The sequence below is a fragment of the Nelumbo lutea genome, chromosome 8, assembly GCF_056320005.1.
Source record: "Nelumbo lutea isolate HS-2025 chromosome 8, American lotus-T2T, whole genome shotgun sequence".
Lineage (NCBI taxonomy): Eukaryota > Viridiplantae > Streptophyta > Magnoliopsida > Proteales > Nelumbonaceae > Nelumbo > Nelumbo lutea.
In genome coordinates, this window is record NC_142691.1 from 3,217,791 (window position 1) to 3,288,490 (window position 70,700).

At 37.5% G+C, this 70,700-nt stretch overlaps 2 protein-coding genes, 1 long non-coding RNA gene and 2 pseudogenes across 6 annotated transcripts; 2 read left to right on the forward strand and 3 right to left on the reverse strand.

Annotated features, from left to right (window-relative positions):
• The first annotated feature begins 1,934 nt into the window (after positions 1–1,934).
• LOC148842209 (uncharacterized) lies at positions 1,935–3,115 on the forward strand. Its single transcript, XR_016103693.1, has 2 exons — positions 1,935–2,233; positions 2,348–3,115. It is a non-coding gene; the product is annotated as an uncharacterized LOC148842209 (long non-coding RNA).
• A 4,419-nt stretch (positions 3,116–7,534) lies between these two features.
• LOC148842210 (transcription factor MYB1-like) lies at positions 7,535–9,331 on the reverse strand (annotated as a pseudogene). Its single transcript, XR_016103294.1, has 3 exons — positions 9,114–9,331; positions 8,874–9,003; positions 7,535–8,596 (listed from the first exon to the last, which is right to left on the reverse strand). The product of XR_016103294.1 is annotated as a transcription factor MYB1-like (transcript).
• Positions 9,332–18,932: 9,601 nt separating this feature from the next.
• On the reverse strand, positions 18,933–20,511 carry LOC148842211 (transcription factor MYB1-like). Its single transcript, XM_088959588.1, has 3 exons — positions 20,277–20,511; positions 20,038–20,167; positions 18,933–19,804 (listed from the first exon to the last, which is right to left on the reverse strand). Exons 1-3 carry the CDS (start codon positions 20,407–20,409, stop codon positions 19,201–19,203), a joined length of 867 nt encoding a protein of 288 aa, XP_088815714.1. The 5' UTR covers positions 20,410–20,511; the 3' UTR covers positions 18,933–19,200.
• An 11,244-nt stretch (positions 20,512–31,755) lies between these two features.
• Positions 31,756–36,141, reverse strand: LOC148842212 (stress-response A/B barrel domain-containing protein UP3 pseudogene; annotated as a pseudogene). Its single transcript, XR_016103329.1, has 2 exons — positions 35,133–36,141; positions 31,756–32,011 (listed from the first exon to the last, which is right to left on the reverse strand). The product of XR_016103329.1 is annotated as a stress-response A/B barrel domain-containing protein UP3 pseudogene (transcript).
• Positions 36,142–57,143: 21,002 nt separating this feature from the next.
• On the forward strand, positions 57,144–58,955 carry LOC148842213 (protein ELF4-LIKE 4-like). Of its 2 annotated transcripts, XM_088957389.1 has the most exons (3): positions 57,332–58,008; positions 58,097–58,175; positions 58,297–58,955. In XM_088957389.1, the coding sequence occupies exon 3, from the start codon at positions 58,332–58,334 to the stop codon at positions 58,674–58,676; it is 345 nt and encodes a 114-aa protein (XP_088813515.1). In that variant the 5' UTR covers positions 57,332–58,008; positions 58,097–58,175; positions 58,297–58,331; the 3' UTR covers positions 58,677–58,955. The 2 variants fall into 2 exon arrangements, with proteins under 2 accessions (XP_088813514.1, XP_088813515.1); XM_088957388.1 differs by lacking the exons at positions 57,332–58,008; positions 58,097–58,175 and adding an exon at positions 57,144–57,284.
• Positions 58,956–70,700: the final 11,745 nt, after the last annotated feature.

Here is a 70,700-nt window from a genome sequence, read left to right on the forward strand (position 1 = left end):
CAGAAGGTGATGCGGAGTGGTGAACGAGGCGAAGTCTTGAGTTCGGAGGTATGTATGGAGCGGGCCAGTTCGGCGAGGTGTATCCCGAACTGTTACAAAGTTGGCCAGTTCGGCGAGGTATATCCCGAAACTGATAAGGTTGGCCAGTTCGGCGAGGTATATCCCGAAACTGGTAAGGTAGGCCAGTTCGGCGTGTATCCCGAATTGTTTACAAGGTTGGCCAGTTCGGCGAGGTGTATTCCAAACTATTACAATGTCGGCCAGTTCGGCGAGGTATATCTCGAACTGTTACAAGGTAGGCCAGCTCGGCTTACTTTCTGGTTTGGAGCCAAGGAGAGTTCGGGCCCCTAGTAGGGAGTTCAGTCCGCTGGCGTCCCCTTGGTGTTCGCGCTTTAGGCTTGCTTTTGTGCCGAACTGTTGTTTTTGCCACGTATCGCATAACTGTGAGGTCGGGCCAAATCTTCCTTCATCACTATCCATTATTATGATCCACATGAACTCGGATCCGATCCAAACCCATTAGGCATGCAGTTCCTACAATTCAAGTTAATTGTTGAATATGAATAATATACAGCCATTCCTTGTGACCGTTAATTATTCCGATTCTAACTAAATCCCGTTTTCATTTTTGGTGGAATGGCATTCCAAAACCGGTGGGGAGGTAGATGTGTTTACTGGGTTTGGTAATGCCACAACAGAAAAAGGCCCATTCTGCGTATTTTGCAGTCCAAAATTAATTTGAACACTAATAGCCCTTGAAAGTGTGTTGGTTTCTCTAGTTGAACCCAAACCGCAACCTTATCCTCTCACCCCCATAGGCTATGGGCCTTGGACCATCGACCATGGCTTGGATTCTTCTTAAAAGGAAAATAACAGAATTAATCGACTCTCTCTCCTTGGATGGAGACATTCATCACTTTTTCACCCACAAATTAAAATAGCCTTTGCCACCTTTACCCAAACATGTGTCTTATCATCTTACTCATAAGAAACAATAAATCGAACATGTATATTTATTACATAACATATGCACATGGTCCGTTTTATCATTTACTCTGCCAAAAGTCTAAATCAGGGAGGTTATATTATATTAATTAGCTACGATACATAGCAAACGACAAATATAATTAAATAAATAGTTAACAAAGTCTAATCAGGAACTAATATTTAAATAATGACATGCACGCTCCACATGATAATAAGATAATAACTTGAGTTAGCACCCCAAAAGCAAAAAAGGGAAATCGACAATAGAATAAGTCTGTTTATGTTTCCACGTGGCATGTTAGTGCCCTTCTGATGCGTGTAAATATGGGATCAGGATATGCTGTCATACGCCATGTCATGTGATGATCATTAACACCACCTACCCATATTTAATTCATGTTAAACTAAAGAGAAATGAGAGAAGAACACAGATCGATCTATTTTCTTAAAGCTTGACTAATTGATTCTTTCATTAGTTTTCAACTGAACAAAGTAGAAAAGGGTTTGCTGGGGTAGACGAATCAACGTTCACACTACCAAGAGAATTTGAATGTTAAGTAGAGATTTTGAAAGAAAATGGTTTCTAGAAGCAAGTGAGTGTTGCCATGGTAGGTCCGACGGTCCGACCCACAAAGCAAGAAAACAAGAGCATGTACGTTTCGTTTCATGATAGCTCTGTTTATATTTTTATCGCCAAATCCAATTGGTATTCTTGCTCTATAACCTGACTCAGCGCAGCTAGCGCTGCCCCCCACCAGCTCGTTCTTTTTCTTTTTCTTTTTTTTTTTTCTTATTTTTTATTGGATCATTTATTAAAGGATAAAATACAAAAACCTCTCTTAAAGTTTCTTACAATCATAAAAATCTCCCCTATGATTTTACATTAGCAAAACCCTCCCTTGGACTTTTAAAAAATTTGACAAAAATCTCCCTTCCATTACTGAGTTGGGTTTGAGCTTGGGAGACGCCTTCAACGCCTTCGTTTTTGCGGACAAGAGTCATAAGGTTAGCGCCAAAGGTTTAGGGTTTTGCATGGGCTTAGGAATTGGGATTGTTAACAGTAGAGAGGACGAGAAACTAGACGCTGATGAACGGGATTCTGCTGTAAGGGATGCAGATGAAATGGAGGAGGAGAAAAAGGATTCTACCGATCCGCCTATTCAACTTGATCTTCTCCCTCCTGGTCCCGTCCCTCGTAACCCGCCTTCTTCTTCGTAGCTATGCTTTCCACGGCCAACTGAAAATGGTAATACCTGATGCGGCCAAGCATCCACCGATATCTTCACTTTTGTTTTGTTATATTTGTTCTGTTAGGCGTCTTCAAGTATTATTTGTCTTGATGGGTTTTGGGCCGTCGCAGGTAATTCTGAGGCAGGTTCATCGGGTCACCTAGGGGCAACGGTGATAGGGTTCGACGCCAATCGGTTGCCCACGACAAAGGATGCTGACGATGGGGCCGCAGTTTCTTCTCCCAACAGTACTGTTTCTTCATTTCATATGGATTTTTCCATTTATAGAGGCGGCAGTGGAGGCAACAAGAAGGACACAGAAGCTTTGGGAAATGAAAGTTGAGGTGGAGAGAGCGTCTTCAAGAGCCAATGACGAGGAGGAGAACGGTCTGTCTAGGAAGAAGCTGAGACTCTCCAAAGAGCAATCAGCCTGAAAGCTTGAAGGAACATAATACTCTTAACACGATATGTAGAAATCAAGAGAGAGAGAGAGAGAGGGCTGAATCCCAATGTTATTTTCTAAAGGAGGGAGGTTTAGGAGTTCGGGGTCAGTTTCCAAATGGACATTGGATTCAACGGAATTTCCTCCGTAAGGATCCCATACAGATGTTGTGGTCATTCTATTATTCTCATCTTGAGGAAACAGGGGCAAGACCACTGGAACAAGCAATTCCAGGGGATTCAAAGCAACTGGATTATGTCACAAAGCTCACGTTTGTTGAGTTCGGATAGACCCTCCGGTTCGGCCTCGAAGCTGGATCAAAACCCGAGCTCCTCCTTTCGATGAGTTGTCTGTGCAAAGGCAACCCAGAAGCTTTTCTTGTCTGCAACGGTTATAAAGACATGGATCTCGCTTTCTTTGATAGCAAGGAAGCTCAATCTAAACACAGTTATCGTCATCGAGCAAGAAGAACTTGACTTAGTGATTGACATCAGCCGCAAACTTGGCGTGCGTCCGATGATCGGTGTACGTGCATCGTGAGGAAGAAGATGAACAAAATACCTATTTTATCCATAAAAGGATAAAATAGGTATTTTGAAAAAAAAAATGATCTCTTTAACGTTTTCCGTCATTGATGGAACTGAGGTATTTGTTGAATTTTTCTAGGGAAGTTTTTTCGCTAAAATGAAAACATAAGGGAGGTTTTTTATGATTGTCAGAAACTTTAGGGGAGGTTTTTGTATTTTACCCTTTATTAAAACACTACCTATAATTTTATGCATTTACTAAAACCTACCTTATAATTTTTGTTTTAGTTTTGGTTCAGTTCCGATTACTAGTTTTCAAAAAATCAGTACTACCAATTTAGTTCATAAAAAAGGCCCACGGTTCAGTTACCCAAACCTTAAACACCCCAAAGATTTATTGATAAAAAAATGACAATTTTCCTTGTTTCCTTAATCCGTGTGCGTATCCACCTCGAATGGGGCAAGGATAAGAAGAGCTCCAAAACTGGGGTTTTTTATAAAGGTATTTCGAAATAAAAATCCATGAAGCTAAGCCCTTTTCACGTCATTTTAAGAGGAATAGTGACCATTACTAAACAGAAATAGAAGCAAGTCTTGATGGGAGGTAAATCAACTAAAACAAGTACAAATTATATGGGTGTTTTTATAATAAATAAACTAGAAGATAGTCCTTTTTTTATAAATATGTGATTCTATAAGTCGTGTCTTATTAAATGGAGCCCGAATCTCCAACATCTCCCGTAGATATATATTAAATTCACGTGAAGATATTTTTAATATGCGGATAGAGGTTAAATCGCGTGGTGCCGCCCATGCCCCGACATGATGGTTAGTGGTTCGTGTCAGGCCTAGCACGATTATGTGAGTCGTGTTGGACCTGGCATTGTAGGTCCATGGGCCAGCACGGCATGGCACAACTTAATGGGTTGTGTCGCCTGTGGCTTACGGGCTGATACGGCCCAACCCACAGTATGGCCCGACACGATCCATATATATTATTTTTATTTATATAATTTTATATAAATTATAATTATATAATAATATATAGTATATAATATATTAATGAAATAAATATTTTTTTAATTTTATTATACTAATTTATTTAATTATTTTATATATAAGTAATTGTATTTACTAAATTCATATAAAATTAAAATTTGAAGTCTTTTGTTAATTTTTTAAATAAAAAACTTTGGCCCGTTGCATGGACTGGATTTGGCCCACGAGCCTGAGCTGTGGGCTGTATCGGGCCGGCTCCCAAATTTTTCACCAAGGAGGATAGCATGGCCAGTAACAGCCGATGGGCCAGCACAACACGGATTACACTTTGCATGAACCGCCTACAGGCCATGCCGGCACAGCCCACTTTACATCTCTATGTGCGGATAGATTCCTTTGCTTTGACGGTGTGGGCAAGATTTGGGGGATTATCTCAATGTGCAACTAAATCGGTGTTGTCAAATTTTGTGGCAGCAAATTCGGGTGTGTTCCCACCCACTGTTCATTTGTCTTGAGTTTGCAAATCCGGGTGTGTTCCTAACATGCATGAGATGTATAATGTTAATAAGGTGTTAATTGAAACGTATTTTGTAGACAGGGTTTACAAGAGTCCAAGAGTTATGGCGTATAAGGTTGGACTGGTGTTGTTGATACGTAGACAGTAAGGTAGTAAGATTCCTTCCAACACTTTGTAAAGAAAGAACAAATTAAATAAAAAGTGGTCAGTGCTCTTCTTCTCTAAAACTTAATAATAAGAAGAAGTAGAAGAAGAAGAACAGATGATGAACGTACTTGAAATTTGGGGCTGATAGTGATCCTGTCTTTCCATAAACAACAAATTAAACTGGTACGGTTCAGAATAAAATAAGAAATAATTAAGAAGTTCGACCATTAATTATGTTATTGCAGGAGGAGGTCGAAGGACAACATTAGTGGACATTAATGAGTTAGGTGCCATGAATCACTGAAGATACTCTGAAACCCTTTCCCTTCTAAATTTCTTATTAAGCGTGTCAGACCGGTAGAGTAGTAACCTATCTCGGCTCCATGAAAATTTATGGTTAACTGCCGACAAAACATTTAAAACTGAAATAAAGATTTTCGTATAGGTTGAATATGACTCACCAATTAAACCTGATACACTTGTTTTTCAACTTGTTTGTCAAAAAAATGCATGAGGAAAGACTTCACAGTAAACCTGTTCACTGGTCGGGCTTTGTTAAATTCGAGTTCGGCTCGATGATCGGCTCTTGAGCGTGAGTTTGACTCTCATATAAAGTTTAAAGTCTGGGATTGAATTTGATTCCGGTTAGAAATTTGAAAAAGAAGAGTTTTTTCCTTTTTAATTCAACTAAAAACTGTTTTGTTTATATTAAAAGACATCAAAACCTTAAAAAATAATGAAAAGTTTCATTATTATTTGAAAAAAGAGATGAAAAAATAAAAAAACAAATTATATATATGTTTTTTTATTATATAAAATATATTTTTATTAATAAAATACATTATTAAATCGGGCTCAGGCTCAGGCTATACTTTTTTAAAAAATCCTGAGCATGACCCAAAAAAGTTGGGCCCAATATTTTAGGCCAGATACCAAGCCCACGGGCCTGAAATCTTGTCCAAACCCAACTTAGATCAGGTTGGCCGGGCCGGACCCGTCCGGCTACCCGGCCCATGAACAGGTCTGCTCCACAAATAGGAAAACAACACCTACCTAGCATAAATTCAATTAATTAATTGCACCCACTCCACCATTCAAAACTAAACTAAATTAGTTACAATAATTCGATAACAACAAACTACAATGTACAATTTCATTTTTGACTTTGACATCCTTTAAATTTTGCAAAAATGAAAAAAAAAAAACATTTTAGACTCTAAAGAATTCAAATGGCTATTTTCACCTTTAAATTATGATGAAAATACCACTTTAAGGCAAAAACAAATGATGTTAGAAACACCGGTGGCTTATTCATTATAAAACAATAAAAGCATGCTTATGTGGTCCTATTCAAAGTTTGAAAATCCACTTTAATGAAATTAATTAAGTAAATTAAATAAATTACACTAATTAAGATAACTAAGTGAATTAAGCCAATTATGCAAATTAAGCAATTAAATATGTAAATTAAAATAACTAAGGAAATTAAGTTCATCAAAAAAATTAAATGAACAAAGCTAATCAATCTAAATAAGTAAATTAAGCCAATTAAGCAAGGCTTTAAAAACCAACCCAAAACCGAACCACTTTGGCCATCGGTTTCTAGGTTAGTGGCTCAATTGTTTGGTTCAAACAGATCAACCCATGACATTTTGAAAAATAAAAATAAAAATGAGTTAATGGTTTGAATAGATCTCAAACATCTAACAGGGTGTGTTGTAGTGTGAATGAGAAATTGATGGATGTGGACTGGTCTACAACACACCCTATGGCAGGGACTATGTGGGTTGAACCAATTCACACTCACAGCGGCGCTCTATAGGCAATGTAGATTGATCCACACCACACTTTTTGATTCCATGTATCTCACATACAATTTATGAAATTATCTATACAGTCGATCATAAATGTCTAATTTATATGATTTATATGATAAATATAAATTGAAAAAAAAAAAAGGCTTCAACCATTGAATATTAACTAAAAAATTATTAATTTCAACAAAATTTGGAATAAATTAATTAAAAATAAAAATTAATATTTTATTTATAAGTAATATTAAAAATAATATTTAAACAAATTATTGCAAGATAAACATAGCATCAAACTATACATGTAAACTAATAATGGTCAACTAGTTGTAAGGCAAGCATAGTATTAAAATATTGGTCAATTGGTTTCCTATAATGGTGTGTGTATGAAAACAAAGTTCAAGTTCTCTTTTGTTTAGTTTTTTTTTTTTTTTCATTCAATTTTTCTGTTTGTGTGCATGTTTGGAATTTGTTAAAACCTTTAGAGTTGATATCACCATTTGAGGTTTTTGTTTTATATTAAGAACTTTCCGATTTTGAAAGATTTAGAAATTAGAATGTAACTCTTCTTTTAAAAATGCTGCCATTATTAAGTAATGTCTGATATGAAAATGGAGTAGACATTTAAAGAGAAATATGGCAACAAGTGAATAGACAATGAAGACCAATCTACCATGAGTACCCCCAAAGTGACTGTTTTTATATGTACTGATTAAACATGAAAACTGATAAATTTAAGCCAGGTTTCTAAGATTTGATAATTCATGCAATATATTCAGAAATAGTTAAGAAACTTGACTAGAAAGTAATTGGCTCGAGTGGCTTGAATTAGACTATAGACGGGTTAAATTGTTCCTGAGTTGACTCAACTTACACATTAAGTTGGGGCAAATAAAGAGGATTTGGGCCAAATTTATTAAGATTGGAGTTTACAAGTTGGTGATGGACCCAACCCATATGTTTTCACTTTTCACTTTCCCGCTAATATCCCATCCACAAGAAATGTTTCCTGCCAACTACTCGCTATCCACACTCTACTCACCATGAATTGCAGCCATACATCACCCTCTTGAATTGTGAGAGGCGGGTAGAAAAAGTGAATAGAAAATGTAGGTTCCATATGATACAAGCTTCTTGTCTTGCCTCTATGAAAGACTGATTGAACAACAAGACCTAATTCTCATATCAGAAAGACTATCTTAAGGCTAAGTTTGGATTAATAGAAAATAAGGGAGAAGCAGAAAGTTGCATGAGGGGAAGTTCTTAATCAAATCTTGTGAAGTTCCTTAATAAAACTGCCCCTCAACTTTCTGTTTTTCTCTCATTTTCCATCAAATCAAACACATGATTTCAATTTCATTTGGGTGTTTCATTTCACCAAATAAAAGGAAAGCATTTTGGGGTAGCAAATTAGAAACTGAAATAAGAGACAAAGAATCCACGCCTTATATATGGTCTAATGATCAATCCCCTCACTACAGGATTGCAAGAAATCCGGCATAGAAAGTAGTTTGCCAATGTCCAAGTCTGTCAGAAAATTCGAATAGTCACCGTCTGCTTGGATTATTGACGACAACGTCGACGGAGTAGTGTTGCAACCCGAAGAAGAAGCTACTGCAGGTTCCTCCCTTTTACTGATAGTCTCATCATCACGATGACACTCACTCCCTTGTTGCGGTGGAAAGAAGACTCTGGTGCATCTCACGTCTTTGGTTCGGATCACACGCGGTGGTTCTTGGCTGACTTTGGGGGACAACGTGCTTAAGGCGGAAGTCCCAGCTGCTTCCACCATCTTCTTGCCTTTGGATTTGTTAATAACTACTTGTTTTTCTGGTGTCTGATGGCCTGCTTGCAACTTCTTGCCTAGGTTGGTGTTCCAGTAGTTCTTTATTTCATTGTCTGTTCGCCCTGGTAGTCTTGCTGCTATAAGCGACCATCTGCATGCATGCAGCACAACAATTCCTTTCTCAGTGTTCATCATCATCAATTCAAACCACCAAATTAGAACAATTAATAACTGGGGCTTCAATTTTCAAGAGATTGCATGGTGTCTGTGTTGAGGCATAATTTGAATTAATTAGCTAGCTAGCTAGCTTTTACTTAATTAGAATCTATAAGTTTCCTTCAGCTTCTCTGTTTGGGACTTTCACTTCAGTCCAACTAGCTAGCATTGGTTAATGGGGTTGGATGAATGGGGAGGAGCAAATCATGCACCTGTTGCCCAGAAGTCTATGAAGTCTGATGATAAGCTCCTCTTCTTCTGTGGAAATGTTTCCTCTCTTGATATCTGGCCTCAGATAATTCAACCATCGGAACCTGCAACTCTTCCCGCATCGGTTCAATCCTACAATTATTTATATAACGCACCCGCAATGAAACTTGAAATATTATAACCAAAAAAACAGCAGCTGAAAAGAAGTTATACATGGAGAGAACAATTGGCTTACGACTTACCTGCTTTTTTAGGAAGTTCTCTCCACCTCCCGTCTCAACGAGTGTTGATGTAGTCAATGAGAATCTGATCCTCGTAAACCGTCCATGCTCCCCTATTCAAGCCCTCCTTCACACAACATGGGCTTCTACCCATTTGGCGGGCTCCTACCCTCTCCTACTTGTTTGTGGGAGTGCAGAGAGCAAACAGCCTCACCTCCTATTTATAATTCTACTAGAAGAGATAGGCGCCATCGTCGGGCTGATGTTAAAACGGAAACCCATATTCTCTATCTATAGGAGAGTGATTACATTTAATTTCCTAATAAAAAGAAAACTAAAGTTGATTTGGGGTTTAAAAAAAAAAGGATTTTGAGTGAATTAAGGTAGCATGTGTTCCAAATAAGACCTTAGATTATTGGCTTTTGCTGGGATCATCTTGGTTGTGTATCTGTGTATACCATGTTAATTTTATACATTATTAGATATTCAGAGGTCACTATAATATAGGTTTTGTCTTTAATTACCCTAGAACATTTTGGCTTCATCAACAGATTTGTGGGAGAGATTTTTGTTTTTACATTAAACAATTTTTTTGTTTTATCGATACAAATTGTTGTTTTTATTTGAAACGTCGATGATGGTCCCTGTATATAATTTTTTTAGTTGAAGTGATTCTCATATATCTTATTAACATTTTGCATCAATCGACCAAAAAGATTTCAGAACTAGCTAAACCGTAATTTGGTGTTTAATAGTTACATTTCCAGGATTGGAGCTATAAATCTGGCCGTGCTGGGCCAGCATGTCATGGCCCACATGCGGCCCGTGTAAAGTGTGGGATGTGCCGTGTTTTTCTTTTTTGGGATACTTTGAGGTCAACCCGGCATGGCCCATGGCTCGTGCCATGCTGCGGGTCGGGCTGGTCCCTCAGCAAGTTGGGCTGCGGATGAGGCCAAATCATGTCTTTTAAAAATTTTCAAAAAAATTATAATAATTTTAACATAAATTAAAAAATAGACAAACAAATAAAAAAGATTTTAAAATTTTATTTTATATAAATTTTGAAATATACGATTGTATATATATACAAGGATAAAATGAAATAATATAATAAAAGTGAAAATAAAATTATATATTAACATATTATATAATTATTATAATATATATATATATATATATATATAACATATATGCATATTATATTATATATAATATATGGGCTGTTCTGGGCTGAACCATCATTCTTCCTTTTTATTTTATTTATCAAAAACATTACGTATAATACACTATCCCTTATAATACACTACGAATAAAAGTTTATGAGATGAATAAATCAATAAAAGTCATATAAAAAAACTTTTTATTTATCAAAAGCCCAAATAAAATAAATATGCGGCTGAAAATCAACCATGCGTTATATTATAATTAATAGGGTAAAAGACTTAAACCTCCCTTCAACTTTCGGATAAATATTGGAACCTCCTCTATCAGAATTTTGAATAATGAAATCATTTAAATGTCATATTTTACCCTTACTATTTTTTTTTTTTTCAATCTAATAGAATTCAACAATGATAGTGCTTGTTGACAAAACAGTCGTTTAAATAAAAACTCACAAGGGTTACTAACCTTTTTTTGTTACACCCAAAGACAATTTTATTCATAAATGCTCAAATTACGAGGTTGTAAATGTAACAGTAGGAAAGGGAACCAACAAGTGTAAAAGCAATCTAAACAAGATAGGATTAAAACATGTAACCAAGAGCATTGGGAGAAAACCAAGGTTTTTAAAACCGAACCGATCAGGGTCCAGTTACCAGTTCAAACGGTTTGACCGTTCGATCCGAATGCTTGGCCCATTTTGACAAAAATATAAAAAAATCCAAAAGCGGTCAAAACCGTTCGAATGATTAATCATCCGGTTCAGTGGTTTGCTGATCAAAATTAAAAGTTTTGGGAGGAAATCCGGTTTTTGAGGAAAATGAAACCGGTCACCTGACCAGTTCCTGATTTTTCTATTCCAACCATCCGGTGCGGTCCAGTTTTGAAAACCATGGAAAAAACAACTCGAAAAATCTTTGCAAACAACAATGCTAAAAGGTCGATAGATGCCTCCAACAAAGATGAATCCAGCAAGTGTAGCTCCCTACTATGTGGAACCTGACCAACAACACAGCCAACAAAAGGGATGCTCATGAGATTTTGATCCATAGGCCATGAACTAATGTCCGCGTCATTTCTTGCAGGCCTCTCTTTGCCATTGTACCTGTTTTTGTTTAACTTTTTTCACGAAAAAAACGTTTGCATCGTTCTTGTCTCTTTCAGGGCGCTTCTTTGCCATCTTAGTGCCCATCTGCCATTCTCTCAAATGGGCCTTTGATTGCTTCGATTTTGAAGCCACAAAGCTGCCATTTTCCACCATGAATGGGAAAATTACTGCTACATATATTTTCTTTTCTCCATGTTGCCTTCTTCCCTCCGCACAAGGGAAAAATAAAAACAATTGATGAAATGGCTCGGTTGAGGTTGTTGTTCTTTGATCTTTCTGTGATTTGTGTGTCTGTGTGTGTATATGTGTTTTATTTTTAGAATTTAGGTTCTTTTTATGAATCGTCTAAAAATCACAAAAAGGATAAAATTGGACATTTAAAAAAAAAATTAACAACTTGTAATGTCATATGCAAATTAATTGGAAAGAACTGACAATGGAAGGGAGGTCTTTGTCTGATGACATGATCCAATTGGGGAGGTTTTAGCCCAACCCTATTTCTTATTAATTTCGTTAATTAACAACCCTCTTTCTCATTAAATTCGTTTTGTTAGTATAAAACTTCAAATTAGCAATAACAAGATTCTAACCCTAGCCATTAGACTTTAAGAATTAGAAGTAATCACCACTAAGCCACGCCCATTTGCTTGCTATAAGTTTAAGCATTTTTATTTTTAAGTAAATTTTCTCTTTTTCTTAGTATATGCTTATCAATAAATGTTAGAATTAATTATTAAAATTTATGTATTAATAAATATTAAGATAAATTATATTGATTATTTTAAAACTAATGTATATCAATATACATTTTAGTGTTTTTTTTTGTTTTTTCACGTTTTAGTTATTCCAGCATTTGTCAATAGTTACTAAGTGTGTCTTGATATCTCGAATTTTATATAGACCATTAAATTACAGTTTTTTACTTTTAAATAATTTATTTATCATTATTAATATATTTTTTAGGATTTATTTACATTTTTTAGCATATTTATGCATATCTTGATTTTTCGTCTGTATGTATAAATATCCAAAATGTATCCCAATATGTTTCTTAAAATTATCTTTCTGATACACCTTACATTTCTGATACTTTAAATCTTGCTTTTATATGATCTAATTAGGAAAAAATCTTGAACTCTCTTCAAAAAAAAAAACAAAACACAACAAAAAAAAAAAACAAAAACTATAAAGGCAAAAAGAGACAAAGAAGAGTAGAGAGAGTTGGTTTCTTTAATTGTAGAGTTTGTGGGTCTGATTGAAGTCGTTCAATTTGGATGTTCTCTAATCCCTGTTGGGCCAGTGTCCGCATTAAATTTAGGAAAAGCTTGGTGCATGTGACTGAATTGAATAGGACGAAATACAGTGTCATTGTGGACAAGTGCAGCCCAGGTCAAATACAGAAAGCGCTGGAGATGTATAATAGAGCACCGTATTTAGTATTAACTGCAGGTAGACAAAAAAAGAAAACGCAGAGCGGCAGAGGACAGTGGCGTTTGCAAGTTAGCGATCGATGGTCCAGTGGTTTAATCGCACGAGGGAGGATTCCTATTCACAAGACAAATGAGAAAAGTCCAGGCCTATCCGTTTGTTTGGCATCATGCATGATGCGAGACCGGATCTGCTCCGCGCCCCACAGGCACATCCTATCACTCATTAGGAATACCTCTCATTTTTATTAATTATTATTCACTGAAGATGTTTCGGATGCATGATAGATGTACATGTAAAGTATTCATTCGTGAGGAGCAGATCCCGTCACACGTGATGTATAAATATAAATATATATAATTTCTTGAAGGGTCGCTTTTGATTGGGTGACGAAATGTGCTCCTCACAAATGAGTGGATGTGCATGTGAGGCGACAAGTGTGAGAAGCAGATCCGGTCTCCGCTTTCAGTTACCACTGCTTTCACTGTTTTGGACTTGTTGAAGGCTTCAGGCTTCCCAGACACCCTTTATAACAACGACCGTGACATGATTGCAAAATAAAAGACAACATTTAATACACACAGTAACACACGTTTGTATCGTCCTAGAAAATTCCTAGACTAGGATTGAATTAATTCAAACAGGGGGCGACGTGGCTACTTTGGAATGGCTCCCGCATTCATGGCGACGTCTAAATATCCACCATACCTGATTTTCCATTTCTGACCTCATTAACACTGATCACCTGTTTGGTTGCTCCGACCATGGTTTTCATTTGAACAGTCGGATTAGAAAAAAACCGGGAACGGTCAGGTGATGGGTTCCATTTTTCCCCAAAACCGGGATTTCTCAAAAAACTGTTGATTTTGGTCAGCAAACTGCTACCATTTGAATAGTTTTGACTATTTTTTATTTTTTTAATCTTTTATGTTTTTTTGGTCAAAATGGGCCAATCATTCGGTTCAAACGATTGGACCGTTTGACCTGGTAATCGGACCCTTGACCGGTTCGATCTCCGGGTCGATTTTAAAAACCATGGCTCCGACTGAGATGGGAAAATGGAAATATTTCCATTAAATATATTTCCATTTGTTTGTTTTATGAGATTGACTGAGAAATCACAAGACGTGACCTCCCAAAACTTGGGGGATGTTTGGAAGCGTGGTCATTTTTCTGAAAAACGGTGCCACATAGGATCCATGTAGGTGATTCTACAAACACCCACATATACAACTGTTTGGTTCAAGCGTTTTTTGAAAAAATGCTGAAAAACGTTTGTGCATCGTAAACCGGGGCACAACCATTGCATGAAACATCAAATTTGACGTTTCATGCAATGGTGAACTGTTGCCCCCAATAGTCGATTGATATGGTGATTACGTGTATCCTATGTCGGGCTTACTTGCCAGATGAGTTGTCACTAGTTAGAATGATCTGGTGCTTCTTGGCCCATCGGAACATTTTATTCAAATGAGTGGTAGGGTTTTACCTATATTCATTTGCTCCTTGCCGTCAAAATTTTTTTCTCCTCTCATGGTTGATGTTCTATAACCTCTACTAATTTTCTTCATCACTGTCATCGTCGGAGGAGGTTGGTTGTCACCGGAGGAGGTTTCTTTCTATACATTTTTTTCCTATCACGGTTGATGCTCTGTAAACTCGCTTTATCATTTATAGATTAATGCTCTAGATTGTAAACTCGTTTTATCATTCAAACATTTGTTTTCACTTTTAAAGGAGTTCTTAAGTTGTCCTTATTACTCTATAATCAGTCAATAGTAACTCAGTTTACAGGCATAAAGAATAAAAATGAAATAACTCGGTTCAAGCATTTGATGGGGCAGTGGGGTTGCAGGTAGTGGCAGAAAAAGTTTTGGAGGAGGTAGAGGCAGAAGGCCTGGGAATGCCAAGTATCGATTCTGGTAGGAAAACCCATTATGATAGGAATGTTGTAGCAGGTGATATTGATATTAATTAGGTTCTGTGCTCCCTCTGAACCTCTTGGCCTAAGAAGAATATTTCCTGTCATTAATAAGTTCTTCCCTTGCTTCCATTATTTGGTCGAGAGAGAAACTGAGTGAGAGTAACAAGGATGATGACCATGAGAGATAGAAAGAGAAGTGGGGTTTAAACTATTGATCTTGTCTGTGGAAAAGGCTTCTAAGTTTTGAGGTTGGGCATTAGGATAGTAGTAATTGAAGCATAGAGAAAGAAAATTGGCTTGAGTTTTAGAGGTTGAGTTTTCCTTCTGTCCAGTTCTGTAAAGTGGGTTGATGCCGTCAAATAATCAAAACAAAAAAAACGAGCAACAACAACCTCTTACAAGAAAATAAGCAGTTTGTTCATCACCTCACTATTGTTGTGTCAAGCAATTTGCATTTTCAATTTCATGAAATAAAACATTTAAAATTACATCTTTTAATATAGATCATTAATATCAAAACACCTTAACCAAAAGGAGGAATGAGGCATTGGTTCAATCAAGTGTAGTTTGATTCACAAAAAGAATGAACGAAAGAATTAAAAAAAAAGCTCTTAAGACCTCATATTAATTTGTTCTTACAAAGGCATTTATTAATTGCTACCTTGTAATTTTGCTTTATATCATTGAGAATGGGTCAATGTTCAATTCTCTATTTCATGATAACGTTTATATTATGAGAGAAGATAGGTACTATTTCGTAATAACATTTATACTATGAGGGAATCATCCAATTAATCTGGACAATTTGATGGGCATGGTTATATAATATGGCATGGTATTAGCTCGCACCATCTTATAGAGTAATGTATGTACATACATGAAAAATGATGAAAATCACCTTACCTAACAGCATTAGTATTGCTCACTGCCTACGTGGCAAAAATACTCCCAAACATACAAAGGCATTTTTTTTTTGTGTGTGTGTTAAAAACGGGTATAGCAAGCATGGACTTTTTTTTTTTGAAAACCGGTCCCAAAAAACGCCCATGCTTCCAAACACCATCTTGCAATGTGGAGTCATGCTGAAATGGTGCGACCCTGGTGAAATGAATAGAAAATATATCGTCACCTATAGTAAGTGTCTCGTCTTTCTTCCACAATCCAAGTTTTCACGTCCTCCCGGTTAGAACTCCGATCACTTCTTTGGCCATAACCATTAAAGATAAGACCAGATCTCCGGCCATTTTCGTTGTTGTTTCCGGCAAGGATTGGTCTAGGACAACACCCATTGGTTTGGGCATATTTTTATGTTCAGTTTTTCTTTGATTTTTGTTTTCGTTTTAAGTCACTAGCAATATCTGGTCATCCCTGATCTGAACGCCATTGATTCTGACGGTATCGTAGGTGGGGTTTCCTTCTGAAAAAGTTTCTAAAAAAACATTAGAATGTTGTTGGGATCGAAGCAAATGCAGGCCCTAAAATTGCATGAGTGGAGGCGGTATATTCTGGGATGTTGCAGTAGAGTTACCGCAAAAACTGTTGCAAATGCAAGCCCCCAGACATCTAGCCGTATCTCAAGGTATTGAAGATTGAATTGCTTCTTGGTGACTTCTTCTTTCTAAATGTTAACAGTTACATTTCTCAGTAAACAAACATTGAAAACTTGATTTTACCATATATTTGACTAACAAAACACAGGACACCCCAATGAGAATAATTTTTTTGTTTCTCATCCCATCCTTTGCTTTTCTTTCCAAGACTAATTTTCTTGAAAACCAAACAGACCATAATGGAAACACTTGGAGATCTGACAGGGTTTAGAAGATACTTTGACAGTCATGGCAGTTGTGGGTGGTTATGCAAATCCATCTCCCATCGTCTAGTGAAACTGATAGACTTGTTTGGACACTCACACCAATGATCCGTATATGAACTCACACCCAATACAAATCCTTTTTTTTTTTTCCTACTGCATTTCTCCTTTTAATCTTGCATAAAACTTGTAGCTCAGTGGCCGTTTGATAATTCTTGCTAAAAAGAGAAGCTGAGCTCAAAAATATAAAATATCCAATGAGCATTTGAAAGGTGGTATTAGATGAAGACCAAAAACCATTTGTTAAGATATACTTTTGAAAGATTGTCTCAAGACAAGAAAAACCTTGCTAAAAACTATTTCATTATATAGTATTGCATAAATATAATATAGGGTAAATTGCTGAAATCTCCCTTGAAATTTGGTAATTGCAATTAACTCTAAATTTTCTAACACAGTTGCAAGTAAATCTTAGAATCCTCTAATAAGAGGCATGAAAATGTCCAAAACACCCATGTAATTACTTTTGACCAAAGAATTTACTTTTCAAATTTTTCTTCATATCAACTGTCATCCCAAACCCTTCCTATCTCCTTTTCCAAAATTGATTTATTTTCCAAATTTGCTCTTCATATCATCACTCCAAGGTAAAAATGCAACTTTAAACTCTCTTTTGTTTTTTGTCTTTCTTGTTGCTTATAAAGTTTTAGATTGTTTTTTTTTTATAAAGATTAGCCTCAATAGTAATTGCATGGGCATTTTGGGCATTTTTGGTGCCCCTTGTTAAGGATTCTAACAAAGGGGGTCTACTTGCAACTATGTCAAAAACTTCACAATTGCAATTACCAAACATCAGGGAAAGTTTTAACAATTTACCCTGTAATATAATTATTACATGATGTATATTAATGAGACATGTATGGGTCCCACTAATAGTTGTACAAGTGCAGAATGGCGCATGGGTCCACAAAAAAATATTATGTATCCCACTAGAAATACCTTGTGGGGATCTATTATAAGTATCATGTGGATTGTACATGTAAGTAATAAGCTCCACAAATAATATACACTTGTAGATCGGAATGGCAATGGGTGCACTCAGAGGGGATCATATTCCTTGTACCTAATCTCAACTTTTAAATTAATCCCCATCGTACCCCGTGAGAATGAGGAAAATTGTCAACCCTACTTGCTTGTAGAATGGCATGTAACCTTTTTATTAGACTCATGATAATAAAACATTTGGGCATTTTAAATGCTCCATGGCCCAACAAGAAGTGTGTTTCTTGGCCCCCATTAGTTTATATCAGTCCCAGGGGGTGGCAGAGGGGAGTCATGGCCCTCCTATGTCTTCAAAATTCCTATAAAACCCATTTAAATTCTACTTATATTTTGACTCCCTTACCTATGTTTACTAGCTTTTGGCCCCCTATCCATATTTTCTAGGTTTTGGACCCCCTCAAGAAACATTCTAACTCCACCCCTGGTCAGTTCTTTACATGAAATGTATCTTTCATTATTTAAATGTCTATAATATATAAATAATTATTATTAAATTTGATTATATAATTATATCTTTACGTTTTAATTGCAAACCTCTCCATAGTCTATGCCCTTAATTACACTGGTACCATATAAGCAGATAATTAGACTTGAATCCTGTGTAAATTATAAAAACTTAAACCGAAATGACTTATATCATATACCGTTAATGCTTGTACACGTCATTTGCTCTCACCTATTAATACTACAAGTGGAAGGGGATTCCATTAAAAAAGAAAAGAAAAGAAGCAACCGAAGAGGTGTAAATCCACCGACCATCAATAAAAGGAGTGGGAGATGATGAGATATCACTGGGAGATATTTCCAATACAAGGTAGGGATGTGGTGTAGAGTATTGTGGGGCGCAGATGTGAACTTGAAGTTATGTACTCAACTTGATGTTTCACAACTGACGTCGGTCTGTTGCATCCAAAGTAAAAGCTTACATGGTGTTTGGTAGCGTGGACACTTATCGAGACCAATTTTCAAGAAAAAATGCCCATGTTTCAAAAACTTATTTTTACAAAAAAAATGCTTCTGTCATGTAGGTAGTGAGCAATATTATGCTGTTTGGTAAGGTGATTTTCATCACCTTTTTTCATGTATGTGTTGATAGGTAAGCACCAAATAGGATACACATCAGTCAACCTTTGAGGGAAACAGTTCACCAATGCATGAAACACCAAATTTGGCGTTTCATACATCGGTGGTGTCCCAATTTTTGAGGCATGCCCAATTTTTTAATAATCAGCTAAACCAAACAATGAGATACATGGGCGTTGGTTGAAATGCTTATGTAGATCCATTGTGGCACCATTTTTATGAAAAACAGCCACGATTCCAATTAAACATCCCCTTAATCACTTTGGCCGAAGACGAATTTTAATTGTAGGAATATATAACTACAATTTATTTCTTTAACCAAGTACATAAGATGCATTAGCGCTATTCCTTCTACAAATGGAGAAAAGATCCGCTCCAAAATTATTTATTTTTTTAACCAAATTATTTCTTTAAGCCAATGTCTTGCGCTCCAAAATTAAGATCCGCTGGTAGCTAGCTATCTAGATAGCTTTGAACGAGCTAGCAGTAGTGCAGTATCGTCATATATATGATATATCCCTTAGAGTTCTCAGGTATTACATCGATCATCCGTTGATTCTGGAAGCATTATCTCATAAGGGGCTGAGAAGGGATAATCTGATAACCAAGGCAAATCTTCTCTATCCATGATCACATTGTCATTTTCCTGATGATCAATCCCCTCACTACAGAATTGCAAGAAATCCGGCATAGAAAGTAGTTCGCCAATGTCCAAGTCTGTCGGAAAATTCGAATAGTCACCGTCTGCTTGGATTATTGACGACAACGTCGACGGAGTACAGTTGCAACCCGAAGAAGAAGAAGAAAATGCAGGTTCCTCCCTTTTATTGATCATCGTCTCATCAACATGATGACACTCACTCCCTTGTTGCGGTGGAAAGAAGACTCTGGTGCATCTCACAGCTTTGGTTCGGATCACACGCGGTGGTTCTTGGCCGACTTTGGAGGACAACGTGCTTAAGGCGGAATTCCCAGCTTCTTTCACCATCTTCTTGCCTTTGGATTTGTTAATAAATACTTGCTTTTCTGGTGTCTGATCACCTGCTCGCAACTTCTTGCTTAGGCTGGTGTTCCAGTAGTTCTTTATTTCATTGTCTGTTCGCCCCGGTAGTCTTCCTGCTATAAGCGACCATCTGCATGCATGCAGCACATCAATTCCTTTCTCAGTGTTCATCATCAATTCAAACCACCAAATTAGAACAACTGAGGTTTCAATTTTCAGGAGATTGGTCTCAATGTTGAGGGGAATTTTGATGGACTAACTAGCTTTTACTAAGAATCTATAGGTTTCATTCAGCTTCTCTATTTGGGGCTTTCACTTCAGTCCAACTAGCATTGGTTAACGGGGGAAGAGCAAATCATGTACCTGTTACCCAGAAGTCTATGAAGTCTCATGATAAGCTCCTCTTCTTCTGTGGAAATGTTTCCTCTCTTGATACCTGGCCGCAGATAATTCAACCATCGGAGCCTGCAACTCTTCCCGCACCGATTCAATCCTACAATTATTATATGACGCACCCACAATGAAAATTGAAATATTGTAACCATAAAAGCAACAGCAGAAAAGAAGTTATACATGGAGAGAACAGTTGGCTTACGGCTTACCTGCTTTTTTAGGAAGTTCGTTCCACTTCCCGTCTCCATGAGTGGTGATGTAGTCAATGAGAATCTGATCCTCGTAAACTGTCCATGCTCCCCTATTCAAGCCTTCTTTCACACAACATGGGCTTCTACCCATTTGGACTATTAATTATTTCAGACTTGGAATAAGTTTGTAGGCACTTGGGGGATTTTTCCCTTAATTGGGATCCTACCCTCTCCTACTTGTTTGTGAGAGTGTAGAGAGCAAACAGTCTCACCTCCTATTTATAATTCTACTACTAGAAGAGACTCGTGCCATCGTCGGGCTGGTTTTCAAACGGAAACTCATTTTCTCTATCGAGAGTGATTACATTTAATTTCCTAATAAAAAGGAAACTAAAGTTGATTTGGGGTTTAAAAAAAAAAAATTGAGTGAATTCAGTTAGTCTTATGTTTGCTTTTCTTTATTTTTTTAATTTTTTTTTAAAGGAAAAATGGAAGAGAGAGAACAAGTTGAGGTGGATTACTGCGTTTGTATACCATTAGAATACCCAGGTGCAGTTGAATTCTAGAATTTTTGTTTTTGTGGCATGTGTTGCAAATAAGACCATAGATTATTAGCTTTAGCTGGGATCATCTTGGTTTTCTATCTGTGTATACCATGTGAATTTTAGACATCATCATCAACTGACAGATATCTATAGATCACTGTAATATAGATTTTGTCTTTACCCTTGAACATTTTGGTTTCATCAACAAACTTGTGAGAGATTTTTGTTTTTACATTAAACATTTTTTTTTTTGTCAGTACAAATTGCTGTTTTGATTTAAAACGTCGATGATGGTCCCTGTATATAATTTTTTTAGGTGAAGTGATTCTCATATATCTTATTAACATTTTGTATTAATCGACAAAAAAAATATTCAGAACTAGCTAAACAGTAATTTGGTGTTTAATAGTTACATTTGCAGGATTAGAGCTGTAAATCTGACCGTGCTGGTCCAATATGTCACGGCCCGCATACTATCCGTTAAAGTGCAGGCCGTGCAGTGTCGCTGGCTGAGTCAGCCTATGCTTTTTTTCTTGGGATATTTTGGGGATTAGCTCGGCATGGCCTATGACCCGTGCCATGCCACGGGTCAGGCTGGTCCATGTGTCAAGGGTTATGGACCAGGACAAGCCATGTTTTTTAAAATTTTTGAAAAAAAAAAATAATGAAAATTTTAGCATAAATTAAAAAAAATAGGCAAAAATTAAAAAAAAAAATCTTAAATTTTTATTTTATATGAATTTTTGTGTATACGATTGTTTATATATGAAATGATAAAATGAAATAATATAATAAAATTATATATATTAATAAATTATATAATATAAGATATATACATATATTATATCATATTATGTTATATATAGTATATGAGTATAAATATATGGGTCATGTTGGGCTGGCACGACCCACTCAATTGTATCATGTCATACCAGCCCATGGACCTAAAACCCCAGGCTAGACATGGCCCATATGATCGTGTCATGCCTAGCATGGCCCGTAGTTTGTCATGCAGACCGTAGGCGGTACAATCCGATTTACACCTCTATACATGTCCCCTTGTACTTTTGAAAATATTTGAATGTTGAATGAGATTTAATGGGAAACTTTCCCAAACAACCTTTCTATTTGGTAGTTTTCTCGACATGACATGCCATTTATCTCACTTTGTCCTTGTTTGCCTTTTTCACTAGGGTCCAGATGTAGTAGGCACACGTTAGGTAAGCTCGATGATTGAGCATCTAATAGCTATGTGTAGACATGTTCATGGGTCGGGTAGCTTGATAGACCGGCCCAGCCCGGCCCGACCCTCGGACGGGCTTGCGCATGAACTTTAGCCCATAGGCTTGACCTCATGCCTAAAAGCTTGAGCCCAACTATTTTACTAGCTGGGCTCGAGATTTGTCACAAAAGCCCAGCCCAAGCCCGGCCCAACCCGATATTTTGTATTTTATTGTAAACCCTAGCCGATTAACCTTTCCTATTCCCTCTTTTCATCTTTTATCTTTCTCTCCTCATTCTCGCTCTCAATAACAGACGCAAATCCAAGCAAGCAGCCATTGTTCTCAGTCTTAGAGGTGACAAGCAAGCTTAGGCACCGGCAAACTCAGGCACCGGTCATCTCTCTCTCTCTCTCTCTGGCGGTGAGTCCTCTCTCTCTCTCTCACACACACACACACACTCACAGTTCTCACTTGCATGCACTCGCATATTCTCAGGATTCAGGAACCGGAGAACTCAAGCACCGGTGTCAGCCGCGCCACTAGTGAACTCAGTCATTCCTCTCTCTAGCAGTGAATCTTCCCACTTTCTCCACCATTCCTCTCTCTCTCTCTTGTCCTCTCGCAGTTCTCATTCTCATGCATTGTTGCATATTCTCAGGAACCAGTGAACTCAAGCATCGGCGATGGCGAACTCAGGCACCGGTGCCAGCTGCACCACCAGTGAACTCATCCGCCCTACATTTCAGCCTCTACTAGGTCGGGCTTTGGTCTTCTTATGAGGGCCGGGCTCAAGCCCGAGTTGTAGGCCCATTGGTCAGGTCGGGCTTGGGCTCGGGAAAAAAAAATCTTGTTAATGAAGAGCAAAATCCCGGCCCGACCCATGAACAGGTCTAGCTGTGTGACACCTATTCCAACTAATATGCTTTTCATCCAAACGCTTTTGCTCCATTAGATAGGAATTATCTATTATTTTATTATCTTTGTCAAAATAATTAAAAATAAAAAACAATAAAAAAGGAACACCTAAACGTGTTAGGAGTTGGAACTCATTGGACTCTCTCCAACCTTCTGTTGTTTAGGATTCTCTCACCTCTGGACCTTCAGCCACTGCAATTGGTTGGTTGGGGCAAGCACTCGACTTGATTAAAAATAAAATACAATGAAAAAGGAACACCTAAACTTGTTGGGAGTTGGAACTCATTGGACTCTCTCCAACCTTCTGCCATTTAGGTTTCTCTCTCTGATTCCAACTTTCAACAACTACAACCTAGTTCTCTCATACCAAAGCTTTTCCTAGCCATCTTCTTCCTCATTCGTTGTGTTTGCAATTGTAAAGAGGGTTCTAAACTTCTGCTACGAGTGTTGCTTTTTAGCGTGCAAAAGGTCAAGAAAACTACCCTGATTATTGTAAATTTGTAAGTCAGAAACACCTGTGTTTACTCTATCAATTTGTTAAATAGTTTATGCATATTCCTAGAAAATTGATTCACCCTTTTTTAAAAGTAATTATGTCTTTTTTGTCAGAATTAATTATATCTTTTCTTGTCAAAACTATAATAGTTTATGTCTCTCTTAATAAACAAAAACGACAAGACAAATACCATAGGCATTAAAATTCATCTATGCTAATTATAAAGTATCCTAAAATAGATAATTTCTACAAAAACTATTAATTTACTTAAAAGCTTTTTATTTTTTGTGAATGCTCTAATTTTAGAGAATTAATATATAATAAAACATTACAAGTTGCAATTTTAGAGAATATTTCTTATGCCTAGACTGAATTCTCTAACTTGCCATTCTTCCTTGACGTATATGATATAAAGATGAAACCAATTTTTACTTTATATCAAACTTATTAAATTATGTACTTCAATTTATAATTTTCAAACAAAATGTTCAAGAAAAAATATTCCCATAGTAACCTATATTATATCTATTTCTTATTATTATAATTTACTTTATTTTTGTTAAATTGATGCTTTCGACCAGCAATTGAAGGTCCAGAAGTGGGAGAATCCTACCCGACAAAAGGTTGGAGAAAGTCCAATGAGTTCCAACTACCAACACATTTAGGTGTTCTTTTTTTATTGTTTTTTACTTTTAATTATTTTTACAAAGATTATAAAATAATAGATAATTCCTATCTAACAGAGCAAAAATGTTTGGATAAAACGTGCATTAGCTGGAACAGGTGTCACATAACTATTAGGTGCTCACTGATTGTGCTTACCTAACGTGCCTATTACATCTGAACACTTTTCATTAAGGCTATATTTGGCTTGAAAGAAAAATTAGGGAAATGAAAGCTGTCAAAAAAGAAAGCATATTTACACCTCACAATTCTGATCCACACGTTTCATATTGACATTGATAAAGTCATATCCTGTTGGACCCCTACAAATCTATCGATTATAAAATTGTATTTGGACTAAGGAACACGTGGGCTTTTTCCACCTACATATATTAGATTTTTTTGAAAAAAAAAAAGTATGATTTGAAACATCTCGTAAATATTTAGTGATTTTTTATTTGAAAAAGTACGGGTACACCAATGGAGATTTATGAATTCTACTATAGATCTATAAACATTCAAAATGTCAAAAAATATTATTCTATACATCAATACTTTGGGCCTAAAAATTCTGATCTTAGACTAAACCATTATTCTCCCTTTTTATTTTATTTATCAAAAACACCATGTGTATAATACACTACCCCTTATATTTTGATAGATTTCCTATTTATTATTTCTAATTACATAAATCAATAAAAAATTATGAGATGAACAAATCAATAAGGGCCTTATATAAAACCTTTTATTTATCAAAAGCCCAAATAAAATAAATATGCGGCTGCAGATGAACCAAGCATCTATCATTGAGGTGGGAAATGAGGGTTTCACTAATTTTGTCCATTTGAATGTTGTCAGAGCGAAACTAGCCCTACCGTGCGATACATTAATTAATAGGGTAAAAGACTTGAACCTCCCTTCAATTTTCTGATATAAAACTTCCCTTGTCAGACTTTCTACTAATGGAATCATTAAAATGTGATATTTTAACTGATACTCTAACCAAAAGTCGGTTAGATGCCTCCAACAAAGATGAATCCAGCAATTGTAGCTCCCTACCATGTGGGACCTGACCAGCAACACAGCCCACAAAAGGGATGCTCATGAGATTTTGATCCATAGGCCATAGCATACCACAGAAGACTTTGTCATAGCAAGAACTAATGTCCGTGTCATTTCATTCAGGCCTCTCTTTGCTTTTATACGTGTTTTGTTTAATTCATCAAAAAATCTTTTGCATCATTCTTGTCTCTTTCAGGGCGCTTCCTTGCCATCTTAATGCCCATCTGCCATTCTCTCAAATGGGCCTTTGATTGCTTCGATTTTGAAGTCATGATCTAAATACCACAAAAAGATAAAGTTGGACATTTAAAAAAAATAAATAAAATTAACAACTTATAATGTCATGTGCAAATTAATTGGAAAGAATTGACAATGGAAGGGACGTGTTTGTCTGATGACATGACCCAATGGAGAGGTTTTAGTCCAAAGTTTGAAGCGAGGTACGTTTAAGACTTTTAGTCTAATTAATATTGTGCATTGCTCACATCGTCATTTTTCGCCTTCAATTTAGACACGAGGTCATAGCCTGGCAGTCGATGAGAGAGTTGGTTTGGACAGGCTTTGGAATTATGTGTGATGATTTAATGGTTCAGACTTCAGAACACCTACACCCTCTATGCACGTGCTTCAACTACTTACCAAGGAGAATTAGGTTAATTTCTTCCTCCCATCAATCTATGTATGTGCTTGTTTCCACTTTCCATCATATATGGACCACAGCGAGAAGAGAGCAATAGACAGCATTGAACATATATTTTGCCCGGAATCATTAATTGTGCAATTTTGTTTTGAATGCCAAGAACATTGAGTACGAAAGTACAAGTTGCGTGGATTAGGGCTGTTCATGGGTCGGGTTGGATCGGTTTATTAGGGTTTTTCCAATCAATTCGATCTAGTCGGTTTGAATCGGTTTGGATCGGTTTCGATTTTGTTCTTGTACAAAAAGGACAGAGAAACCTAGAACTAGAAGGAAATTTATTTGACCATCATCTCAACCATTTGAATTCAATTCAGAGTCTAAGATAAATCTTCATGTAAATCTGAATTAGTTATTGTTCAAGAGTCCAAGATAAATCTGAATTTCAATTCATGTAAAGAATAAAATCAATAAATTCTTCATGTAAAAACCAAGTGTCAAGTAAGACAAAAGTTATCAATAAAATAGAAAATCAAACTGTTTTATAGAAATAATGATAAAAAATGACATATAATTCTATTTGTAATTGCCTAATTAGTTGCCTATTTGGTGTAAAAGACTATAGAAACTAGGATACATACAATTTAGTTAAGGAACTATAAATCTAGAAGACTAGTTAAGTAGGAACTAGCTAGAAGACTAATTGGTTCAGTTCGGTTCGGGTCGGCTTTGATTTTTACATAAGAAAATCGAAACTGACCCGATATATCGGTTTATAAATTTGTCAAATCTAAAACCGACCGGTACTGATGAAAACCCGACCGACTCAAATTAGATCAGTCCGAATTTATCAATTTAATCGGTTGTGCCTTTTTATGAACAGCCCTGGCATAGATATGTGACATCAATTAATTAATGAAAGATAAAACTAGAATAATGTAGAATCAGACTTTTTTTTGGTAGAAGAAATGTAACAAATTGGTACATAATGCATAGACAACCTGGAATAAGAAATAGTAGCAATTGATAGTATGACTAAAATCCAATTCAGAGGATCTGTACGGTCTATTGGATTTGGGTGAACCCTAATTAATGTATAAAAAAACAAAGATTTTACTTAAATTCCTGTTAATGTGACTAAAAATATACAAAAGAAAAAATCAATAGTAATTGATGGCATATAGAACATGGATTTGGGTGAAGACGATAAACCTTAAATCCGAAAGGCACCTTGCAACCATGGAAAAAAGAAGAAAACCAAATGAAATTAAAGGAAGAAAAAAGAAAAGAATACATGTGTCGAATGCTTTTGTTCATTCGTTTGTTTGTTCGACCGTTGGTACGTTGCTCAATGCAGAGAGTTGTTGAAGTGAGAAATAAGAGGTTTTGTTCATTCAACCGATTTTTTTGGTCATAAAGACCATAATCTTGAAAGCTTCAATTCGCCCATTTTGGGTTTTGATCGTCTTTTTTGGGTCCGATATTTTGGTCTAGAGGGCTTTCACTTGCCAAACGGGAGAAGACCGATTTTTGGTCCAACAGATGGGGCCTATGACTTATAAGCCTTTGGGATTAGTTACGACTTACTGAAAGAGTTGCCAAACGGGGCCTATAACTTACAAGCCTTTGGAATTAGCCATGACTTACCGAAAGAGTTGCCAAACGGGGCCTATGACTTACAAGCCTTTCAAATTAGCTAAACGTGATGATTGTGTTAGGGGCTATGTAACTAATGTTAATGCCATAAGCTATATATGTCAAGTTCAAATCAGCCCCCCACAAGATACTTTTCCATAACATCCCACAGCACATCCCTTCCATGTATTGAGAATATCTCCCGATGATATTTTTAGAAATGATGAAATATCATCGAAAGATGTTCCTGATACACGATGGAAATATGCTGTTGGACATTGTGAAAAACTATCTTGTGGGAGCTGATTTCAATTCATATATACCCAGTCACATTACAAATCAACTTATATAACTGTTGTGGAGCATTATTATTAATTATAAAGCCCCTAACACAACATTTATATTTCAGTCAGTTGATCAGAGTGGGGATCCGGGGATCTCCTCCTAACAAAATAATAAGAAAAACGTTCCAACATGATCCCACCCAACTCAGTTAATCCGGGCTCTTGATGGAACATACTACGAAAAATTGACTATCTATTATGAAAACATTGAATACAACATATTATGAATTTATGCAGTAAAGGGTCAAACCATAGATTTTCCTAAATTCTTTTATTCTATTTTTTTTTATTTTGTTAAAAGGTGCACATTATCATGAAATGTATGTGTATGTGTTTTGTCTGCCTTTATGGTTAAATATCTTGGCCTGCGCTGAGACCGAACGGAGTGAATGTCGGATGTGATGAAAATGAGTTTTCCCTACATTACGATTGGGGAGAGTATTCCCGTCTCTACGTGTGAGTTAACCAATCAATGGCCATAGGCGTGTCATCTTCTTCGGTGAAAATTTTGGGGGTCAGCCTGACATGGCCCACGGCCCAGTCTCGTGCGGGCCTATATCGTGCCATGTCATATTATGGGCCGGGCTGGTCTGTGGGCCAAGCCTTGGCCCAAGTTTGGCCATGGACCGGGCCAAAGTTATTTTTGCCTATTTATTCAAAAAATTTGAAAAAAACTTAAAATTTTAATTTATATGAATTTTGATGTATACAATTGCTTATATATACAATAATTAAATAAATTAGTATAATAAAATTGAAAATAATTGTTTATTTAATTACTATATTATATACTATATATTATTATATAATTATAATTTATATAATATTATATCATTATAATTTATATAATATCATATATAATATATATAAATATTATGTATATGTATATATAAATATATATAAATAGTATATATGGGTCATGCTAGGTTGCACCGCGGGCTGGGTCTTGTCGGCTTGTGGACTTCAAACCTCAAGCCCAACATGGCACGAACCATCGTATAGAGCCGAGCATGGCCCGTGAGCTGTTGTGTCGGGCCGGTCCAAAATCAAGTTAGGTCGGGTCGGTCCAAAGTCATGCCAGGCCGTGTCAGGCCACGAGCGGTATGGCCCAGTTTACACCTTTAATTGTTATGTGTTACAAACACACGCAGTCCACATGGAAATGTTTAACGTCACGACTCATAATCACAATTCACAATACACAACTTCCTACACTCACAATTATCCATCTTTCAACTGAGCAAGGTAAAGTTTAGCTAAACGCTTTAGTTGTTCTGTAGGCTACGGAATGGAATCAATGATAAGGTTCCACGTCAAAATTAAACACATAGGAGTATAAGACCTGCATCTTTTATAGCGGGGCCATGAATTTAATACTGGTGCGGAACCTCTATCATTGGTTCCACAACCTGCTAAACAGCTATAGTGTTCAGTTAATCCAAATTCCTTTCAACTTCCCCAAATTTAATTCTTGACGTTGAAAAAATTAAGGGGGTGTTCTGTAGTGTGGATGAGAAATTGGTGGGTATAGACCGGTCCACACCACACCTTGTGGCAGAGATCAATCCACGCCACACCACAGTCCACAATTGTTTTGAAATGTAGACAAGTTATGTGGACTAGACCAGTCCACACTCACAATGGCGTTCTATAGGCATTGTGTGAATATTTTTTTATTCCATGTATCTCATATACATTTTATGAATGATCTACACGGTTAATCATAAATAACTATTTTTTGCATTTTATATGATAAATATATTAAAAAAATACATCAATGAATTAATATTAACCAATAAATATTAAATTTTTATAAAAATAATTAAATTTTTAAAATATATATTTTTTAAATATTTAAAATATTATTTTATTGATAAAAACATTAAAATTTTGAAAAAAAAAAAGTAAGTAAAATAATTAATATTCTATTGACAAAAATATTAAAATGTGAAACAGACAATAGGTTTCAGTCTTTTAGGAAGTGTGAAGCAGGGGATCAAAAATAGAATGTAAACAGGCCCTAACCATGAATTTTTGCAATGGATGAAAAATTGGGATGTGGAACATAATGCCTAAATTAACTCAATCTAGCGACGAGAGACAGCTTCCTTTGCACACGTTAGTTAATTAAGATTGCACCTATTCATCCTTTAACAACCTTTGGGAGGTCTGAGCTGGGGTGATTGAACGCCGGTGTACTGAAGTTATCTTTATACTTGATTAGTGATTTGGGTGTTCAGAAAAGTTCATGTCGAATTTTCAGATTTTTACCAAATATATAGCTTTTGGCATTCTTGTGTGAGGCCCAGTTCATAATGCCAAAAGTCACATCCCGGACCCCAAACGGCCACTTAACTCTTGGCAATGGGATTTGCTACTCACAGCGCACCACACACCAACCTTCCCTTGAATAACAATGTACAAGTAGGAGAGATGTTTATGATGTGCAGTTGGAACATGTTGTGAGGTTGGTGTGAGGAACAAATTCGGACTTGATTCCTTTGCACACGTTAATTAATTAGATTGCATCTATTTCCATTCTTCAACTACCCCAAATTTCACCCTTGGTGTTGGAAAAATTAATCCAATCTGGCAATGAGACATAGGTTCCATTTCAAACCTCCTACACATGTATATGATTTACATTTTACACACAAGAATTAGACACTACTTACTCAAAAGTTTAAACCATTAAGTTGTGACTTGTGAGTCAATCCTTGCATACAAGTCCCTCAAATCTCTTTTCTTTTTCCAATATGACACTTTTCATTTTATGCATTCTTACACATGCACCCCAGCAAAGTCTCCCCCCTGCGCTTTAATGGTTTAAACATGAATGAAACAACTTGTTATTTTCAGAAAAGTTATATCATATACATGGTTTAAAGTATTGATACGCACAAAGAACAGGACTCCAGATCTCCTGCCCATGAGAAATCTGCCCACATCTACCCATAACACACTACCCCTGTAAATTGGAAACATCTCCCTCTGCATAATATTATTTAGGAGGATGAGATATTCTCCCATGTGTAGCTGCGATGTTATGTGGGTAGACGTTGACAGAGCTTGTGTGGATTGCACATCTCCTTAATTAGAACATTCACTTTCCATCAGCTCCAAGAGAATTGAAGCTTTTGGATCCAGTGGATTGGCTAACACAGCCAGGACAAACGTATTACGTAAACCCAAAAACTACAAATAATTAATGATCGCAGCGACCTACAAGCAAAATGCTTAGCACCGTCAGAGGAACCTTCTCAGGCAAGGTTTTAAAATTTTAAAACCAAATCTCATCAGGTGGTGAACGGTGACGCTGACGGTCCATAAGGTTGAACCGCGATGTCTTATGGGCCGTTTAAAATTGAATAATCCAATGGGCTTCAAGTAGACCATAAAAAGTGGGGGGCCCTTCAAGTTAATGATTGAATAAAATGTAGGCCAATTGGGCTCAATTAGGAATAGCGACCACTGACCTAATAGTACACAGAGAGAAAATAAAGGAAGGAGAACAGGCTACACGTGCTGGGTCTGACGTGGAATCTCCTACATGCGACAGATGTCAAATGTGCCCTGGCCTAATCAGATATGAGAATGGATTAACCAAATTTGATGGCTTTTTTACTGGATGCGGGACAATACAGTTTTAATAGTCCAGACCAGCCATAAATGAAAATGAGAGAGAAGTGATTAATGGTGCTATATGCACTTTTATGGCTGGTGTAGAGTGTAGAGTGTAGAGTAAAACAGTTATCAAATTCGGTTAATCCTTTTTCATCAATAACAGTAATGGGCTTTGCAAATTTGCACCCAGCCAAGACTTATAACAGTCAGATCAGACCAGACCAGACCAACAATTTCAGTTGGATTTGACGGTCTCGACCATATAGCCTAAGCGCTGGTGGCCGATGCCGTAGAAAAATTAAAGCGTCCGTTCTCCGTTGATAGGCATTTTCCCATGTGGAAAAGACATAATATCGGAAAAACTCTCAGCAAATCAACTGGCATTATCAAAATTCACGGGGTGCTTTGTTTGGTCAAAGCTCTTCCGATATCATTCATGTCTTTCCGTTATGATAGAATTTAAGTCATCTCCTGAAAATGCAAAGCACTAATCGTCGGATATCAAATAGTCCTCTTCTCAGTCTCAGTCTCAGTCTCAGTCTCAGTCTCAGATTGACGTTCGAAACCAAAGAGGATGGTTTTGCTTATACAAGGCTCACGGGGTTCTCCCTGTACAGAAAATATAACAATTAAGATGACCATTCATCAATAGAAAGAGAAATGCCAATACAAGACTAAACTTCAACAGGATCTATCCAGCCATAGCAAATCTGAAGTTTCTTAAGATGAACGATCTGAATTATAGAATCAACATTTGTATAATATGCAAAATGGCATTTACAAAAAATGTTTATGTCAGAAGTTTAATTAAATTTAGCAGGTTAATAAGTACTAAGAAACGGTACTTAGCATCAAAACTAGATATAAAAGCATGATATGAGCATATTAAATGGGATAGTTGTGCCTATAACCATGTCCAGGATGTTAGGAAATAGTCATACCACACACACTGTTTCCAGTATCCATGTCTCTGTCGGTATATTAATTAAATACTTTTAAACTGCAAATAAAACCATGAGATGATAAAGTAATTAAACAATTATTTGGTTTAAAATAATCGAGGTTCTAATCTTTCGGGCAACATAACATGCACCACCCCAAATTGTTTATGGAATATAAATACCAATCGGGTCAATAAACAAAAGGGGCATCCTCCTAACCTTACCCCCAAAATGCTCTTGTTTATACCAACTGTCTAGTAAGTAGTAACCCAGGCTCAATGCCTAGGCATGTGCATAACATCTATTTCAACCGTATAATGAGTTTTGTTTCAGTTCAGTTTTGAACCACATAATGAACACCCCTAAAAAGAACATCACTTAAGTGAAATGCATTCACATTTACTCATAAAGAACTCTCAAAACATAACTGTAGGCTTGGAGGTCACCATCATGATCACCTAAGCTTTGTCCCAACTAAATGGAGCCTGCTACATGAATACTGTTTCACCATTCCATTCTGTTTGTTGAATTCGGATTAGCTGAACGTTTTGGCTGTTCAGCGGGCTGTGGAGCCAATGATGAGGTTACACATCATAATAAATTCATGAGCCCCACTGTGAAAGGTGCAGGCCCCATGTATTTATTACAGGCGTGGAACCTTATCATTGGTTCCACAGCCTGCTGAACAGCCAAAGTGTTCAGCTAAACCTTGCTCCTGTTTGTTGCCATATACTATAGACTTGGAGACGTAACATGAAATTGACAAATGAGTTTTGGATAGGATCACTGTGAAGCCAGACATGACTAATAATGTTTACCATAAAATTGAAGAGACACTTCCTGATGCAGGAACTGAAGAAAGGAAAATTCCCACTGAAGAAGAAATCCATATTCTTCTTATTCTTGAACCAATAGCAATTTCATAAATTCTGGGTGATTCTTCTTCTCTTTCTTTTTCTCTTCTTTATGAGTAATTTCTGGGCGATTCTTATTTTAGTATTTTTTGAGTTTTTCCAAATTCACACTGTTTGGTAGTGTCTTAAGAGCAGGGGTTCATCCATTTTGCATGATTTTGATGCCATTAGATAGCTGCTTGAGTTATATACATAATGAGACCACGGTTTTGTAAATTTAATATGTTTAGTGAGTCGAAGCTAATTAATAGGGTGTCACCATGTCTGTTTATTAATGGGATTTGAATCTTTCTATTTTTACAAGACTCCTTGGAGTTGTCTTTGGTCCGTTTGATTGTAGTAGGATCAGTTAAGTGTTACTTTGAGTTGTTTTAGAAGTCAGAGTCCATTCCCCAGTGTCTTTATGGGTTACCTAAAGGTCAATCCTAGATTTGGAAAAGTGAGAAGTTGTTTAGGTCCAGTTCTTTCAACTACTACTCTAATTTGGACTTTGTAAAGGGAGATTTGGAAAAGTGAAAAGTTGTTTAGGTCCTAGATTTGAATCTTTCAACTACTACTCTAATTTGGACTTTGTAAAGGGAGATCTAAATCCTTATTAAATCTACCCAGTACCCACTTAACCCATTTCCAAATTACACAATCATTGGCTTGTTGGAGAGATAATTGAAGAACCTATAATATCACTGAAACTAGGGGCTATTACCAACAATGATCATACATGATCTTAGGAAGAATGCACTGGATATGGACTTAACCTTTGGCATTTTTAGAATAGTGTGGCCAATCACAAACTCAAATCTATGTTCTCACACTTGTCATCCTGAAATTTTATCATTATACCAAGCAATGCCCCCCTCCCCCTGCGCCAAGAAATAAATCAAATTACAAGAACCAATTTTCTTCTCTTCCACAACATGGCACTGAGCAGAACAGAATGGTGGAACAGGGTTCATGTAGACAGACCCATATGGTTGGAACGAGGCTCTGTTGAGTTCAGTTGTAGATTTCTTCCACAAGAATATAAACAGACAAGACTGCACCATTATAATAACCAATAGGTCACCGGATGCACTTGCTTAAAGAACACCACAAAGCTCAATCCCAGTGCTCAGTGGAAAGTCAGCTTGTTTGTGCTAAATATACCTTTAATCATTCCTTAGCCTAGTAAGTTCGTAAAGTATAAAAAGCAAACAGCTTATTTACTAATTCTGCATTAACAAGTAGCTTACTCATTTGTTTTGTTCAAAAAACAAAACAAAGATAGTGCATGGATTATGTATATACTAACAGGCTTCCAACATAGACTTCAAAAGAAAAGTAAAGGACTTGTATGTGTGAGCTTCTCATCAAGGATGAGATCGAGGATAAGCTGCATATCATAAAACACAGACACAAAAATCAATAATTACAGGAAGACTGATCTATGCCAAGTCATAATGAGAAAATAATAATATAAATACTAGAATAATAGCACAGGAAAAGGACCAGTGTAAGGAGGAGGATAGTTAAAAGAAAATAAAAGCTACACTGATACACGCTAACAAATCCAACCAATCAGGCGAAGAAGTGAGGTCAACTTTTTCACCAAGAAATCAAGGGAGGTTAGTGAACAGTAAAAGACACCAACCTCACGAATATAATCGATATTCCTCGCGCATAAAAGAAATGGAGAAAGAAATATTATGAAAGAAGTCATCAAGTAATGGTTTAGAACCAGAAAAACTGATTCTATATCCACATTTTATTGATTACATCAAAATGAAGCACAGCGCAGAATCTGAACTCTTAAGTCTAAATTTAAACAACAAAAGGGAAAGGAGGGGGGATATTAAGAAAATGAGTTTCAGGAGAAGGGTATAAATAGTAAATTTAGACCTGATCGTCGAAAGTCATCAATCAAAGGTTAGCAGACTGTGGCGGCGGGATAACATAATCAACCACGACCACACTGTCCAGTGAATCCCCAACCTTCTCCTTGTGCACTTTCGCCGCCTCCTCATTCGAATCCAGAGAATCCAATTCACTTGATCCAGGAAAAATAGAAAGCGAAGCAATTGAAAACCCCTTTGCCCTCGCAGGGGAGAAATTCTCGCCGAAACTAAACTGGTCAATCGAACCAACATAGTCCTTAACAGCTCCAACAGCTCCCAAAACCTCTCCCTTCACTCCGTCTCCCAAGCCCTCCTTCAACTTTAGAAAAGTCACCCGCATGACAGAGCCAGGCGAGGGAACAATCGGGCCATCGAGATCATCGGTCACCCAATCAACGGCCATGACGTCTTCGCATATGGGCAAAACGGAGTCTTTCACGACGGTCAAATGCTTGGGATGCGCAGAATAGCCGGCGAGATCCTCCTTGGTTCTGTACCTACTGTGCAACATATGGGTGAAGTTGAGGGCCGAAGATCGGTTTCTGTAGATGGGTCCGGCGGACAGGTGAAGAACCTGATCGAGAGAGGTGAGGGCGTTCAAACCACCGATCATGGCGTTGATCTTGGAAGGCTCGGTGTTGTCCTTGACTTTGAAGAGAACTATGTGTTCAATGGTCATTTCGGCGGGAAGAATTGAAGACGAACAGCAGATGGTTTTGACAGGAAAAGAAGGAAGGGGCTTGGGCTTGAAGAACAAGGAGGAGGGAGCAGTAGAGGAGAGTGACCGTAGAGTTCTCGCACCACAAAGCATCTCTCTTTACCTTAGTGCCAACTACCAAGTCCGAACGCCAGAACTCAACTCAGTGACTCACAACTCACAGGACCGAGAGGTTAGGGTCCGCTCCCGATGGTGATGGCGAATTTGGCGATTGCTGGATTACTGTAAAATGGATAGGTACGGTTTTTATCGTTCAGCCCTTTCAGCCCGCCCACCTCAATTGGGGGACTGAATCAAAATTGGCCAAATCTCTAAATAATCCCTAATTTATAGTAAATTTGATTAATTATACCCATTGTGTTTATATATTGTCTTAAATTACTTATTCCCAATTTTTCCAACAATTGATTAAATCCTCTCATGCTGTTAGAGTTTATTAACATTCCATCACAATTCATGAATTTTTTTAAAACCCAATATTATTCTTTTGTCGTTCATTTTGCTCTTCTTTATTCTTCAATTTTTCAAAATAAATTATTGGCCAATGACTCCTTGTTCTAATATTTTGCTTAAACGAAGAACGTTGGTCAATGATTCTGTGTTTCAATATCTTGCATGAAGAAGATCATTTTAGTTTCACCACTGAACGAAATTTACGAGAGAAACAAAACTGTCTGAAAAAAAAAAAAAAAATTGTTTTTTCCTTTCCGATTCAAGAAGGAATAACTCTAGGTTGCAACAAAATTTACAAAAATTCTGAACTAGATACAAACTAGAAAATTCTTTTGATTAAAGAAAGTTGGGGAGTCACGAAAAATAAGATAGTTTTCAGTAGAAAAAGGAAAACCAAATCTAGGTTGTTGAAATCTCATCTGGATTATAAATACCCAGATAATTTATCCTCAAACGCTTTATAATAGAAGAAGAAAAAAAGAAATGAAAAGTAATTCATTAACGACCAAAAAAAAAAAAAAAAACATCAAGAATTGAAGAATCGAGTGACTATTAGCAGCAAAGAGATGTTATTTAGTTGTGCTATATGTCCATTGTGATTAAGTCTACCCCATAAGAAGCAGACCAAAAGGGACAAAAACACAACATTTTAAATGGTAAAAATTTGATGTTGCATGCAGAAATTGCAGGTTCTAGCAAACAGGCAGTCTTTTGAACCAATGGGGTTAAATGGTGCACTATGCGATGTATGAACTTTGTTAAGTGAAAATTAAACAATAAAAATACATAAAAGTATATAATTGTTTCATATTTTAACTTGTTAATAATTAATTCAATTGAACTTGACTTAAGTTGGTCGGTATTTTAGTATTTTCGATTGGCTTTGATTTAACAACTTTCCAACTCAACCAAGTTAGGTCAGTTTCGATTTGCCCAATTGTAAATTGACCAAAACTGAACCAACCCGATCATATATATATATATATATATATATAGATAGATATATATATTATTTTAATTATAGTTTTTTAATACGAGAAAGTGGGAAATTTCCATATTTCTTACTCTAAAATATTTTATATCATAAATTTATTTTTTAATAATACAATTATAATTTATTAAATTTAAATTTAACATTTAAGTTTAACTCTTTTGAACAAACAAACCAAACTGAAAATAGTACCAAACATAAACAACCCGAGTTAGCAGGTTTTCACTAATAGTCAATCTGTTTCAAATGACAAACCCCCAATCCAACCAGTTCGATTTGGTTGGTGAAACAACCTACAACCAAACTGAACCAATCCTTGAACAATCCTAATTTTAGCTAAATTAATAATCGAATTTCTAATAAAAAATAATAGTTTAATCTCTAGTAATTATCAAAAATTTATAGTAAAATACACAATTATTGAAAATAAATTTATAATGAAAATACAATAGATATCTAATAAAAATATAATAATTGAAAAATTACAATAAATATTGAAATTATATTAAATTAGTCAATAAATAATGTAATCCCAAATAATAGTTCAATCACTAATAAATATTAATCAACAAACTATAAAAAAATATAACAAAAATACAATAAATATGATAAATTAAAGTTAAAAGTTAAATAATAGATGTTCAATCTCCAAAAATGATTGACAATTTTTTAAATAACAAAATAAAAATAAATTTGTAAATAATTATTGAAAACATATTTATCAAAAAATACATCAATAATTACAGAAAATAAAATAAATATTAATTTTAATATATATAAATATATAACGAATATACACTATTATTGTAAAATTATTACTAATAAATATTATATTTCCGAAATTTACTTTCTATAATTATTAATTGATACAAGTGGAATCGGTTATTTAAAATATTATTTAGTTATTTAAATAATATTGTTATTTAAAATTTTAAAATATTAATTATTTATTAAATTGAATAATCCATAAAATTATAATTAGTACTATTATTGTGTAATTCATTAATTTTGTAAAATATTAATTTATTATTAATATGAATATTATGAAATCTATTATAATTATTTTTCTACTGCTAAGATTTTTTAATTCATTACATAATTTCTTTATTTTAACTATTTGAAATTTAGTTAATTTAAAATTTTCGTTATTTAAATTTTTAAATAATATGTAAAAATTTAAAAAAAATCATTATTTTTTTTTATTTATTTTAATGTTACTATGTAACATTAAATATTTTCTTATGTAATTATTTGGCTATTTTTAATGTTTTTTATTTAAGATATTTAGTTATTGAAATATTTAAATAATGTTTTGTTTTTTAGTGTTACATTTTTATTATTTGAATAACATTTAAATTGAATAATTCATAAAATTATAATTTATATTCTTACTACATAATTTCATTATGAATTTTGTAAAAATATAGAATTATTAATAATATTAGTATTATTAAATCTATTATAGTTAATTTGTGTTTTGGATAAATATTTTAAATTTAGTATATAATTTCATTATAATATTTAAATAATTATAAATTTTTTAAATTGACACTTTCTTTAGATAGATGTAGATAAAAAAGTGGGGGAGATGATAAATAGGAATTAAAGATAGCTTGGGTGGGAATCTCTCTACTAAATTATAGATAATTTAAGAGATAAATAGGAGTTAGAGATGATTTAGGAGATAGATAGGAATTAGAGACAATTTAGGAGAAAATGGGGTTTGGAGCAAGGAGAGGCATAGTGACGTGGACTGATAAATAAATTGTCAATATTGATGAGGAAGCTTCTCCAAGGTTGGAGAAGTTCAAGAAGGTTTCATATGGTGTATCTCTTAGACCCTAAAAACCGAAGAAATGGGTATTGATGGTGCGCAATCCGGTCGGTCCTAGCTGTCAACAATTTTGCCTCTGACTGGAGCAATGGGGAGCCTGAAATGGAGAAGATGAGGGAATTCCAGGGGGAACCCGGTGAGATAACTCCGAAGATCAAGTTAATATTCTCTCAAAGGCAAGATAAAGACCAGATGGCGCAAAGTTCACGCACCTTGTTGTTGGGGGTAGGGGGCCTTTTATAACCACTTTGCGCACTCACTCTGAGGCCTCTGTCAGGTCGGGTATGATTACTTCTGTGTTTCTACTAGTTCGGGTGTTATCCTTTCTACTGGGACAGAACCGCCATTGCTCCTTGTCGGAGCCATCTCTGTAACTAGAGATGGCGGTGTCAGGTGGCAGTGGCAGGTGGCCTTTTGAAGTGCGGTCGTCAAGTATCAGATCCCAAGTTAGTCAGGTGCGCCACCTTTGGATACAAACTTCCTCTGTGTCAGTCATGGTACGGTATGTTTAGTTTGGCGTCCTGGAGGCGAAGTGCTGGAGTGGTGAGCGAGGTGAAGTCTTGAGTGTGGAGGTATGTCCTGAACTGCCATAGGGCAGGCCAGTTCGGTGAGGTGTGTCCTGAACTGCTATAAGGCAAGCCAGTTCGGTGAAGTGTGTCCCGAACTGCTATAAGGCAGGCCAGTTCGGTGAGGTGTGTTTCGAACTGCCATAGGGCATGCCAGTTTGGGTTTGGCTTGGGGCTGAAGGGAGAGTTCGGGTTCCCAGTAGTGAGTTCGGGCTCCTAGTAGGGAGTTCGGACTGCTGGTAGGGAGTTCGGACCGCTAGTTCCTCCCTTTGGTGCTCGTGCCTTAGGCGTGCTGTTGTGCCGAGTTGTTGCCTTTGCCACGTTGCGTAACTACGAGGTCAGGCCAAATCTTCCTTCATCATGTATCATGCTTCTAGAGATTGAGGCTATGTGGTATGGGTTTCATAGGTACTACGACCTTTCTAGGGTTTTCAGCAAAGTTGGATGAAGTGACTAAGGTGGCGTTTGATTGCATTTTTCAGATGTCTGGATCTGAAAATGTTGCTTTTCAAACATCTTCTTTGTTTGGTATGGCCTCTTATTATATACCTGAAATTGGATTTCAGATCTCAATTTCTAAGAAGCGGGGAGACCGCTTAATGCGCTCAAACCTAATTCAGAGGTGCATAAAAGACATAAATGCCCTCAAAGAAAATTTAATTTTACATGTTTTTGTCCTTCATGTAAATTAAATAGAATTGTGCCACCGCTGCTCTCTCTCTCTCTCTCTCTCTCTCCTATATTCCCGCCACTCTCTCGCTCTCTCTCCCTGCCCTGTCTTCCCACCATTGTCGCTACAAGTTGTAGCGGCAGCTCTCTCTCTCTCTCTCTCCCTCCCCTGTCTTCCCACCACCGTCACCGTCACTACAACATGCAATAGTAGTCATTTGGTGAATAATAATAATATTTTTATTAATTATTAATTATAATTTTTTATTAATTTATTAATATTTTTATTAAATTTACTTATGTTATTTATTAATTATTAATTATTTTTATTAATTATTAATTATAATTTTTTATTAATTTATTAATATTTTTATTAAATTTACTAGTAATTATTAATTATTTCAATATTTTTATAGTCATTAATTATTTTTTAATTTTAATCATTTCATTTATTAATTAATAATTTATTATTTTTTACTTGTATTGTTTCAAGTAACCCAAATATGGTTCATTGACACTTATATTCTTATCTTCTATCAATGTATCAGATATTGGTTCAATCCAATATAAATTTATTATAAATAGACCAGTCCAATCCAATCTGATGAATCGATTTTTATTGATGTATTGATTTTTTGGCTAAGTACCTCGTCATTTGGTCTACTTCCAAGTGGTCGATGACTCAAGCCGAAGTAGAGAACTTTGACTGTCGAGCTGAATTGAGTTGGGCATGCTAGGTGGTGAGCTGACTATAGTGCCGAGCTAACCAGGTGGTGAGCTGCCTATGAGGTGTCAGGCTGACCAGGTGCCAAGCTGTCTGTGAGGTGCCGAGCTGCCTGGGTGTCAAGATGCCCGTGAGGTGTCGGGCTACCTGTGAGGTGTCGAGCTGCCTGTGAGGTGTCGGGCTAACTAGGTGTCGAGCTGCTTGTGAGGTGCCGGGCTGACCAGGTACCGAGCTACCTATGAGGTGTCGGGCTGCCTAGGTGCTGAGTTGGATTGATGAGCTTTGTTGCTCTTTAGAGACCTGCAAGGAACCAAATGTCAGAGGACCCGGGGTGGCTAACCCGGCGAAGTCGCTCTGATGCTTAAGTCAGTACTCTCATAGTAGACTCCGAGCTAAAAATCGCAAAGTGTGAGAGGTAGAATATGCTTACTTGCCCCCCATGTCATTGGGGTTGGTGCCCATATATAGGCATTGTTTGGCGTGGGCTTCACGCACCATATCCGAGATTTCTGAGAAGTCGTTTAAGTGGTTCGAGATTCCTTGAGGTAACCGCCATGCACGTTGACCACCCTTCGGATCGTTCGGCACATGGGCCAACTTCCAAGGATCGTGGGAGTGTTTGGATATGCATGTTGAATTCGCCGGCAAGCACATCTTGCAAGTCGCCAGGTCGATGCATGTGCCAAGTCGTGCCCATGCCAGGCTACCAACTCGCGCCAGGGCCAAACCGCCAGGTCGTGCCAATGCCAAGCTACCAACTCGCGCCTGTGCCAGACGACCATCTTGCGCCAGGGCCAGGCCACTAGGTCGCGCCTGTACCAGTCCGCCAAGTGGGACACCATCAACCTAGCTAAGGCAAGTTGTTGCCAAAGTGATTCCAGGTGTCACCTAGTTGTTCCAAGGCGCCATGTGTCACAATATCATTGGAGGGCCAAATCCACACTCATCACCATCCAATCAATATTTTAGACCATTAAGTCTTACTGATCCACTGATTTTGAGTTGAACAAGGTCCAATCCAAAAGTAGTCCATTGACACCCCTACTTGCAAGTATGTAGTGGGAACATATCAAACCATTATTTATATGCAGTTACTAAGAAGATAGACGTTGAATCAAAACCTTATCACCATTTTCCCTTAAACCCTATATTTCTTGAGTTCCCTATCTCATTTTCTTGTTTAAAACTTTAATTTGCGCCCCACGAAAGAAAATTCCCGATCGATTCCGCCACTGCACCAACCTCACAGCACTTGCATCAATGTAGTGGGAACATCTCCCTATCAATGAAAACATTTGACAGATGTAGGGCTGCAATGTGCTGTGAGGTGGTTGTGGCCTGTGGGAAGGATAACCCAACTCTTCCTTGCTTTGTCACCTTTCCCTGCCATGCGGTATTGATTGAATGGGGTTTTCATTACATTACCCATTTGACAGGATCTAAGAACTTTTAAAATGGAAATAAAGCTAAAAATTACAAATATTATATATATATATATATATATATATATATATAATGGGCACATTTCTAATATTATATATTAATTATATTAAATAAAAATATGTGTGATAAATAATAATCGTTTTTGATGGAGCGCAATCCGGCTGGTCTTAGCTGTCCGCTGCCTTGCTTCCGAACGGGGTAGCAGGGAACCTGAAACGGAGGAGATGGGAGAGCTTCGGGGGGAACCCGGTGTAGAGGCTCCGAAGCTCAAGTTAGAATCCTTCAAAAGCAAGGTAGTACCAGATAGCGCAAAGTTTGCATACCTCCGTTGTCGGGGGGCAGGGGGCTCTTATAGTCACTTCGTGTACTCGTCTCGAGGCCCTTGTCAGATTGGGTATGATTACCCTTGTGCTTGTCAATTCAGCCGTCGTCCTTTCTGCTGAGACAGAACTGTCACTGCCTAACCGTCTAACTGGAGATGGCGGTGGCAGGTGGCCGTTTAGAGTGCTGCTGCCAAACGTCAGATCCCAAGTCAGTCAGGCGTGGCGCCCTCGGGCACGGACTTCCCTAGTGTCAGGCATGATACGACTTGTTTGGTTTTGGTGCCCAGAAGGTGATGCGAAGTGCTGAGCGAGGCGGTCTTGAGCTCGGAGGTATCTATAGGGCAGGTCAGTTTCGGTGAGGTGTATCCCGAACTGTTACAAGGTGGGTCAGTTCGGCGAAGCGTATCCTGAGCTGTTACAAGGTGGGTCAGTTCGGCGAAACGTATCCTGAGTTGTTACAAGGTGGGTCAGTTCGGCGAAGTGTATCCCGAGCTGTTACAAGGTGGGTCAGTTCGGTGAAGTGTATCCCGAGCTGTTACAAGGGTCAGTTCGACGAATTGTCCCCTTGTTCCCGCCTAGGCTTGGCCCCTTTTGCCGAGCTGTTGTTTCTGCCACGTGTCACATAATAGAGAGGTCGGGCCAAATCTTCCTTCATCAGTTTTATTGATGTTAGAAATGAAATACGAAATTTAAAACTGGACCAAAAATGAAATTATTCTCTTATTAATTTGGTGGTGAGTGAATAATTCAACTTTTTGTGTTAAATGTGTTAACCCTTGATGTCAGAAAAAAATAATAAAAATTTTAAAAAATAAAAAAGACACAAAATAAAAACAGAAATTAATTAAAATGAAATGCAAAATATAATGCCAACCCAAAAATTAATATGTTTTCCTATTTGATAAAGGATCAACAATTTAACCTTTCAGGATCAAATTTGTCAACCCTTCAAAACTTACCCAAAAGTTAAATTGTTTTAATGTTTAGTGGTAGGTTAATAATTAATCTTTTTAAGTCAAATATGTTAATTCTTGAAGTCATAATTAAATAATAAAAAAGATAAAAACACAAAAAAGTTACAAAAATGAATAAATTTTATAGAAATCATTTGATCACATATATAATTTCATATATTCATCATATTAAACAAAAAATAAGTATAATAAATAAAAATCATCTTTATATACAAAATTATAAAACACTGTTGAAAGTTTTGAAAACATATTAATTATTACTATTCGTCATCTAAAATTGCCACAAGAAAAGCATGTGCTACTTACTAATAGAGTAAAAATATACCATGTTTTCACCAATTGGCTTAAACATGACCTGAACTTTCAAATAGACTTAAGCCTAGGCTTGGGCTATGTCCCTTATTGCAGGGGCTAAGCAGAATGGGTCTGCTCCTCACACATGGGCGCCTTACAGGCACATCCACCATGCATTGGGAACATCTCCCATAAATAATAACTTATAAATACAGGAGATATTCCCAATGCATAGTAGGATGTGAGTGTGAAGTCAGTGTGAGGTACCCTGTGTGAGGAGCAGATCCGGTCTCGGGCTAAGTTGGTTTGGCCCACGATCAACCATATCTTTAGATTTTTTTTTTTCTTTTTTCTTTTTTATGTTTAGATGTTTTGGCCGCAGCCTATGTATACTGAGGAATCAACAAACCGAATGTATTTATTGTTAAGTTTCAAGAAAAAAGACGCTGCTGAGTGCTGAGTGCTGCAGTACAAAGCTACTGCATGCATACATCATAAAAGAAAAAGCATCCAACCTTTATTCTCACATATATAAAGTTATATCTAATTCTTATATTTCCTATTAAATTTCAAAAAGAAAAGATACTGAAGACAAAAAATTGGTCCATACATACCTTTAGAGCCATAACAGAGGCTTCTTTAGCCCAAAGCCCCAAAACCCGAATCAGCTTCAATGGATCATCAAAAAGACGACATACAAAGGTCTCATACAAAGTAATGGAAGGTTACTGCATTACTTTAAAGAAGATTCAGTGGAAAGTTTTTTCTTTTGAATTTTCCAGGTTTTAGGGAATTTTGATCATAAGCCTCTGGGTGGGTCCTGGACCACCCTGTAAAGCCAAAAGCTGCCACTTAGAAAGATTCTGCCAAATGGCTCTCCTTTACGAACCTTTTTAAATGGCTTCTTTAAAGTAGGGTTGTTTATGGATCGGGTTCAAGCTTCGCCATAATTCTAATGAGCCCAGCCCAAATGGAGCTCGAAACTCAGCCCCTGAATAGGTCTATTTCAAAGCATCTCAGCTAGAACAACCTAATTAAAGCTTAAGAATCAGCCCGTACGCAGATCAGCTTGCACTCCTAGAAACATTAGGCATACGAGGTTAGATGATTACTAAGGTATTAGTATTGTCAAACAACAAGGATAGATGATTTAGGGCCCATTTGTTTTGCAGTTAGAATCAGAATTAAAATCAAAATCTTCTGGAATCGGAATCAAAATGGTCTATTCTCATAATCTGTTTGGTTCAGTCAGAAATGAGAATGAGAATTAGAATCAATAAAAACGGGATTTCATTCCCGAGGAAAAGGTAGGAAATGGCCATTCCCTCAAATAGGAAAATGTCATTCTAGTAAAAATGAGAATGGAAATCTGATTCCGTCCAATCAAGCAGTTGGAATCGAAATATCACATTCCGATTCCGATTCCATACCCCTATTCCCACAAACCAAACGGGCCTTTATATCTTCCAAAAACTAGCATTGGATTTGAAGACTTCTATCTTAGAAGTTGACGGACTCATTGTAAAAGTCCTTTTGGAGAATGACTTTACCACTCCTTGGTGCATAGTTTCTTAGATTGCTGACCGGCGACTGCTAGTGCTAGACAGCCTAGACCTATATATCCAAATTCTCCCGCTGCTCAGTCAGGTTTATTCCGCTAGGTAGCAACGATATCGCTCATCTCATTGGGAGATACTCTCTGTCTGTCTATCTTACAAGTCGTTAGTCTGTTGCACTTGCACCTTCTTTCTTACAAATGACCTTTTTGTTGAGCAGTTGAAAAGTCATGGCGAGTTTAGTTAAGAGAACTGTGAAAAAACAAAGCTTAATTTGAAAGGAGTACGAATGCAAAACATTGTATTTTGTATTATTTTGTATGTATTTATATTTGTATTCTTCAAACTGAGCCAAAGGTGATGATAAGTTTAAGAGAAGGCAGTATTTAAACATCCCTTGATTGTAGAGAGGATTGTAGAGCTTTACTCCGTTGCTTCTCCAATTGCTCAGTTGTTTTCTCACCTAGCTAGGTCTATAAATAGTACTGCCGTTCAGTTGGTGTCTTTCAATTTTCAATATAGAATTACTAACTACTAACTTTCTAGCTGATTGTGTTTTGTCTAATATTTTCATTGAACATTGAATGATTGTCTGATGAGCTCCAAAAAGAAAGAAATATTGATGAATTGGTATGATAGTATTGGGCCAGCAGGTAATCCTTTCCTTACTAGCACATAAAAGATTTGGAGTGGGAGTAAAAGGGGGAAAGCAATATCATGACTCTAAATACTACTACTCTTATAAGCTGGGTTAGTGTCGGGGGTGTAATTGAGCCGAGCCGAGCCAAACCAAACCTCGACATGTCTTGACTCGGTTCAATTGAAAATACTATTATGTTGGAGTTCTAGCTTGTTTCAAACTTTATTTTCTATTACGAGTTCATTTTGATTAAATGTTTAATGAGTTTGACTTATTCTCAAAAATTCCAAAATTAATATATATTTGTGTATTTTATAATTATAATATATTTTTAGTAATCATACTTGGGCTATCAAATTTTAATCGAACTTTTAATTGATTGACCTTATTCAAATTCGAACTAGAATTATTTAGAGTAATGTTTGGCATCGATGATAATTTCTTGAAAATCACTGCCATGTTGGAGCCACGTCACCTTTAGAAGAATCAGCAATGAAAATTCTGTTTACTTGGCCGATTTTTGTGATTTTGAAGAAATTGGCCAGCCAAATTTTGACTTTTTATTGGCGATTTCTTGATTTTTAGCTGATTCCAAATTCCAGAAGATGACATGACATTCAATAATAACTCTAATGCAACAATAATTGTCCCTGGAGAATCATACCGAAAAGATTCAAAGCCAACTTCTCAAAAATTGGCTTACATGGCAAAAATAATATCAAATAACAAAGATGATGTTTGGCATCAATGCTGCTTTCTTAGAAATTGATGCCACGGATCCATACCAAAAATTGAAAAATCAGTGATTTTTTGGTTGTTTGGTTGGCTGATTATGACGATTCCTGGGAAATCAGCAAAAAACCGATCCCTGAAATCTTCTTAGGCAAGGGACCACCACATTCAGCGATTCCCTGATTTTCAGGAAATTCTGATTCTCATCCCATGTGGCAGGAATGAGAAGGTGTTCCAATGCTTCAATGAAAAATAATCACTCTTGAAAATCAATATCAAAGAATCTCAAAAGTGAATTAAAAAAAAAAAATTGGCTGACATGGAGGAAATGATACCAAATAACAAAAAAAAATTGGTGATTTTTGAAAAATTACTAATTTCATTCATCACCGATTTTCACAAAATCAAATGTGAGGAATTATCATTGATGCCAAACATCACCAAAATTTACTAATTTTTGAAAAAAATAAACAAAGATTTTAAAAATCACCAATTTTTGAAAATATCGGTAAAGAATAATCAACACCAATGCCAAACATCACATAGATTAATGCTCAATTTGATAAAACCCCTATTCACAAGTGGAAACAGATAGTGGATTCGGGGGGTAACAGGAGAGAGGGGGATATTAGCTTGTTACTATCAACGACAACGAATGTTGTTTTTAATATATGGCAAGTAGACTTCTTCATGGTCTGGGTAGCCCGACGGCCCGGCCCGGCCCGGCCATAGTCGGGCTTTGTCATATTATTATGCCTGTGGCCTAGGCTCGGGCCCTATTGTCTAAGCCCAACCTCATTTTGGGCTGAGCTTGGGATTTCACAAAAAAGCCTGGCCCAGTCCGATAATATATAAAAATATGAATAATATATATATGGAAAAATTCATGATCAATACCCTATACTTTGGCTCTAATGACAATTTGGTTGTCGAACTTTAAAATGCGATAATTCATTTCAAAATGTGACAATTTAGTACTCGAACTTTCAAAATGTGACAATCCAGTACCTGTCGTTAACCAGTCCGTTATTCAGCCGTGAAGTGGCATTTGAAAAGTCAACGATGCCCTTAGAATGCCATCTAATTTTCTTTATCAACTATCCGAACATTGGCAAAAAACTAAACAGTTCCAAATCCTAGCATCTTCTATTCAAAAAAGTTGGTGACTATTTAGAAGAATCTAGAATTTGGGACTGTTCATTTTATTGTCAATGTTTGGATGGTTGATAAAGAGAATTAAAAGGCTTTCTTAGGGCATTTTTTACTTTTCAAATGTCATTTAAAGATTGATTAACAGACTGGTTAATGGTAGATACTGGATTATTACACTTTGAAAGTTTGGATACTAAATTGTCGCATTTTAAAGTTTGAAGATCAAATTATCGTCGAGCCAAAATGTAGGGTATTGATCAGGAATTTTATATATATATATATATATATATATCAAATTATCGTCGAGCCAAAATGTAGGGTATTTATCAGTAATTTTATATAACTCATCCCTGTTTTGTTTGAAGTTGGAAGACCTAATCCCCTTCACAGCGGTGGCCAAAAGTAGTGCTTCTACGATCTACACTCAAGCAGCGATCCGATGACCGGCGAGGCGACGACATCCCCCTGAGCTCTGTCCTCGATTATCTCTCAGCAGAGTGGCGGCATCCCCATTTCTCGGAGCTATTCTCCAATAGCGGCAAGCCAACAACCAATTGGTACTTTTGCGTTTAGTCGGTCGCTATAGCCCATACCATAACTAACACCACCATTAGTCCATTACCATGTGGACAAGATCGGATATTAGGATAATCTTATAATTAGGTTTTTTTCTAATATGAATAAACAATAAATAGAGAGAAAAAAAGAATATCTTCCACTTCCAGGGTGTGTCCGTAGGTATCGTCAGGAGCAAACTTCGATGTTGGATGGATATTGGGGGCAATAGGCCTGTCCCATGCTGGGTTACGGGCCATGCGGCGTGATGTGGGACCCACTTGGAAAAAAAGCTGCGACCCCTTTCCCAATTCTCAGTCCCTACAGCGGGCGCCTCACACCGGCCTTACAGACGCATCCACTGTGCATTCGGAATATCTTCCGTACTTATACATTATTATATCCGAAAGATGTTCTCAATGCATGGTAAAATGTATCTGTAAAGTCGGTGTGAGACGTTTTCTGTCAGAAACAGATCCCAATTCCCCCTCTTTCACCAAATACGTAGGCTAGGCTCCGAGCCTGTAGATCTTCCGAACCTAATCTATACCTGTCAACATCCCATTGGCTTTAAGCTCGTTAATTGTAGTTCTTTTTGGTACAACTACAAAGATCTCCAATCGACTTCAAAAAAAAAGAAAAGAAATGAAATATATGCAACTTAAATTACGAAAATGCCACTGACCTCAGTGTACGAGGAAATTACCAGTTTCTCAACGATTTTTATCTAATTAAGAGCTACATTATTTTAAAACTCCAGCGAGCTGTAACTGTTGTTGTCTGTTGAGGCAACACCGCTACAGACAAGCGTGTCCATTGTAAGCACACGCTAAAAAGACAACTTTATTTTCTGAGCCACTGAGCCACGGCCGTGTCTAGTTGCTAGTACCGTTCTTGTTCTCTGTTATTTTCCCATCCATCTGATTGAGAGGCATCGGACGGAAATGCATACAACCTTTTGTCATTTGTTGCATGATGGATGGTAGGGCTGTTTACAGGTCGATTTGGTTAGGTATTTATAGACCAAATTGAAACCGACCCTATTAAGTAAAATTGATGTAGTCGGTTTGCGTTTCAACCAATTCTAAGATTCGAAGTCAAATTGTTAATATTATATATAATATTTTATAATATTTTTTTCTGGAAATATATATTTAAAACTAAAACATATAATTAAATATATCGAAAATATATATTTTCTAATATCTGGAAATATATATTTCGAAAATATATATATATTATATTTTAGAATATATATATTTATTATTTAAAACTAAAATATCTATATTTAACAGATATTTTTTCAGAATATATATTTTTTCTCATAATTCGGTTCGGTTTCGGTTTTCACAAACCAAATTATTGGTAAAATGTTCTCAATGCATGGTAAAATGTGCCAAATCGAGTTAGGTCTGCCAGAGTTGGTCGGTTTGGATTTATTTGCGAATAGCCCTACATGTAGGACAAAACTCCGAAACTTGCCCAACAAAATCAAAATTTAGGAAAATTTGTTCCACACTTCACTCTTTGTTTTTTCTTTTCTTTTTTGAATATCATTATCTTAGAACCTGATGCCGTCAAAAACTGCCCCAGGCCTGAGAAATAGCCCGACATGATATCTCGGACTTGTCATTTTGACGATGAATTTAGTGCACCGAGCTATATGAGAGGTAGGTGGGAATTAAAAAAAAAAAAAACTCTCCCCAATTGAATGCTATTATGACCTTTATATAGGTTTTGGTTGCACATTGGGATTGTACATGTCGGATAGACGTGGGACATCTCTCATGCTTCAAGACACCTAGTATCTGGTTTTGAGCATATGGGACCTGGTTAATACACCTGGAGCTTGGTTTTGAAACATTTGTGGTCTAGTCAAGCTATTTGTAGACCAGCTTAGCCGACCGAAATTCAGTATGGAGCACCTAGAAATCAACTGAGCCACCTAGGGCTTATTTGGGGCCACTTGTTGGGTGAATTGACCATGTGGTGTTTGGTGTAGCTTGCTTGGCTAGGACTTTCCAACAAGCTTTTAAAAACTGACCCAAAAATGAAACTGTTCTAACTACCAGTTTTTGGGTTGAACGGTTCGGACGGTTTGCTATTAGGGCAAACATTTTATGAGTTATGAGATTTGAGAAAGGAGAGAAAGTGACGTTATCGGCTGAGAAAGAAAAGAAGAAAGAAAAAAAGAAAGAAAAAAAGAAAAAGAAAAAAACAAAAGAGAGGACAAAAGAAAAGAAGAGAAAGGTAAGGAAGGTGGGAAGAAGGAGGATGGAAGGAGGTAAGAAGAAGGAACAGGAGGGTGGTTCAACGCTCACCGACAACGATAATGGTGATGGCGAAGCGGCGGCAACAAACTCAGAGTTCTTAGATCTAAGATCTGAGTTCTTAGATCTTCTTCTTCTTCAAATCTGAGACACAAATTTTCTCCTGCAACTTTATACTGCAAACCATTTTCCAGGTCAAATGAGTCGATGATTCGACTGTCCAGATCAACGGTTTTTTTACAAAGTCAATGGTTTTTTACCCAAGAATGGGTTAAGGGTGAAACAGAACCGGTTGATTAGATCATTTTCAGGCCAAACGGTCTGACCGTCTGGGTCAACGACGATTCAAAAACATTGCTCGCCAATTGATTGGAAATTTTACATGTAGTCTAATATGTTGCATGGATTGACAGATGGTCATTTTATAAAACATGTGGTAAGGTTATGTGCTTGCCTCCAACAATAGGTAATCTTGGTAGGTGTTGCTAACTTGAACCTCAATTCAACAATCATTGAGGTCGCTCGTCTATCAAGACTTCACAAGAGTTCGGGGTGGCTTGTTTCTCAGGTCGCCTACTGAGACGATATCACAACCCCGAGGTGGTTCTCAATCTGAGGTTTAGCTAGGCCTTCGTCATTTAGTTAACAAATTGATTGGCAGTTCTGAATGCACCCTAGGGATGTAAATGGATCGAATCCGAATAGGATCAAGCAATATTCGAATTAGAAAATCTGATATCCGAATTCGATTCGATATCCGATGGATATTGAAAATTAATATCCGAATTCGAATATGATTAAAAATTTGAATATTCGATTTGAATTCTATTGATTAATTATTTTAGATAATTAATAGATATTTTATTAATATAAAGTATATATATATATATTAATTATTTATATAACTTAATTATTATATAAAAGATTTTATATATTTTATATAAGAATTAAATAATCAGTAAATTCAGATATTTATCGAATCAGGTCATATCCGAATTCAAATCCGATTAACTATTCGAAATGAATAGGATATCTAAATTCGACCGATTAGATATTCGAATTATCTGAAATTGATTTGATTATGTCGAATATCAAATTTGAAATCAGTTTTCAAATATCGTTTATACCCCTAATGCATGCCACGTGTCAATAGACTGGATATTGGTTTTACCCCATCAATTGCCTCGCTTTCCAAGCTCGAGGTGGCATGGCTTAAGTGAAGGAAGTCCTTCTTCTGGTAATGGCCTTCTTTGGATGTTTGGTCATCCATCTGTCTTTAATCCCATTCGGTATGTATGGAAACATTGCTTGGGAGGATTCTAACAAATACATCAATTTTATGCATGGGCTTGACATTGTTTATTAACCCAATTTGGATTTAAAAAATGCGCTCAATTGGTTTGGTTTCTCGAGGAGTCCAACTGTTGCAAAATCCTCAACCATTGATCTTATTTGATCTCAGTCGTTCGTCGTCTGCTTCCTTTGCCTATAAATAGGGACCTCATAGGGGGTCCATTTGCCTTTGGAGTGGTCTCCATTTTGAGGTCGAAGAGCTCATCCCCAAAGTCTTTTCTGCTTCTTATTTTGCTTCGTCTTCTATCTATCCCGGGTGACTCTTTTCTCCTAAGTTCTTTTTCCCTTTCGTTTCTTCTTTTAGTTGTTTCATGTCGAGCTGAGATTTTGCCGAGATGGAGAGGGCATAGAGAGTAGAGAAGGAGGTTGTGGAGTCGGTTTCCCGAGCTCGCAGAGATATTGTGAAGCTCGCCTCAACACCTAATGAGCTCGTCATTAGCCCCAATGAACCATTTATCCCAACTCAGTGTACCTTGGCCAATCTGCAAAAGATCCACCTTCTTTATAGGGTCCCCAAAGAATTCCGTTTAAGGCTCTCTACCCCAAATGAGGCCCCTTGGAACCATAATGCCAACGAAGTGTACGTATATGAGCACCATTTTGTCGTGGGATTGAGATTTCCCCTTCCTCATCTGGTCACTAACGTTTTTGAACATCTACCTGTTCACCTTAGGACAGCTCGCCCCTAATGCCATTAGACTTATAGTCGATGCTGCTTCGATGGATCATGCCCACGGTGTTCCCATGAATATTAGGACTTTCATGGCCTCATGCATTATTAAGCACATCTTGTTGAAAAAGTAAATGGTGTATTGAACTCAACCCACCTCCCGTGTAAGCATCAAGCTTATCACTTCGTCACTAATGGACAAGAATAAAGACAACTCCTCTCTAGGTTCTGGTGTTGTCATCAAGGGAAGCGAGCTGAGGTATTGTTTTAATTCTTCAAAGGCATCTAGATACTGTGGTGTCCATTTGAAGTTTTTAGCTTATTTGATGGCCTTGAAGAATGGAAAACACTGACCTCCGATCTTGGTGACAAATCGGCTAAGGGCAGCCGCTCAACCTATTATTCACTGGACTTCCTTGGTTGATCTCAAAGGTTGCATGTCTAAAATAGCTGGAACCTTTTCGAGATTAGCTTTGATGCCACGTCGAGTTACTAAGAACCCTAGAAATTTTCCTGAGGTGACACCGGAGACACATTTATCAAGTTGTTTATATGATCACACGCAACTCGTCTTTTAGCTACCATATCATCGACGTAGACCTCAACATTTTTTCCTATTAATTCCTTGAAGATCTAATTTACAAGTCTTTAGTATGCAACCCTAGCGTTTTTCAGGCCAAAAGACATCACTTTATAACGAAATAAGCTTGTTTCAGTTACAAATGTTGTTTTCTCCTCATCATCCGAGTCCATCGTAATTTGATTATATCTACAAAATGCATCCATAAAACTGAGAAGCTCATATCGCGAGGTCACGTCCACCAGGCAGTCTATACGAGGTAAAGGGAATCAATCTTTGGGACCAAATTTGTTTAGCTCGTTATAGTTGACACATACCCGCCACTTCTCATTTTCCTTTTTCATGAGCACTACATTACTAACCCATTCTAGGTACTCCACCTCTCTGATGAAGTCAACGTCCAACAACTTCCCGACCTCTTCCTCAATCACCTTTAGATGCTCAGGGGCAAACTTCTGTCTTTTCTACACTACAAGTCTAACATTCGGGTTGACATTAAGCCTATGAATTATGACCAAAGGGTCAATCCTTGCCATGTCAGTTGCAGACCATGCAAATACATCATAATTTAAACATAAAATCTTACTAGCTCATCTTGTAGGTCAACGGGAAGGAGAGAACCGATCTGAACCATTTTTTCTGGCTCTGCCATTGAGATGGTTACATCTACAGGGGCAAAATTGCCCCAAGCCTAAGAAACAGCTTTGAGGTACTTACAAGGAGGGAAAGAAAGTCAAAGAGCCTGGGGTGATATCACAGGCTTGTAACTACAATGATCAAGTTTGTGCATTGAGTTGTATGAGGGATAGGTGGGAATTGAAAAAAAAGAAAAAACTCTCCCTAATTGAATATTATTCCGACCTTTATATAGGTTTCGATTGGACACTGGGATTGTATGTGTCGGAGAGGTTGGGACATCTGTCATGCTTCAAGACACCTGGTATCTGGTTTTGAGCATATGGGACCCGATTAGTACACATGGAACTTGGTTTTGAAACATCTGTGGTCTAGTTAGGCCATTTGTAGACTAGATTGTCTGACCAAGATTCAGTTTGGAGCACCTGGAAATCAACTGAGCCACTTGGGGCTTATTTGGGGCCGCCTATTGGGTGAATTGGCTATGTGGTGTTTGGTATAGCATGCTTGGCCGGGACTTGCCAATTGATGGGCAATTTTACGTGTAGTCTAATCTTTTGCATGGATTGACAGATGGTCATTTTTTAAAACATGTGGTAAGGTTCTGTGCTTGCCTCCGACAACAGGTCGTCTCGGTAGGTGTTGCTTCCTCGAACCTCAATTCGATAGTCATTGAGGTCGCTCGTTTGTCAGGAATTCACAAGCGCTCATGGTGGCTCGTTTCTCAGGTTGCCTACTAAGACGACCTCACAACATTGAGGTGGTTCTCGGTTTGAGGTTTAGTTACGTCTTCGTCATTATCGATTGGCAATTCTCAATGTGTGCCACGTGTTAGTAGACTGGAGGTCGATTTTACCCCATCAGAACCCAACCCAACACCTTATTCTGATTTACAAGAGTATTTCCCATTATTCTAGTGGAAATTTGATTTAAATGTTATGCTATTATTATTAGTGTGTAAAGATTTAAGATTTAAGTTAATAGATATTATCAAATTTAACTTTTATACATAAGGATCGAGGCAAACATCTACTTTATAATAACATATAACTGCTATTATTATTGTTGTTGTTGGTATGTAATAAGAAGGCTTAGAGTGAGATGATGAAATTGTGTGTTTTATTTTCTGAATCATTGGGAAAGGTGGATAAAATAAACTTATGAGGTGTTTTTTTTTTTTTGGATTTTGAGAGGGGGGGAAGGTTGGTCAACAGGATTTTGTTTCCCATTGACCAAGAATCCCATGTTCATTTTTCAGATTTATGTGTGGACCAAGGAAAGTATATTTACCTGGGCATCACTTACCCAAGTAAGTAATACCTGTCTCCTAGGTGGGTAAATAACTTTCCCACCTAGGGGGAAGTTGCTAACACTTGAATGGGACAAAAATGCTCCCTTTAATAATGGATTTTTATGGCTAAAATGGTCATTACCTTATTTACCTAGAAAATAAAAGAACATGGGTAAACGCACTTACCTGTGTAAGTATTTCCCAGGAGAAACTTACCTAGGTAATTGCATTTACCCGGGTAAATAACTTATCAAAAAATGAACGGGGCCTTTAGGGTTTTAATTAAAATACTATCAATACCAATGTTTTAAAAAACGGTTCAGAATTGGAACCATTATGGCCACTAGTTTTTGGGTTGATGGTTCGACCATCCAGTTTGAATGGATGGGTCCATTCTAACAAAAAATTAAAAATATAATTAAATAAAATGACTAAAATCATTAAATAGGTTAAATGGGTCAACGGTTCGATCACCTGAGTCAATGAATCACTAACTAATTCAACGGTTTTTGGTTAGGGACTGGATTTGAGATAAAGTGGAATCAATTGCCTGAACGATTCCCAGGCCAAATGGTCTGACCACCCAGGTCAACGGCTGTTTGAAAACCATGACCAATACTATGTATGGAAAGAACTTTGATGAATAAAATCACACCCTAAATTGTCATGAGTGCCACGTGATTGGTCACCTCTTTTATGATATCATTGTGTATGGTGATGTATCTCTGTCCCACTTACTCCATCAACCACAGTCCGTTTCTCCCCCTTGATTGGAGTTCAGTTAAAACAATTAAACCTACTTTTCTTTCTTTCTTTTTTTCCCATTTAACAATTAGACATAATACTAACCTAACTGTTGTAAATCCTGTTGCCTTACGTAAATGAGTTGCGTCTTGATTTTGTTTAGTTAAGTAGGGTTTGAAGTTTGCTTTGCACCGGTCTGAAAAATCGATTTATTAAAGCGCTAATTCGCTAAACACATTTTATTTGTGTTACTGGTTTGTTTTTACTTTTAGGAGCTGACCAGCTAATGAGAAATTGCGAATACCAATCCAAGGGCGGTAATGTCACCAGATAAAGCCCAAGATCCATGATTGAACACGTATTGAGTAGGAGGGCCCACTGTCATAGTCATTTGAGAAAGACACAAGGTTCCACGAGACCACGACCTGTTAGAGCCACTAACAAACAAAACAGTTCAACCTAGTACAAAATAAGATATGAATAAAAAATTACATCTCAAAACTCAAATGGAAAGAATCCAGATATCGTGAATTAAAACAATTCCAAGGGCATTTCGATGATACCAAAATCTAAATCCTACTTCTTACATACAAAAACGCTTTTAAGACTTTGATTATTAAACTGAAACCAAACTAGATTGGAAAATTAAAGAAAAACAATTAAGTAAATATTAATAATAGCTGAACAAAAATAATAAATATATATAGAAGATACAGGTGTGAGCAAAAAAAGAAGAGAGAGAGAGAAATCCTTAATAGAGAGAGAGGGGAGGGGCCGGAGCGTGACTGTCAAATCTACATATTCTCTCACCATCTCTTTCCCCCGAAGGCCCAATCTCTCTCTCTCTCTCTCCGTGGTTTCTGATTTCAGGGCCTCTGTACAATCTTCGGAGATTCGATAAATAACCGATCTTTATTGCCCCTCATCTGCAATTCCTCGTTGCCCTCTGCCTTCAATTCCGAAAAAAAAAATGTTGCATACTTTCAAGGTAAGCAAAAGAAATAAAAACAAGGAGGTTGGATAAAGTATGGTTTTGTTTCTTTTTCTTCCCCTTTAAAAATAGTGATCTGCTGTTTTCAGTTGATGGATATCGTTACTTTTCTCTTCGAGCTCATATTATTTCTTTTATTTTATTTTATCATCGAAGATGTCGTTGTTGTTGTTTTGATTAAAACTTTTGATTTTGGTGTTGATCGAGTTTTAGGGGATTTTCTTATCTTATTTATTTGTGCTATTATTTTTGAATTCCGACAATATCTGCAAGTTCTTCCTTTTTTTCTTTCCAAGGAGATCTCCGTATGTTGTTTGAAACAAGATCCTGATTTTCATTTTTCTTCCTTGTTAGTTTTTCCTTTCATCTGTTGGGTATCTCTGTTATCGATTCATTTGGTTTTTCCATTTCGGGTATTTTTATCTGCACCTGCTATCCTTCACGTACGGTTTGAAATTTTGGGTTACAAATTATAGTCCTCCTTTTCTGCAACTCCAGGCTCAAAAGCACATTTGATGTGTTTTTATTTTCATTTATCCTTTTTCTGTTTTTCGTTTTTTTTTTTTTTCTTCTGAAGAGCCTTTATTTTGTAGGAGTACCCTTTTCTCCTCTGTTTAGTGGCATTGACTGGTTTTTTGGGGTGCTTGAGTGTTGAAGATTCTCTATTGAAAATCAGAACTCCAGGATTTCTTTTCTGATAGAACAGAACAGAAAAGAAAAGGTTCCTTTTTATAGTAATGGGATCTGCTTTTACTTCACACCTTGTCCGTCATACCTGATCCCTCTGTTTTGTTTTTAAATCTGTACAGAAGTAAATAAAAGGGAACATGGAAGCCATGATTTCTACTTCAATCCTTGTTCATCATGGACAACTATCTTAAATAAATCGTTAATTTCTCATCTTTCATTTGGTTTTACTTTTCCTTTTGTTTTTGTTTCTAGTTTATGGAGAGATGAACTTTGTCTTTTAGTTATGTTCTTTCTTATTTCCTTCTGTTCTTCGATGCAGGAGCGGGCTTGATTGGGAACGGAGTTTGTCTGATAATGGATGGGGATACATTTTCAGGCCTTGGTAACGGTACTCAAGTAGATAACAAGGTCTTACAAACGTTTCAGAAGAGCTTTGTTCAAGTCCAGAACATCCTAGATCAGAACAGGTTGCTCATCAACGAGATAAACCAGAACCACGAGTCGAAAATGCCAGACAACTTGAGCCGAAATGTCGGTCTAATCAGGGAGCTTAACAACAACATCCGGAGGGTGGTCGACCTCTACGCTGACCTTTCCACCTCCTTCACCAAATCCATGGAAGCTTCATCCGAAGGGGATTCAGGAGGGACCTTGAAGTCTGACGGGAAGGCTGGCCAGAAAAGAATTAGGCCCGGCTAGGCATCGGGCCGCTCTCTCCTTTGCAAACCCTTCTCTCTCTCTCTCTCTCTCTCTCTCTCTCTCTGTACCAATTCTTTTTTTAAACCGTGGGAAAGAAGAAATTTTCAATATTAACGCAAGTAGAATTGGATTAGATTTTGTAACTCTTGTATCTGTATTTGGGGATTTTACTTGTTATCTCATTAGAAATAACAGTTAATTCTCTCTCCCCTTCCCCATTGTAATCCTGTGTAAACTGTCTTTATCTCATTGAAAGAAATCATGTCTACTTTCCAACAAGCTTAGGTTTTGATGTTTATCATGTTCTAAACTAAACAGGGCTTAGAGGTTCAATAATTTCGTTTTAGGGAGCTTTTCGTCGGTAGCTTTCTCTCTTTCCGATTGGTGTAGCTCCTGAATGATCAGTACTTTATGCAATCTATTCGTGTTTTGATGAACCCAATTCTGTTTTTTTTTTTTTTAATTTCAGTAAAAGGAGATCAAAAGCTTTTACTTTTCTTGACCTTTTTGTTTGTCAAAAAGGTAGAAATCTGATCTGGGGGTCTCTATCATTTCTCCTCCTGTATCATCTTCTCTGATAAGAGTTTGATAGATTTTGGTTTCTTTCATGCTCTGCTTTTGATGGAAACTCTCCCCGATTCTTTTCTTTCCATCTCTATCTAAAACGGATTCCTCTTCTAGACCCTTGTTGAAAACTGAAGTGGGGAAGGGGTAGATACTGTTTTAAGTTCCCACATTTTTATTCGCCTCAATTATTCCACTATTGATGATTCTGTCACTTCACTTGTGCGGGGAGGAGAGAACAAATACATTTATGTTCAGACCTGTAAAGCTAGTGGAGAGTAAATATGAAGACGCTTTAGGACAATTGGAAAGAAGGCAGATTGAATAAAAATTTGGTTGTTAATCACAAACCGCAAGACCAGAATCTTGGGTAGGAGGTTATTAGCTTTTGACCACCGCATTGTTCTAGCCAATTACATTTCTCTTTCCTGATGCTCTTGATCGAAAAAACGAATGAACAAATAATTTAAAAAGCAATCAATAAAAGAAGAAAAGCCAGCATAGGTAGATCAAAGCAAAGCACTAGAGTTCCAAGAGAGATAGATACTCATAAACAGTGACCCCCAACAGTAGCACGAGGGCCCCAAAGTCTCTTTTTGGAGATGGAACTGAACTCCATCATGCTTATCCTTTCCTCTTCTTAGCTTCTCTCTGCATTTTTTTATTCTTTTCTTTATTCTCTTTAATGTAATAATATATGTCCTTTTAAACTGGCTTCTTCTTTGATGATTCCTTCCTCTCTCTCTCTCTCTCTCTCTCTCTCATTGATTGAGCAAGTGACTCTGTTGGTGGACCCCATTTCTGTTTTTTCTCTTGTTTTGTTGTTTCTTATGTATAACAGCTTGATCTCATGCTGTAGTTAAGAGAATGATTCACATGGACAAGTCTGGTTTGGGATCTGTTATAGTGGTGTTGTTGCCACTCTATCAACTAATATTGGTATTTGGTAATGATACTAAGTGCAGTAAATTCGGTAGGACTTTGACATTAAAGTATTATTCCCATGTGTACTTTGATCAAATTATGAATTGATACTATTTGATTTACCCTGTTTGATTTTTTTTGGGTAATACCTTGTTTGGTTTGATAGAACAGAAACCTTAAGGAAATTGTAAACCAATTTCACAAAACTCCCCAAGTATTTTCCCTCAAGCTTACTCTCTCTCTCTCTCTTAATGAAAACAAACATTACCTTAAAAAGGTGGTCTTGGTCTTAATAGGAAAATAGCGGGAATTATATAACTATATATTTAGGGATAAAATCACGCGGCTGAGCTTGAGTGTTGCCTTGACCAGAGTCAGACGAATCTTGGGAGGAGGGTGAATAAAAAAGTAAAAGAAAGAAGAAGAAGAAAAAAACAAACCAGCTGAAGCTGAGATCCACCGTTGAAAGGAGGCTGGAATCGAATCATATATTATTTAATAAACCAAAGAGAAGATGAATCAGTGAGTCCAACCTCTCATGCGGGACCGTCTCTGACAAACAGAATAGATTAGATATATTTGGCTGTTAGCACTTGACAGTTGCCTGATGATGTAAGATCATTTCCTAAACTAGTTTCATTTTAATAAGATAATACATTTATACCCAAGATTTAAGAAGATAAAATCAATTAGTTTAATCTTTAATCCAGACCGAGACAAGCCAGATAATAACATTTTATAACATGTGAAGCACTGAAGAGGGAATCTACTTTTCCTTTGCTTCTTTTTGTTCCTTGCATTCCAGCAGATAGATATAGATAAGCTATACATACATACATACCCTAGTTGTGTCTCATCTCATAAATTTATTTCCTGCTCTTCCCCACCTTGCCCCCATCTCATCGTCATCATCAATAATCATCATAGTTAATAAGTATTTAAGGCTGTGTTTGGGAAGAGTGCAAATTGAAGATTTATTTGTAACTACCATTTACTTGTATTTACACTCTTTCCAAACGGAGCCTAAACGATGATTTGCTTGATTAATTTATACAAATTTGTCTTAATTAACCACAATAATCCATGAATACAGAGTGTACTATAAGGCCGGTCTGATGTTTGATTAGATTCCCATCTGACGTCAAGAACCATCATCCTCTTAGGATTAGGTCAAAATCTGGAAATCCATATTCCAATTAATGTGTAGGGGTTGTGCTAGCAGACAAAGCAGCTCTGGAGACCTGCTTCTTTCCTTTTTACGCTCATCATCTGACAGATGGAAGATAAGGTTTTCAGGTTAACCTAAAAAAATAAAATATGGAGTTTAAAATTTCAACAATGGCAAAGGCACAGAGGGCCAGAGCCAAAACCACAAAATGGTAGCGTCACGGGCCGTGTCCCTCGGGAGGCTCGATTCACAAAAGGACAGAGCTAAACATCCCGGAACCGCTTTTGTGGGAGACTCTGGCTGGCAACGACGCTAGCATTGTGGGTTGTTGGTCAGTTATCAGATGAACAGTGATTAGCCTTCTTCTCTCTCCATGTGGCCTAAATGATTGATTGAGTTCTCGTCGCCCTTTTGGCTTCCCTTGCTTATTTCCTTGTTGGAAAAGAACCAAAGAATTTGAGAGGGGGGGAGGGTAGCGGGAGGCTAATATTTGTGGAGGAGAATATACTCATGGGTGTAGGCATCTCATATCTGGCCAATGCGGACAACCCACGAGGAGGCCCATCAAATTTCGTGTTTTCTCGTGGGTCCCACTAGTCATTCTACCTTTCGTTTTCCTCCTCTCCTCTCCTCTCAGTGTTGTCACACTCGGATCAGACCCGGTGGTTGTAGTTAGAACTTTACCGTTTGGATCAAAATGGGATAATCATAAATCATTTACTTTACTGAGTCAAATGATCGAACGGATGATTACACGTTTGGGGCCTTGGATTGTTTAATTTTTTTTTTCGGACAAAAACATGGTAGAGCGCCAATAGTCACGCAATCATTTCTGTAACCCACGACCACGAGCTTCGGTCGGATCATGTTTGTCACTAATTGGCTGAAATCATAAAAAAGAACGTCGAGTTGGAGACTTCCCTATTGGAAGGTGGTTCGGATGTTGAGTCGAATAGTTCGTGGGATCGACTTATAAAGAGACTGTGTTAAAGTGCCTAAGTTGCTTTACGTAGGGTGGATAATACAATGCTTAAGTCAGTGATGTGAAGATTTTAGAGAGAGCTAGTTAAAATGATAGAGAGTTAAGTTGTGTTTACCTTTTGAGATTGGAAATAAGACTTTTATATAGGCGTTGTTTGATGTGGGCTTTATGCACTGCATCCGAAATCTTCGGGAAGATGTGACTGGCTGGTCCAAAGTCCTCGGAGGTAATGGCGCATACAAACTAGGCTTTATGCCTTATTTAGTTTCCTCCGAAATATTCAGTGCAAGAGCTGACTTCCAGAAGACCTAAGAGTGACAAGATGCACATATGGAGGAGGTCGGCAAACATGTCTCGTGAGTCCCTACCTAGACCTCAGTTGAATTGACAAGTCTTCGAGGAAGGTCGCTTTTTGCGTCGAAATCCCTTAGACCGGTAACGACGAGGTACCACAAGTCAACCCTAGACGAGGTACTCCTAGCTGCCTTGCCAAGGTGGATCTGCCAACTAGGTCTTTAATAAATCGGCATATGACTTTTCATCATTTTAACTAAAATGCCACGTTGTCACGGGTGACTCCTTCATTGCGCCATCAAGCACCTACAGTGAGCCATCCGAGTGCCAGCCACGTGCTTTCATGGTGCCTACATGTGTGTCATGGGTGGGCTTTGCTTGTATTTTGTAAGGGGGACCGCCAATGGCATAATTGTAATTACTTAGTATGCTTTTCCATTATTTCGATGTTTCATATTGTCACTCCCCCAAAAGCTTAACGTACTCTTTGAGGGGAGGTAGGTAGTCGAGTGAGCTCATAAGCGTGTAAAGGTTAAGCACGAGATCCCCTCGACACTGTACTGTGTGCTTGTGCTTACCACTGATTAATGCAATACAAGTAGCCTTTTGCTAATTAGTGTGCCTTCTTGTTGCCTTTCTGTGTGTGTTTGCTTTGTTTCGTAGGCTTACTCGCCCATTTTGAGTGCCGCACGGGGCCCCAAAGATTACCCCCGTGACAGTTGGTATCAGAGCGGGTTTCTCCTCAACGCTCGTGACCCTTGCATAGCAACACTAGTGGTGGCGCAATGAAGCACAACAAGGAACTCACCGACGAGATTGGGCATGGCCTTGCCCATGCGAGGGAGACTGATGAGTCTCTAGGCGATGAAGCCGCCATAGAGAAGGCCCCAAGGGGTCGCACATCCAAGACAAGCAAGCCTGACAAGTTAGCTGACACGCTTGCTGCCTTCGACATGCGCATCCTTCGCTGTGAAGTGACTGTTGGGGAGATGCGGGACCGAGTAGAAGAAATCCACTTGAATGTGGAAACAATTGAGAGCTCCGTGGTAGAGCTAGAAGCCCGTCTAAATGGCATTGTGAATGAGGTCCAAGATGTCCTGAATAGAACCCTCAAGGAAGTCCTTGGAACAAAATCCCGACAAGAAGGGAGCTCATCTCGATCCGACATCCAAGACCAGGTGGATGAGATGAGAGCTGAATGGGGGGCCATGAAAGTAGCCATGGCCTCTCCCTCCGACCTCCAGACTCAATTGGATGATCTAAGAGGAGACATGACGCTCCTCAAGAGACTAGTGGCCAGCACTCCAAACCCCTCCACAACACTGGCCCCTGCTCGTGCGAAGATTCGGGAGCCCACACCTTATGCTGGCTCCCGAGATGCCAGAGAACTTGACAACTTCTTGTGGCAAATGGAACAATATTTCCATGCTGCTGGCATTGATGATGACCTAACGCAAATTCGTACAGTGATTATGTATTTGACTGACATTGCTATGCTATGGTGGCACAGGCGATGCCAAGACATTGAACGGGGTACGTGCACCATCGAGACATGGGCTGATTTCAAGCGAGAACTAAAGCGGCAATTCTACCCAGAGAACGTGGAGTACCTGGCGCGGAAGAAGTTGAAATCACTCAAGCATCAGGACTCACTCCATGATTATGTTAAAGAGTTTTCAGCCCTTACCTTGGAGATCACGGACATGTCCGACAAGGATCTATTGTTCAACTTCCTGGACGGACTGAAGCCCTGGGCCGAATTAGAACTCCAACGCCGCAACGTACAGGACCTCGCCACGGCAATGGCAGTGGCGGAGCAACTCAATGAGACTAACTCATCAGATGAAGAAGCCCCTGAGCCAGAAAGCCCGCGTTCCCCTAATTTGAGTGGGGGAGCAGGTCCCTCACGCCCTTCGTACGACAACTCCCGCTTCAACAAGCCAGCAAGACAAGACTATGGGAAGAAACCACAAGGAGAACAAGGCCCTCAGCACCGTTACAAGCCCAGAACCGCTGGGTCCCCAATTTCTTGCTTCCTTTGTGGAGGAAATCACTTGGTTCGCAACTGCCCAACCAAAAGGAAGATCAATGCCCTCGTCGCCAAGCTCAGTGATGATGAGCAAAGCGATGAGGAAAAATCTGTGCAGGCGCCTAGAGTGGGCGCCCTTCAACTCTTCAACGCCATGGTGAAGAAAGAGGCCAATCATGGAAGGCCAAAGAATGCCCAAAGGGGGCTGAAGTACGTAGACATCCTCCTCGGCGGGAAGCCGACCCAAGCCCTTGTTGATACAGGGGCCTCCCACAACTTCATTTCAGTTGCCGAGGCCAAGCGACTCAATCTGAACGCTGTGAAAGAGACAGGGTGGGTCAAGGCCGTGAACTCCGGGGCAAAGGCGATTGAAGGCATGGCTCGTGGGGTTGACCTCCAAGTTGGACCGTGGACAAGCAAGGTTAATCTTTCAGTGATACCCCTAGATGATTTTCGAGTTGTCTTGGGAATGGACTTCATGAGACAAGCAGAAGCAGCACTCCTACCTCACATCAACTCTTTGTGCATCTTGGATGAGCGCTCCCCTTGCATGGTACCAGTTACGACTTCCACTAAAGTTCATGGGAAGCGAGTTTCTGCACTACAACTTTTTCACGAAGACAGTTCTGCGTCAACAAGGAAGAACCCCTGTCAAGTACCTCACATCGACACTGGAACTGGTTGGGAAGTCGTCACCAGGAAGAAGCCACCTCCGAGACAGTTCCATTTTCAGCGCCAACACCAACGTCAGCGCCCAAGTCAACACCAGCAGCAACATCAGCTTCAACGCCAACCACATCAGCAGAAGTCGACTTCGCAGCAGAAGTCGCAAGTGCCCGCAACTAGTGGGCCCAACAGAAGAAGACCCAAGGCCGTGTCAAACGTTTCCCACACCTACTACCACGACCACCGGGGAGAGCGAGTGCCACCCAAGCCATCTAGGGACCACAATCACACTATCCCTAAGGCTAGTTCCTGTAGTAGCCCTGTGAGATACCCTTGGGGAAAAATGCATGGGAATCCACACCTTAATAGTCCAAAACACCATTTTGATCCTTCCCTGGCCCAAACCTACCCCTTAGCCAAACAGGACCAGCCACTAACATACCTTGAGGCTGCCAGGAAAGGACTTAGCCATAGGAAACCCCAACAGAATGAGCCAACCCGACCATGCCACCAAAATATACACCTCGGCCTTGGACGATAGCCGGTTCGGGGAGCAGCAGAAGAACCCTCCTTCCGCAACAATGACTCTAAGCGACCAGCCGAAGCCGATCTCCGAGGACGTAGATCGAATTGAGTGGGGGAGAATGTCACGGGTGACTCCTTCATCGCGCCATCAAGCACCTACAGTGAGCCATCCGAGTGCCAGCCACGTGCTTTCATGGTGCCTACATGTGTGTCATGGGTGGGCTTTGCTTGTATTTTGTAAGGGGGACCGCCAATGGCGTAATTGTAATTACTTAGTATGCTTTTCCATTATTTCGATGTTTCATATTGTCACTCCCCCAAAAGCTTAACGTACTCTTTGAGGGGAGGTAGGTAGTCGAGTGAGCTCATAAGCGTGTAAAGGTTAAGCACGAGATCCCCTCGACACTGTACTGTGTGCTTGTGCTTACCACTGATTAATACAATACAAGTAGCCTTTTGCTAATTAGTGTGCCTTCTTGTTGCCTTTCTGTGTATGTTTGCTTTGTTTCGTAGGCTTACTCGCCCATTTCGAGTGCCGCACGGAGCCCCAAAGATTACCCCGTGACAACGTGTCATCATCCCTAGAATATCATCCAACTGTTTTGAAATACCACATGTCAGAATATCATTTGAACTACCATCCAATAAGAAGTTGCTATACACTTGGGATCATCCAACGTCCGCACTAAAATGAGCCACCGGCCACGTCAAAGTAATTCTCACTGGGGCTAATTCATCACCAATCATACCGCTTTATTGATGGTTAAGACAGAGGAAAGAATAAGCCAGAACCACATGAGAGAGAGCATGTCAGTGGCCATTTTGATGATGATACTTTGAACTGAAAGACAATGAGTAAGTTAAAGGTCACATCCGTGTTTCACATGCTCTCATAAAATTATTAGCTTGGGTTTGGATAAACTTAAGGATTTGGCTTGTTAAAGCCCCAAAACACAAAGTTTCAACTTTTTGTTTTGTATTGGAATTAAAAATGTTTTGCCTTTAGAATACATTTTAACATAAACATTTATGAAATACTTATAACACTTTTTCTCACATATTTTCTATTAACCATACTTCGAAGCTAAAGCTTATTAATCTATGAAATTGTCCAAATCCATTGTTCTTTGAAGCTTAAAAAAATAATTAATTTGTCTAGAAACCATATTTTCATTTTCAAATTGTGATTCTTTGTAGAAAATTTTTAATTAACTATTATTTATTCTACATCAATAGACAAAGCAATACATCATTTAATTTAAAGTCAATTCAGCCATTATTGAATGACCCCTAAGCAGTCATTTGGTATGAGTTTATGGAGAATTAGAATTAAAATTCTATATCATCGTCACATCCCTTTATCTCATCTTATATATAAAAAATAAACCATAAATAAGGTTTAAAATATCGACGTGTATCATAGCTCCATGACCTCTGGCGTAGGTCAAGTATTATTGTTGATTATTGAACAAATTTTACAGGCTGTCCCCACAGCCTATAAAAAATTATAAAAATTTTATATATGAACCTTTTTTTATATATTTCAAATGATTTTCATTGCAGAAAAAATATATAAATGGATCTATATTAATATATTAATGTATCTTGTAGCGAACTTTTAGAAGATTGGAAACTCAACATTGTTCAATATATTATTAATATGTCTTATAGTGAAGTTTAAGAAGATCGGAAACTAAAACATTGTTTGATGTATTATTAATGTGTCCTACAGTGAACTTTTAGTAGATTGAAAATTCAAAAATTGTTTGATATATTAAAATTAATGTTTGATATGTATATGTTTCCACTCCCATTGTTATTGGTTATATTATGTCTTTAAGTTTGTATTTTTTATATGCTTATAATTTATTCATAATTATTTCAACTTTAAATCTATTATTATTGATATATGTATAAGTATGGAATTTATAAGAATTTCTCTAATATATTCTAATATATGTATCTCATTTGTTTCCATCACATCCATGCATATCCAAAGTATATCATGATATGTATTCATATCAAAATATCATACTCCAAACTTTAATAAATTATAATCAAACATACACCTACTCAACTAAATCACACATTATATTGAGATAAATGTAACTATCTCCATTATGTTAGTTCGGGTGATGAGGTGAATCCCCATATTATGGTATCTAAAATATTAGGGCTGTTCATAACAAGACCCAAATCGATTAAATCGACCAACCCGGTCCGATCCAACCAAAATCAGCTGATTTTTCTTCAGCACCAGTTGGTTTTGGGTTATAAAAAAAACATAAATCAATGGTTCGGTTCGGTTTCGGTTTTCACATATATATTATATATAATATTTTCAGTTATATATATATATATATATATATATATATATATATATATATATATATTTCAGCTTTATTTCAGAAATATACATATTATATATAAAATTCCAGCTTTAATCCATCAAATCATTTTTAATTTCAAAGCATCCAGCCTTTGCTTCTTAGACTTGAATCTTTTACCGTTCATATTGAAAGAATTATTCACAAAACCGATCATAACCGACTCAAACTGACCAGGTCGATTTTATTTAGTATAAGGTTGGGCTGGGCCGGGCCATCAGGCTACCCGGCCCATGAACAGGTCTATCCATAAGGGTGTATACCGTATAGAGACAAAGAAGCATTAGGGACATACTTTGGTCAACAAAAATAGTGTAAGTTAAAAAGGTCCCCTGTACTATGGGTATTTGACAAAAACCCCATATACTTTGTTTTGAGACAAAACCCCTACCGTGAGACAAAAACCCCCTTACATTAAACTTCCATCCAAAAAAGCCATTACAATATTTTTTTAATTCTCATACTACCCTTATATCATCGACCTTCCTTCTCATACTACCCTTTGGGTCCCAAATAACATGCCTTCAGTGCCAAGAGATTGGGGTGAGAAATCTTGCCCAGGGTATTAACCTCGGCCTCGAACACCCTCTGAGTCTTGGCAATCTTCTCCCTCAGCCTCGTTACCGCTACTTGAACGGTGCAAGGAAGTACAGCCCTAGAGGAAAAAACAAAAAAAAGAAAAATTCGTTCAACGTGTCTTATAACAAAGTGTGAGAAATTTCAGTTTAAAAAGGGGGATGGGATGAGGGAGGGGGGAAATACGAAGCTTGCGTTGCACCGACTCTCCACTTTATTCTTCCATTCCATGGCCCCCACCTCAACACTCTCTGTTTTCATTCGTCCTTTATTGGACTACTCTTCTTTCACTATTTCTAACCCTTCATCTCTTCTCTCTCTGAGCATTGTTACATTGTTCCGACAATTTGTTGATGGTCCTTTCAGGGCTCCAGCTCGAATTCCCTGCGTAGCAATGACCACTATTTATTCCTTCCTTAACAAATTCGTCGCTCTGATTTCCTTCTTGTCCATTTGGGTTGCTTCATTTTCACCACTGCAGACCACTCAATCTCCTCCTCGAAAAAACGAAAGATATCTCCTCAAACCACTCAATCTCCTTCTCCGCCTCGTCCGAAGTCTAAATCCCATGAAACTCTGTCTTCATCTTGGTCCTATCTCAAACGAATCTTCTCATTTAAGAATCCGAAGAAAGATATTGAAACCTGCCCCACAACACCAGCTTTACGCGAGATCGTCACAGCAACTGATGCCTCAACTCTCAGCTTCCCCGCTCAAGAGACCAATTCCTTATCGTAAAGAGCCTGATAGCTCGGTCGACCAATCTTCGTTTCTCCTCCGAATCCTGAAAATCCATAATAGCCCGAAAATACTATCGAGATTCGAAGAGCACAGGGAGTACGTGAAACTGAAAGCTGCACAAAACGGGGTTAGAAAACGAGATGAAAGGTGCATTGCAGATGGCGACGAACTGTTGGTACTGATCGTTATATTATATGATGTATGTTGCAGCTCGAGGCCTGATACCCTATCGATTGGCAGACAAGGATGAGAAGAGAGATCGGGGGAGAGAGAAAGAGAGCAGTAAAGATTAACAATATATAAGGGTAATATGAGAATTAAAAAATATTGTAACGGTTTTTATGGACGAAAGACTAATAGAAAGAGGTCTTTGTTTCACGATTATAGTAAAGGGGTCTTTGTCACAAACTTTATAGTACGGGGGTTTTTTATAATTTACCCTAAAAATATAAACTGCATTTTGTTTTATCCTTTACCACCGTGTCACCACGCTGATTACTGATCATCTCGACGATATGTGGCAGGTCGTTGTTGTGCCTGCCTAGCTAATCTCATAATCTGTTTCTTCTCCTCCCTTCTCTCATACTTTATTAAAACGAACAATATTTATTTCTAACCCATAAATTTCAAGAAATAAAAATTCGTAGAAAGATGGAAGGGGTTTCATTTGATGTAAGGTCTCGTTTGGTTCATAGGAATAAAAGGTCAGGAATTGGATTTAGAACGAATCATTCTGATTTCAACTGTTTGGTTGAATTGAATCGAATTGAATCAGAATCTCATTTCATTACAGGTGGAATGATGTTTTCTCATTTGAAGGAATAATCAGCTAATTTTAATTTTTATTTCAATTCATATTTGAACCAAACAGATTATTAAAATAGATAATCCTGATTCCAATTTCAAACCCATTCTATCTGCTAATCAAACAGATCCTAAATTTAAATCAGCAGCTTCTAACAAGAGAAATCAGCAGCAGCTTCTAACAAGAGAAATCAAACGATTAAGAGATACGGTTGTATCTACTCCTGCTATATTTTTATAATATGCACATATTAATTATTTCTAGAAACACAAATTAACTTTGTTTTTGGTTTAGCCTTTTCCGGCTTTTTCTTCCAAACACAAGTTAACTTTTGGCGGTTGGGGGGGGCGGGGGCGGAATTTA

Excerpts from the sequence above, each read along its gene's own strand:
- LOC148842213 (XM_088957388.1), top strand. The coding sequence starts at position 58,332 with ATGGATGGGGATACATTTTCAGGCCTTGGTAACGGTACTCAAGTAGAT.
- LOC148842211 (XM_088959588.1), bottom strand. The coding sequence starts at position 20,409 with ATGGGTAGAAGCCCATGTTGTGTGAAAGAAGGCTTGAATAGGGGAGCA. Across the intron at positions 20,168-20,276 it reads CGAACTTCCTAAAAAAGCAG|GATTGAATCGGTGCGGGAAG; the intron begins GTAAGCCGTAAG and ends TAATAATTGTAG. Across the intron at positions 19,805-20,037 it reads CATAGACTTCTGGGTAACAG|ATGGTCGCTTATAGCAGGAA; the intron begins GTACATGATTTG and ends GCATGCATGCAG.